General features: G+C 32.2%; 1 pseudogene; it reads right to left on the reverse strand.

The window, feature by feature from the left end:
• Nucleotides 1-4,617: 4,617 nt before the first annotated feature.
• LOC149538394 (uncharacterized) lies at nucleotides 4,618-11,615 on the reverse strand (annotated as a pseudogene).
• Nucleotides 11,616-72,089: the final 60,474 nt, after the last annotated feature.

Raw genomic sequence — 72,089 nt, forward strand, 5'->3', positions numbered from 1 at the left:
GGGACATACATTTGTTATCAAACCATAAATTTAAAAATAAGAATTCAACTAGCTTTGCTCTATGTGCAATATGCAAACTTTGAGGGCTAAAATTAACCCTAGCATGTGAGGATGAACTAAAAGGATCTCATGATCTTATACCTATACACTCTCAATTTATAAATCATGTTCACAACTTAATTATGTGCCTCCTCTTTATTCTTCAAGCTTTTATATAATGCATTTGATTGGATGTTTTTAATTCGATGTTTTGTAATTCCTTTCTAATAACTTTTAAGTTATCTACCACTAAATCATTGTATTCCATAAAGTAATATTAAATTATATCATGCTATTTGTACACCCCTGTTTGATGTTTGCACATTTTACATACATTCCTATTAAAAAAAAATTTAATTGATGTGATATCTACAATCCATTAAAACCATAGATACAATATCTACAACCCACAAAACCATCACTATCTTGACAAATGTTTATATTGCAAATCTTACTAGTGCAAGTCTCTCACATTCAATTTGATGTTATTCCATTAATTATATTTGGTGCATGACCTCTTATTATTTTTATGAAATGATGATTACTTGTAAAATTTATTAGAAATATTTAATAAAAAATTACTTTATTAATAGTTTCATTATTACAAAAAATTAATATTTTTATATAAAATTTGAACTTTTTATTTTCTACAAATGAATCAAAATAAAATGCATTTAAATTCTATATTTAATTTCCTATTAGCTTATCCCTTGAATCTAATAAAGCACAAGTACTAGTAACTAATTTATTGATAAGGTCTACCAATTTCCACAATCCATATGTATAGTCTAAATATTTCTAGATCTAATTGTTTGTGTGTGTTTTATCAACATTTTGGATCACACTCAAAGATCCATCATTGATACAAGAGAAATAAGGGAGAAAAATTAATGGATCACAAAGTGTGATGATGAAAAACTTGAACACAATAAGATTTAGAAGCATCTAGAGTAAACTAATTTATCATTAATGAAACCATACATTCCAAACATCTAAAACACATACCTTTTCTTTGAGATAATAGTGGTCTATTTTTATATCTACAAATAGTTATGATAATGTTAAATGTTAAACACTATATGCTTTTAATGTACCAAAAGTCAAACATTTCATGGATTTTTTCTCAATTTTGTTGTTGTTTTCGATTACAAAATATGCAGATCATGAAGAACAAATCTTGAAATTTCAGGAAAATTCACTATGTTATAATAATGTAAAATGTTAAACACTATATGTTTTTAATGTACCAAAAGTCAAGCATTTTAGGGATTTTTTCTCAATTTTGTTGTTTTCGATTACAAAATATAGAGATCATGAAGAACAAATGTTGAAATTTCAGTAAAACCACTATATTATAACAAGAGCTCTGATAGAACTTTAGTCCTTGCCTTTTATAAAAAATAGAAGGCCAAGAAGATAATTGACTTGAACATGAAAAATGAACAATGATGCAATACAAAAGAATGAATCCCAACGAAAATAAAATGAACCTAAATTACCTAAAATGCAAAGAACTTAACCAATTGCTTTCAACAAAACTTCATCTAAGGGAAAAATAATGACTTGGGACACATGTGCACACTACTAATTATAAACATTAGGGAGGAATTGACCGAGAATAGAAAATGTGTATACCCTAATCATAGAGAGTAGGATCAATGACAGAAGGAGAATGATGTGGGATAGGTTTGAGCTAGACCACCATAAAAGGAGTTCTCATTTATCGAGCACTTATTTTAATTTAGCACTAGTAATAAACATTTAATTTATTTAAAGAAATCTTTTAGGTTTCCTCTCTATTTTACGTAAAAGTTGAACAAAAAATTTCTTAAAGATTTGTAAATATATTTTTTTAAATAATTTATTTATTTTTAATAGAGGGTTCAAATCAACCAACAAAGATCACCGCATAGTTTTTTTGAAATTTCAAAACTCTTTCCAATATATTTAAAAATTTGTTCATTTGTATCATTTCTAATAAATATCTTTTAACCTCTTCCTTCTCCTACTTCATAAATTACAACGTCTAATAAGCCTTGGAAAATAACCATCACTTGATTTCTTTAATCTCGCCGATAATATTATCTATCAAACATCTCATAGAAGTGCATAATATCTAATTACAAGATCTTAAGTAAAAATAACAATATACACGTTGAGAGTAATAAAATGAATATATTAATCTTCCCATTGGGAAATTTAAGAAAGTGTCCAGAAATCCTCGCTTTGGAACATTGCAATTTCTCATAATATCAACTTAGAAAGAATGTATATTTTTCCATTAGAAAGAATGCTTATAATACCATTTCAACTACTTCTAGTCATATGTTTTTTTATCAAGCTCAAATATCTTGAGTGGACAAAAAGTTGAGGAACCAAATGATATCCAACTATTTTAATTCCATGTGCTGTAAAAAACTAATCCTCTACCGTTTATCCTCTATAATGGTATTTTTAAAATATTTCTATTAATAGCGATACATGTTGAAATACATTTGGCTTTTGGTCTAATTTTGAGATCGAACGCTTTTATTTTGCTTATGATCGACATTGAAATAAAATTCTTGTGGAAATTGTTGGCTGGACAATATGTTCATTGGTAAGTAGTAGTGGTAGTATAAATTATTACTTGCAAAAATTAGAGGCTGAATAGGGTAAAGATTGAAAACAAAAAGAAGAAAGAAGAGAAGTTGTTCTCCTAAATTTAGTTAGGGCTTTCTTCGCTATGAGTGCACCATTCTTGTTCATTAATTGTTAGTGAATATTGTATAAAAATAATTGAGAGTAATCTGGGTAAGTTTTCAGGTAGCAAAACTAATAATCTTTTGACAGCACTTGAATGTACCATAATTTGAATTATAAATGGACTCATAATTCAAATTCAAAATTGTAGAGGTGAAATTGATAGAAGCATAGAGTAATATGATTTTGATTAATGTCGTCTGTTGTTTGATCCGAAGAAAACTAACATTCGGTATCAATCCAATGGAGGGTAGCCTAAGAATTCTAGGGTTTTCATTAAGTTCTTGTTCTTGGAACAAGAGACATTCTATTATTTTAATGTGTACATACTGCATAGTGATAGCCATACATATTAAAGTTTTTCTTGCTTTGGATCCCATGTTCAGCAGGTGAGAAATCTGATAGCTTTTCATTTTGTACTCAAAGATTTGGCAACATTTCATTTTCTAGTGAGAAATCTGATTATTTTTCATTTTCTGTTCAAATTATTAATTGAATAAGATAGAAACAATACTCTTACCATTTTTTTAGTTGGAACAATTGGAACTCACCTTCACCAATACAAAAGACAGTTCCTGGATGTACTATATGTCACCAAGCACGTGCAATAGAAATAAAAAATGCATAAGGTTGTAAGTGTAATACATATCATACTTTCTAATACAAAATAAAAGTTTCTAAAAATCTATTGAAAGAATGAGCAGAATTGACAACAATAATTCTTTTTCAGTTGTCTATCAAAAATTCAAAATCAAATTTCTTTCCAGTGAAGATATTGTTGATCTTTAATATTTCAAAGTTGCATTGAAAAGAAACTAAAAAACCAACAAACCTGTAAATTGGAAGCTTTCACACATCAAGCAAAAAGAAAAACAACAAGTTTCTTTAAAGAAATGTACATAACCACCTCTAAAATACAACTATATATCAAGTCCATAGTAGAGGAGGTAGTTTTTTGAAGCTTCTAAATAAAGATAAAATAGGGTGAGGTAGTTGCTACATTTTGGAGATCGTGCAACAGAGCAAGACACATTTGTATGGCTCAACATTGATGTCCACTTATTATGGTTTCAAATATTTGTATATTTTCTTATTAAACTCGATTAAAACCACTAGGAAAAAAATAAAGAGCCAATCAAAACTAGTATTCAATAATAGAAAATTCAATTTATTAATGAATTTTAGTTCTTACTATAGTCAAAGCTATAAATTCACAATTTTGCAAAGCAAAATAATAGACATAAACGACGTGGAAACATAAGTCACCTGCCTATAAGGCAAGGACTAATAATGTAAAATGTTAAACACTATATGTTTTTAATGTATCAAAAGTCTAACATTTTGGAGATTTTTTCTCAATTTTGTTGTTGTTTTGGATTACAAAATATACAGATCATGAAGAACAAATGTTGAAATTTCAGGACAATTCACTATGCTTTTGATTTTATTTTTATAGAAGGTTAAGACTTGTGAGGCAACCGAACAAAGGCACAAGGCTTGCAAGCTACCAATCAGCAAGACTTGATTCCTTGTGGGCTCTTTATGAACCATTATACTTCACCAATAGACAAAGGGTCCATTGACTATTTTTGATTTTTTGAATTTTTATCAAATATACATTTTGTGTGAAGGATAGCCACATCCCACTAACTACATTAGAAAAGACTCACATATAGTCAAACTAACTACATTAGAAAAGACTCACATATAGTCAAACAATCACATATAGTCTAAGATGTACAATACAAACAAGTAGAAGGGCTGCCTAATCGTGGCCCGTGGCAGAAATCCAAGTAGGATTGATTGACGGGGAAAACTGGACCATTCTTTTGCATATTAATCTGCAAAGTAAACCGCCTTGTCGTCGCTGTCGCAGTCGGCAATCCAATTAACACTCTCCACGTGGTGAAATGTTGATTTAGCCTCTCTGCAGGCAACCAAAAGCTCAACGACTCTTCTCATGCAAGGCCGTCGGTTGGGCACCCTATCAGTGCACATCAAACCCACGCGTAAGACGCTCATCATCTGTTCTACGCAATTAGCGCCCGCTATGCGCTCATCCACTACTCCCATCTCTTCCACTTCCATCAAAATTCTGCTCCGTATCCATTCCACTATGGTCACCCCCTCTCCATACTCCGCCTCTCCCGCTCACCGGCTCTAACATCACCACTCCGAAGCTGTATACATCACTCTTCTCGCTCACCTTTAACCCTTCCGCGTATTCTACACGCCACAGTTTCACCCAGAAAAGTTGTATAAATAGATTTAGATCAGAGAATCAGATATTCTATCAAGGATAACTAAATTATTAAGTAAATTTCAGTGAGACAAAGCGTTCATAGCTGGAGCTATATATCCATGCGACCCTACATAATCAGAAACAACACGCTCATCGCCCAACCCATCGAGCGCTATGGGTTCTCCAAAATCTGCAATTTTGGGAAGAAAGTTCACGTCCAGCAAGATGTTACTAGATTTCACGTCCCTGTGCATCAATGGAGGACAGAAATCGTGGTACATATAACAAAGCCCTCGAACTGCGCCAAAAGCGATCTGATAACGTATATTCCATTGCAGCACCATTTCTTGCATATTTCCCGGGCCACCATGTAGACAGTCGAACAAGCTTCCTTTGGGCATGAATTCGTATACCAACAGCTTCAAATTGGACTGCTGACTTGATATGAGACGGAGCAGATTTAGGATGTTGGTGTGGCAGATCAATCCCAATGTATCCACCTCCACTTCCAAAAATTCATTCTCCCCCTTTTCAATTCTTCTCTTATGATCTCCTTTTGATCTGCTGCTTTTCCTCATCTTCTTTACGGCTACCGCCTGCCCGTTCTGCATAGTGACATTGTAAACCTTTCCAGAACTCCCGGATCCAATCACGTTTCTTTCCTTCAAATTCTGGAGGATGTATGAATCATTCACTTGTGCGGAATTTAACGGAGTCATTTTCCACGATCCAGGCGCATCACTTGGTTTCCTGAGACACCAAAAGCACAGACAATTGCAGCACAAGGTTACGGTAATTACTGTCAATAGAGTCGGCAACAGAATGGTTGCCAATCTCTGAAGTGGAGAGGAACACGAAGGTAGCATCAAATTCCGACCTCCGCATAGTCTCGGATTGCCCAGAAAACTTTCCTTGTAAGCCGAATTGTCCAGACCCTCAGGACCGCGCGCAGACAACTGATTGTTCGATAAATTGAAAGCGATGGGCTTCAATTGTCCTAATTCGGCAGGCACTCCTCCAGACAGTAAATTGTTCGACAAGTCGAGACTGTCAATGTGTTAATTATTGTTAGTTGGACAGCTGTTATTTCTAACTCGGAAATAGCAGCACTATTTATGGGTAGCTTGGACAGCTGTTCGTCCTTATCTATGAATAGCGGTTGTATTTATGGGTGGTTTGGACAGCTGTTTGTCCACTTGCCAAAAATTAGTAAATGGTTATTATTTACTAATTTTAGAGATTCCCTTTTGGACACCTTGCAACCAATTCTATTATTGGCTGTTGAGTTGTCTTAATCTCAGCCGTTGGTTTGATTTAATCTCGGTCGTTGGTTTACCAACGAGAGTAGTATAAAAAGGGGTCTAGGGGGCATTTGGAGAGTAAGGCGGTGATGCTTTGGTGAAGCTGTTTGCAGTGTTAGCAAACAGTCTTGCAGTGTTAGCAAGGGCACAGGAAGAAGCGTTTTGGAGAAGGAGTTTGCAGTGTTAGCAAACAGTCTTGCAGTGTTAGCAAGGGCGCAGTGTTAGCACAGGGATAGCAGTGAGAAATATCAGCGGGAGAAATTAGGAGGTTGTCGGAGTTCTGCCAGTGTGAGGCAAGGAATTTTGTATCTCTTGATTTGCTGGAGTTTAATATAATTTCTCATCTGTAGAACTGGTTTTCCCTTAGGGGTTTTTCCAGGGACAATTTGTCCGAAAATATTGTGTTGATTCTGTTGCACATTTCTTTCCGTATTTTAAGTGAAGTTGCAGTTGTGTTATTTTTCGATATTAGCTAAAAATTTATTTTCAGTAGTTTAATAATCATTTGTGATAGGAGATTAATAATCAGTGACTGCAATAGTTTGATTTTTCACATGGTATCAGAGCATTGTTAAGGGTAGAAGAGTTTTGCCCTAGGAAAGAAATTTTGATCTCTTTAGATTTATTATTGCTTTAAACCCTTGAGATGGCTTCAGCTGGTTTGAGAGATCAGGATAGATTGGATGGTGCCTCAAATTTTGGTGTCTGGAAGGCCAGAATTTCTTTATTGTTGGAAGAGAATGGTATCAAGGATTATGCTACCAGTGGTGTACCTGTACCAACAGATGCAACACAGCTTGCAGCATATAGGAAGGACGATGCCAAAGCGAGGAGGATTATCCTTGATGGTGTCAAGGATCATATTGTTCCACATATCTCGGAGCTAGATACAGCAAAGAAGATGTGGGACGCCATTCTAAATCTGTACCAGAATGCTACCACTAACAGGAAGTTGATTCTCAGAGAGAAGCTAAAGAATACCCGGATGAATCAGGGAGAAGACGTCACAAGTTACCTCACCAGGCTTAGACTTGTCAAGGATGAGTTAGCAGCTGTTGGAGATAGCCCTAGTGATGATGAGCTAGTGAGAATAGCCCTAAATGGGTTTACTAAACAATGGAGTGTCTTTGTTCAAGTTGTTAGTGGACGAGATACTTTACCGAGTTGGGATCGACTATGGACTGATTTCACTCAAGAGGAGTTTAGACTAAGTCTTGTCAATGGGGCCAACAAGAGTCAGAAAAATGAGGTGGAACAAGAGAACGTTGCCCTAGCGGGTAAAGGGAAAGCAAAGAAGGGATCTAGCAAAGGATCAAATTCACAAAGTGAAAAGAAGAAGAAGGACCTTTCTAAGGTTAAGTGCTTTGGATGTCACGAGTTTGGCCACTATGTCAGTGATTACCCAGAGAGGAAAAAGGGTAAGAAGCAGGTGGCAGCTTCAGCAAGTGCAGAAGAACTCTCCAGCAGAATGGAAGATGAGTTTGCACTCATAGCTTGTATGGTTAGCTCAACCTCACAGTGTGTTTGGTATATAGATAGTGGGGCGTCATTTCATATGACAGGAGTTAGAGAGTACTTCTCCAGTTACAAGGAGGAGGACACCAACATCCAGATTTCTATGGAAAACTTGTCCAAACTCAACCCTGTTGGGAAAGGGACTGTTCAGTTTCAGAGGGAGAATGGAAAGATAATTCCTCTTCATGATGTGTTATATGTGCCGGGCTTAGGTATGAATTTGATTTCTGTATCTGTTCTTCAGGATAGGGGGTATAATGTACTCTTTAGAGGGACACATGTGTTGATTAAGCACAAGGATTGGAAATCACCCATAACTATTGGAGTTAGGAGTGGTCGCCTTTATAGATTGCAGTTTGATACTCCTAAGGCACTTATGAGCAACAATAATCCTAGAGATCTTGGAGAGCTATGGCATAGGAGGATGGGCCATATTCATCATGGAGCACTTAGATTGCTTCGTGAGACCGTGACAGGTGTTCTGGAGGTGAGCACAGAGCATGACGATACATCTAAGGAGAAAGATGTAGATCCCACTTTATATAGATAGTTGATTGGTACGCTTATGTATTTGGTCAACACTAGACCAGATATAGCATTTGTAGTAAACTCTCTTAGTCAGTTCATGGTTGAACCAAAGAGAATGCATTGGATAGCGGCTAAGCATGTGCTACGTTACTTGTGTGGTATAGTCGAGTATGGGATCAGATATGTTCGAGGTGAAGGTATCAGGTTGATAGGCTATACTGACGCAGATTGGGCAGGAAGTACAACAGACAAAAGGAGCACTTCAGGGTGTTGTTTCAGCTTGGGATCAGGAGTTGTATCTTGGTTCAGCAGGAAGTAGAAGTCTGTGGCTCTAAGTTCAGCAGAAGTAGAATACATAGCAGCTAGCATGGCGACATGTGAAGCTATATGGCTTCAAAAGTTGTTAGTAGCCTTGTTTGGTCAGAAGGTTGAGACTACTATGATACATTGTGACAATCAGAGTTGCATCAAGTTGTCTGAAAATCCAGTGTTTCATGATAGGTCTAAACATATAGATATCAGATATCACTTCATCAGAGATTGTGTACAAAGGGGAGTTGTTCGACTACAATACATACCTATAGATGAGCAGGTAGCAGACATTCTGACGAAGGCTTTGGGAAAGGCCAAATTTATCTTCTTCAGAGATAAGATGGGTGTCATGCAGAACAGCTTCCTCGTTAAGAGGGAGTGTTAATTATTGTTAGTTGGACAGCTGTTATTTCTGACCCGAAAATAGCAGCACTATTTATGGGTAGCTTGGACAGCTGTTCGTCCTTATCTATGAATAGCGGTTGTATTTATGGGTGGTTTGGACAGCTGTTTGTCCGCTTGCCAAAAATTAGTAAATGGTTATTATTTACTAATTTTAGAGATTCCCTTTTGGACACCTTGCAACCAATTCTATTATTGGCTGTTGAGTTGTCTTAATCTCAGCCGTTGGTTTGATTTAATCTCGGTCGTTGGTTTACCAACGAGAGTAGTATAAAAAGGGGTCTAGGGGGCATTTGGAGAGTAAGGTGGTGATGCTTTGGTGAAGCTGTTTGCAGTGTTAGCAAACAATCTTGCAGTGTTAGCAAGGGCACAGGAAGAAGCGTTTTGGAGAAGGAGTTTGCAGTGTTAGCAAACAGTCTTGCAGTGTTAGCAAGGGCGCAGTGTTAGCGCAGGGATAGCAGTGAGAAATATTAGCGGGAGAAATTAGGAGGTTGTCGGAGTTCTGCCAGTGTGAAGCAAGGAATTTTGTATCTCTTGATTTGCTGAAGTTTAATATAATTTCTCATCTGTAGAACTGATTTTCCCTTAGGAATTTTTCCAGGGACAATTTGTCTGAAAATATTGTGTTGATTCTGTTGCGCATTTCTTTCCGTATTTTAAGTGAAGTTGCAGTTGTGTTATTTTTCGATATTAGCTGGGAATTTATTTTCTGCAGTTTAATAATCATTTGTGATAGGAGATTAATAATCAGTGACTGCAATAGTTTGATTTTTTCACACAATGTTGCTCCGAAATGCTGGGATCTCCCCTGTGAGTCGATTGTAACTCAAATTGAGCTCATATAACTCCTTCTGGAGCAATATTTCCCCGGGGATTTCTCCTGACAGAAAATTGTTGTCCAACTGGAGAATATTAACAAAACTCAAGCTTATGAGCTCGCGGGGAATTGAACCCGACAATCTGTTGTTGCTCACTTTGAACTCCGTGAGATTTCTCAGCTCTCCAACTTGGGAAGGGATTATTCCTTCCAACTGGTTGCTACTTGCTTCAAACACAAGGAGATTTATCAGCTGCCCAACTTGAGCAGGGATTGTTCCCTCGAACTGGTTGTTGCCTATCCACAATCGAGTCAGATTCTTCGCTTCGCCAATTGCAGGTGGAATCTTTCCTTCAAACTTGTTGTCGTGAGGACGCAGCTCCTTGATATTGAATGCACTCCACACGTCACGATGTATCTCACCACTCAGCTGGTTGTCGTCGAGGTAGAGATACTGTAGAGATTGGCAGTCTCCAAATGAGGAAGGCAGGGAGCCATTGAAATTGTTTGAAGAGGCAGTCAAAGAATAGAGGGCTCCTCCCATGCACAGATTCTTTGGCAGAGGGCCTTCCAATTTGTTCTTGGTCACGTCGACTTGAAAAAAACCAGAGTACGTGCCAAAACTCTGGGGCCACAATCCCTCGAGTTTGTTGTCGTGCAGCATCAAGACGGTCAGGTAGCGGAGCCTAGCGAGCCGAGCAGGTAGCTGTCCCGTAATCTGATTCTCACTCAACTGAAGCTCATCAAGATATGTAAGATTGGTAATACTGACGGGAATTGTGCCGTGAAGCTGGTTGTTGCAGAGATCCAGATACGTCAATCTTCTCAGTTGGCCAATGTTCGCCGGAATTCGTCCAGACAAGTGGTTCTCATACAAGACCAGTTCTCTCAGATTTTAGAGCCCCATTAAACCTGCCGGGATCACGCCCCAGAGATTGTTGTGCCGCATATCCAACAACTCCAGCTGCGTTAAATTGCCCAAGAATGCTGGGATTCGACCTTCGAGACTACAGTTATAAAGCCATAACTGCTGCAGCTGCTTCAAATTCTTGAGCTCTGTTGGTACAACACTGGGACGCAGGGGATTGCTGCCAATGGTGAAATTCCTCAGAGACGTCAAATTCCCAACAAAATTAGGGAACGCCCCACTCAAACGATTGTCGTGGAAGAAGAGAGCTTCCAATTTTGGCAGCACTCCAAAGGCTGGAGGAACAGAGCCACTGAAAGTGTTGTCTGCCAAGTTCAATTCTCTCAACTTGCTCAATTCGGAGATACGAGCAGGCAGCATTCCAGTGAAGTGGTTACTGGACAAATCGAGCTTCCGCAAACGGTTGCAATGTAAAAGGCCGGCTGGGAAAGGACCGCTAAAAAGATTGGCTTGGAGGATGACGGCGGTGAGATTAGAAAGAGCGCATATAGCTGCAGTCAGGTTGCCACAAATCAAGGCACCCGTGAGATTAACTGTGGTCACGCTATTTAATGCATCACAGGTAATTCCTTTCCAAGCGCATGGATTTCTGTGAGACTCGTTCCAGTCACTCAGAGCACCAAACGAGTCCACCCATTCTCCCTTTTTCACTTTAGAGAGTACTACTCCGTCTTCCGAGAGAGAAGTGCAGTACTGGGGAAGCAAAAGCAAAACTGTGAGAAGGCATAGAGAGAAAGCGAAATCAAGGCGGAGCATGATTGCCGGATGGAGTTCGAACAAGAAAATTGCTTTCGCAGAAATGAACAGAGCCTCTTTTCAGGTTTAATGCAGGCGAACATGGTAATTTAATAGAAATCCACAGTATGTGAGTGGTTTGTGTAGCTCAATTTCCATAGTTTTTCTGGGAACACTTGAACTCCGTGGAGACACGACTCTTTTTCTGATGTTGCTCGGTCATCGAGGACGATTAAAGATGCGAGCAGCAGGAAGTAATCAAGTCCAGTCTTGAGTGTGGGCTGAATGAAAGTCCAGTTTCGATGTTGCGTCCAAAAGAAAGTCTACTCAACTTGTAAGACCCGTTGAGCATTGACTGAGATTATTTCTAGCCTTCCCTTTCGAGTATCAAAATTAGTGGGCCCTCATTAGGGATAGAACTACTGTTTGGTTCCTGGAATTGTACAAATTGTACAAATGCATTGACTTCAACTCAGTAAATATCTGCACTTTCTTTTTCGATGTCGCGTACAAAAGAAATTCTAAATAGATTTCCGTGGAGACACGAGAATGTATTTCTGATGTTGCTTGGTCATCGATGACGATTTAAAGATGGCGCAGCATAATTAAAGATGAATCGATGACGACATATATGACAATCATTGGCTATAACGGTCTAAAGTTTACAAATAAAATGTATAAATTCTCTAAATAAAAGAAAAATCAATATCAAATCACATTCCCGTATTTCTCTAAAGAGACTGTAGAGTACAGGTGAAAGAACAAAGAAACCTTTATTTATTTTTATATAGAAATACAAACTGCTATAGTGACCAACCCTCCAGCAGAAAAGAAGTGGGAAATATTTATCTATTCTTCTATTGAAATGCTCTTATAGAACCAAGCTCCACAAACTGCACCAAACACAGGTCCAAGAATATACACCCACAACCCTTCAAAATTGAGTGCTATCAATGCAGGCCCCAATGATCTTGCTGGGTTCATGGAACATCCCCACAGTGCCCTGAATGCATATTACATACTCAATTTACTAGTTATTTAATATAAAAGAAAAACACTCCTCCAAAATCTAAATAAAAACACTTGTTTACCAGTTTTATACATACCCTGCGAATAAAGCATTACAACCGACTATACCACCCACAGCAATCCCTACCATTCCACTCGGCTGCACAGTAAAGCATCACTTGCTCGTGAGATATTACAGTGGAAAACCTTTCTAGCGAGCTAATTATGAACGGTTTATTTTGAACATAAAATGATAGAATAATTAAAATTTCATTAAGTTATTCTATTTTTAAACAAATTAAGCTTAGAAAAAATAAGTCAACTTTTACTATTCAACACTTTTAACATTGGAATGAAACTTAACGTATGATGTCTAAGCCCTCCACTATAAAACTATCCAATTGAATGGTCACATATAATTAGCTTTTATTTGAAAACTCCTTCAATGTCCAAAAATTGCTACTTATGTACCATTAACATATACCCAAGCCCTCTTTTTGTAAAAAAATGTTTCTCCTCGCAGCGAGAATATGTAACTAGATTATATAATATTCAATCAAATGTTATCATGGTAAACTGTCAGACTTACTGCTTTAGGATATGTGGCTGTTCCAAATATAACAAAGCAGAGTATGAAGGTGATAATGATTTCCACCACCAGTGATTCCATTGGATGTCCATTAGTGGTATTTACAGCAACCTTAATGGAGACCTTTGTGGAGTACAGGTAAAAGAGACTCTAGAGTACAGGTAAAAGAGATTCTTTAGTGGTATTTACAAATAAAATAATAAATTCTCTAAAGAGACTCTAGAGTACAGGTGAAAGTTGTTTTTCTAGATTTTTTTTCATATGACAACAGTTTATTCTAGCTATCATTTGAAAAACACTTGTTTTTATACTTAAATGTATGTGAAGGCTTCTTTTCTATAGAGAGATGAATAATGCATTTGACATGATTGCTTTTTTCCAATACACGACATAAATGACAATTATCGATTATAAAGGTCTAAAGTTTACAAATAAAATGTATAAATTCTCTAATAGCATAACTTTTTTAATAAGAGGTATCAAAAATTGAATCCATCAAACCAATAACATACAAATTCTAAATCAATAGTACAAGATAAAATAAATATGTTAGGTGTACATCCAAAATCACATGTACTCCTTTTACTTTTCCAAAATCTAAAGATTGTTAATGTATTCATTTTAGTTTTCCAAAATCTAAAGATTGTTAACTATTGAGAAAGTAGAAAATAGACAAATGTGGAGCAAACTTAAAATAATGAATTCTAAAATAAATGAATTCCAACAATCAATATAGACTCAACATAGATTAAACTTTAAATAATGGATTCCAAAGAAAATTCCAAATTAAGTAATGTAAAGTGAATAAAGTAAGTAGAAAATAGTCTAAACATAGATTAAACTTAAATAATGAATTCCAAGAAAATTCCAAATCAAGTAATGTAAAATAAAGTAAATATATCCAAGATCAAATGTACTCAATTTTATTTTTCCAATATATTGATTCAAGACAATTAAATGTACTCAATTTTATTTTTTTAGTATTTAACGATTGTTAACTATTAAGTGAAAAGTAGAAAACTAATTAAAGATAGATTAAAAGTATTTTATTTTATTTTTCCAAAATTTGAAAATTGTTAACTATTATTTTTTAATATTTAAAGATTATTAACTATTAAATAAAAAGTAGAATAGTAATTAAGATAGAGTAAATGTACTTATTTTTATTTTTCCAATGTTTGAATATTGTTAACTATTAGGTGAGAAGTAGAAAATAGATTTCAGACAAATTAAACTTTTTCAATAATCGAGATATGTCAATTCCAAGAAATTGTAGGTTAAAAGTGATAAAAATGAATCACGGAGATGTGAAATCATAAATTTTGAAAGGTGGGTCTAGTCCAAGTGAAATGAATCTTTCAAGACAAGCAAGTGAGCCATGTACTCAAAATAGATTCAAGAAAGTTCAAATTTATTCCAAGATATTTTAGATTAAAAGAGAATAAAAATCATGTGAAATTATAAATTTTAAAAGGTGGGTAGAGAAAAGAATAAGGGAACTCCTTAAGTAAAGGGAATATTTTAGGAATTCTAGAAATATAAATTCAAAGAATATGGAAGACAATTCGTGCTCTAATATAATTAATCTAAAATATTTAAGGATCAAGATTGTTGCATTAAAAATCAGCTAACCCTTAGACCTTAGGTACGCGTACTAGTTTAAACAAAGTGAGATTTTGGTCTATTTGTTTGTATTTTGTTCTTGTGGTATTTGTTTTTATTTTGGTTGTTTTGGGTGTATACGCTCTTGTCATATATGTGGTTGATTAGTGGTGAGATAGAAAATGTGATTCTGGATTAATGTTACCTATCTTTGATGATGGTGTTAAATGGCCAATAACAAGTGAGATAGTTAGTGATTAAATTAATAAGCATTGATTAAAATAATGCTAGTCTTTTTGTAAGGAAATCAATCGATGACAAGAAAATAGTTGCAACAAGCTTTGTAGTCGGCACTTTGTGCAGAGTCAAGTGATTAGGGAAATTATTCCTTGAGTTTGACTAGTCCTTGTCTTTTCTTTCTGAAAGGAAAATTGTTGTATGCTTATCACAAAGTGAAGGATCAGAGAACTTTCAAATTATCTTCGGCAATTACCCAACCATCAATAAGAGAATAGGTACATTTTTCTATGTATCTTATTAAATAGCAATTCCATTTTGGTATACAATAGGGAGCAAAGGGTAAATAGAGAACAATAGCATTAAATTCCTTAGTGAATAATTGCATCTATCTTTATAACTATATTTACCTCTTTTTATCTCACTCTATCCTTCTAGGTCTAATTACACTGCTCTACCTTTTTCTTTCCATATCTCTCTAGCTCAATTTACCTTACTCTTTTTGTTTCTACCACTCTCTAGTTGTATCTGTCTCTCTATATCTCTATCCATTTATGTCATTTCTTCCCTCCTATCCCATTCAATATATCTTTATTTCTCTTTGTATCTTCTCTACACTCCTCTACAATTCCTTCTATCCATATTTTTGTCTTCATCTATCCTTCGATATTTATATCTCTCTACATAAATATTTTTATCATTTATTTCAAAGATATTAATATGATGCAGTGGAAATACATATATCAAGTTTATTGGTGAGAAAGAAGGTAATAATTTCTCGATTTGGTGCTTTTTTTATTATAGATTGATCTTGATCAATTGTTATTCAATGTTTTACCAATTCTTGTTATGATTTTGATCTATTGTTGTTCCCCTATATTTATTGTATTTGTGTGTGTTTTGGTGAAGATTCTCGTGGATTTGAGGTATAGAGGATGGTAAATCATCTTCCAAGATAAAAATAGTGAGGGTTTTGTCAAAGTTGTATGTATCTCCATCTCTCTTCGATGATAGTGTCAATGGAAATCTTTTAGTTGTGTTCAAACAATTGCTTGGGTTTGAAATATTTTGTACCAAGTTCCTATCAAAAGAAGTAAATTTTGTCAACAAGAAACAATTCTTGGCCAAGATCTTATCTTTTGGTTGTGACTTTTTGTCCAACAAAAATTATTTGATGAATGTGGTGTACATTGATTTTTTAGTCAGTGAATACTATCAATTCTAATGCATGTTTTTTGTCCATTCTAATTCAAGTTTTTAGCTCGTGAGTTGAATAGTCAAGTATCTAATCATCTTGTATGATCCTAAAATGCTTTAACATATTTTTACAATAAATTTAGTACATGTGCAAATAAAAACAAAAAATTTAATTTGAAATGAGCTGAAAAAAGGTGCAACTATATTAATGTAGGTGGTGCAAGAACACCCACATAAAGTATTTTGGACATGATTTATGCACTAGCCGACTTGAGGAATTTATCCCGATTTTGTCATTAGGAAAAAATCTTTTCTTGGGATTTGTTTAGACATTGTGGGGTCATTCTTCCCTATTCTATATTGATCTAGAATTTTCTGTAATCCATTTTGGCGGGAAGTCTCTTTGGTTTGGTTTTCCCATTTTGTAATAATCTAGAATTTTTCGACAACCATCCTAGCAAGTATAAATAGAGTTTTTAGGTTTAGTTTTAGGTCAAGTTTTTGGATACAAAGTCACGAGGAGAAGAAATCTTTAGGAGAGAAAGTGTATATACTATTCATTTGATGAATCAATTAGACGAATATTGGTATCTATCTCTTTCTGGTGCTGGTTGCTTTTGTTTTTGCTTCCATTGAGTTTATCTCTACATCATTTTTGGTATCATAGCTTTGGGAAAGTTCCTGAGGTAATTGGATTTTATGTGTGGATTAGAGTCAGAAGCTAAAACATCAAATATGGTGACCAATGTTGAATTGGAAAAGAAGATGCAAGAACATGAGAAAACCAATAAGTGGTTATTGGATGAATTCGAGAAGCTAAAGGGCCAGATGGAAAAGAGAGCAAAGCTTTATTTAGAGAAAGAGGAAGAAGAGGAAGAAGAGGACACCCCTGAGCAAGATTTGGTTAACTTACCTACAGACGGGAGATACTTCATAGAAGCCCTTGAAAGAGTTAGCAAGAAGGATGCAAAAGGTGACCTACCCATCTTCTTAGGAAAGATGGATGCTGATACTGTTGTGGATTGGATAGAAAACTTGAACAACCATATTGAATGTGAAAATATAGCAAAAAAGGACAAGGTAAATATTGCCAAGTCAAACTTGAAGGGAACAACCCTCACTTGGTGGAATTTCACCCAAGGAGAAAGGGTCAAAGAAGGTAAGAACATGATAACTTCATGGGAAAGGATATGTGTCAAGGTGAGAATACTTACCTAAGGATTATGAAATCCAACTTCATCAAAGGAGAAAAATCTTAAGAAAAAAGGAGCTAGATGTCACAGCCAATACTGAAGAATTCCAAAAATTAAGCCTTCAGGAAAAACAGAGTGAATGTGAAAGTGTAAAATTTGCTAGATATCTCAATGGATTGAGGTTGAACATTCAAGAAGAACTTAATTTATTGTGTCCTAATACAATACATAAATTTTATCAACTAGCATTGAAGGTGGAAGCCAAATTGAAAAGAAGGCAAGAATAAAATAGCAGAGGAAGAGGAAGAAATCAAAGGGGAAGAGGAAATCTCCAAGGAAGGGGACAAAACCAAAAAGATCATAAGGAGATAAAGCAAGAAACCAGTCAAAGTGAAGGAAACTTTAGAGGCAACTTTAGAGGTAGAAGAGGAAATTCAAGAGGTGGATTCGGTGGTAGAAGGGAAAGTCTGATTGTTTGTTTCAATTGTAATAAGGAGGGACATTATACATCTACGTGTCCAGATAGAGCTAGTTCAAGTTCACAAGGTGAAAGAAGAACACATTTGGTACAAGATGATGAATACCAAGAGAAGGAGATGGATGACTCAGATAGTGTATCTGAAAGAGGAGAAATTTTAATGATGAGAAGAACACTTTTGAAAGTGCCTACTACCATGGAACCACCACAAAGGAAAACTATCTTTAGGACTACTTGCAAATCCGGAGGTAAGGTATGTAAAGTCATTGTTGACTCAGGATCTACTGAGAATTTAGTATATCTTGAGATGGTTCAAAAGTTAAAATTTGGGAGAATACATCATTCTTTTCCTTATAAAGTTTCATTGCTAACAAAGGGTCAGCAAACTCTCACAAATGAACAAGCATGGGTTGATTTTCAAATTGGAAAGTATAAGGAAAAAAATTTGTTTGATATAGTTGACATGGATGCATGCCACCTATTGTTTGGTAGGCCTTGGCAATATGATTTGCAGGCACAAAATTACGGAAAACTCAATATATACACCATCAAGAAGGATGGAAAGGTGATTAGATTGATTCCATTTGCTGATAATGAAGAAGTCGAAGAAATTAAAGAAGGGGAAGCCAAAATTATGATGGTTGATAAAAAGGAATTCTTATAAGACGCGAAGGATGAACCTAAGCCTTGTTTTCTTTTGATGCCTAATCGAAAACCACAAGAACCTATTGGAAATGACAGAGAGGAGGCTAAAACAAAGAAGGCAATTCTGAATGAAGTGAAAGAATTTTTGGATAAGTATAAAGGTTTGATTTCAAAAGGTGTGCCAAAGTCTTTACCACCTATATGAGACATTAGTCATTGTATTGATTTCATTCCTAGAGCCACTTTACCCAATAAGGCTACATGTAAGATGACGCCTCAACAAAATGAGGAGATTGCTAGACAAGTAAAGGAGTTACATGATTCTGGCTTCATTGCGAAAAGCTTAAGCCCATGTGTTGTACCTATCTTTCTGGCACCCAAGAAGGAAGGATCTTGGAGGTTGTGCATTGATTCTAGAGCCATTAATAAGATTACAATTAGATATAGGATTCCAATGCAAAGAATTGAACATTTGCTTGATTGTTTAGGAGGTGTGAAGTATTTCTCCAAGATTAACTTAAAAAGTGGGTACTGTCAAATAAGGATAAGAGCTGGAGATGAGTGGAAGACAACATTAAAAATCAATGATGGATTATATGAATGGAAGGTAATGTCATTTGGACTCTGTAATGCTCCTAGTACCTTCATGAGACTTATGAATGAATTACTCAAAGACTTCAATGGCAAGTTCATTATAGTATATTTAGATGACATATTAATTTTCAGCAAGACAAAGGAAGAACACCTAGAGCACATTGACATGATTTTGAGAAGACTTCATGAGGAGAAATTGGTAATAAATTTGGAGAAGTGTTTCTTCATGCAAGACGAGGTGACATATCTTGGTTTTTTGATCTCCCAAGGTAGCTTGAAGATGGATAAAGATAAGGTAAGTGCTATACTATCTTGGCCATCCTTGAAAAAAATTGGAGATGTTAGAAGATTTCATGATCTTGCTTAAATTTATAGGAAATTCATAAGAAATTTCAGTCATATATGCGCTCCTATGTTAGAAACAATTAAAGGAGGAAGGAAGAATAAGTTTGCATAGAGTCAATCAGCAAAAAAAGCTTTTGAATTGCTTAAGAAAAAGGGTAGTGAGAAGCCAATTCTTTCTTTCCTTGATTTTAACAAAGTTTTCCAAGTAGAATGTGATGCTAGCAAGGTTACTATAGGGGCAGTTCTTAGTCAAGAAGGAAAACCAGTGGCTTTCTCAAGCGAAAAGCTCAATGAAGCCAAGCAAAAATACTCTTCATATGACCTAGAAATGTATGCATTGGTTCAATCTCTCAAAAAGTGGAGACATTACTTTTTGTCAAAGGAGTTTGTTGTGTATACCGATAAGCAAGCACTTAGTTTTCTGAATAGCCAAGACAAATTAAGTCATAGGCACATGAAATGGATGGAGTATTTATAGGCTTATACCTTCACCATCAATCATACGAAGGGCATATCAAACAAGGTTGCTAGCGCTATTAGTAGAAGGAATGTGACTGTCTCCAAGATACAGCTAGAAAGTGTGGGAATTGAAGCACTCAAGGACATGTATGTAGCAAATCTAGATTTTGGCAACATTCACAAGGTATTTATGGAGTTTGGTGAAAGATACCATGCTGATTTTCCTAATTTTTTTATACAAGACAAACTTCTTTTCAAAGGAGGACAACTATGTGTACCCAGGTGCTCTATGAGGACAAACATTATCAAAGAGAAGCATAGTGGAACAATGGGTGGACATTTTGGTTTGGATAAAACCTTAGAATTGGTTAGGAGGTACTACTATTGGCCTAAAATTTAGACTAATGTTAGAAACTTTGTGGAAACACGTATGATTTCTGAAAGGGCCAAAGGAAGGACTATGAATGCAGGGCTTTATCAACCTTTGCCAATACCATCTAGACCCTAGGAAAGACAAATGATGGATTTTGTAATGGGATTGCCATGGACACAAAAAGGGCATGATAGTGTATTTTTTATAGTAGATAGGTTTATAAAAATGGCTCACTTCTTACCATGTAAGTTGACATATAATGCTTCTCATATAGCAAATCTCTTTTTGAAGGAAGTCATAAGGATTCATAGCCTACCTCTCAAAATAGTTTCAGATAGGCATGTGAACTTTGTAGGACACTTTTGGAGAACTTTATGAAGGAAACTTGGATCCAATTTATCATTCTCATTAACCTACCACCCTCAAACTAATGGCCAAATAGATGTAGTTAATAGAACATTGGACAATTTGTTACGAACACTCACAAGACAACATGTAGCAAAATGGGATGTAATCCTACCCCAAGCTGAATTTTCATATAATGACTCCATCAATAGAAGTACAGGAAAGTCACCATTTCAAGTGGTGTAGAGGTATCTTTGAGTTAAGAGATATGAATTCATGACAACAAGTTAGTGCCCAAGGAGAAGAATTTGTACAGCCATAAAAGAAATCCATGATGAAGTCAAAGCACAACTCCAACAAACCTCTGACAAGTATAAGAAGCATGTAGATCAAAAACAAAGACACTTAGAATTTGAATTGGAAGATTTAGTATGGGAAAATCTCAATAAAGATATGCTACTAAATGGTAAATCTACCAAGCTTATGTTGAGAAAACTAGGCCCTTGTCAAATATTAAATAAGTTTGGACCCAATGCTTATGAGATTCGATTGCCAACTAAGATTGGCAGCTCTCCCATCTTCAACATAGCAAACCTCACACATTCAAGGAAACCAATGAAGAAATTGATACAGGACAAATTGCTGAAACAAAAAACATTAAACATCTACCATTTAAGAAGACACCACAACCAGAAAGGATACTCGACACCAAAGTCATAAAGAAGAGAAGAGGAAAGAAGTCCAAGCAGTATTTCGTAAAAATCAGAGGTTATTTGGATGTAGATGTAGTGTGGATGACTAAACAAGATATCAAGAAGCGGGGTACCACTCTACAAGAGCTCATCTCAAGGGGGCTTGAGATAAAATTTCTTGGAGAGTATGGTGCAGGAGCACCTACATAAAGTATTTTGGACATGATTTATGCATGAGACAACTTGAGCAATTTATCCTAATTTCATCATTATGATAAGATCTTTTCTTGGGATTTGTTCAAACCATTGTGGGTTCATTCTTCCCTATTCTATATTGATCTAGAATTTTATGTAATCCATTTTGGTAGGAAGTCTCTTTGGGTTGGTTTACCCATTTTGTAATAATCTAGAATGTTCTGTAGACTATCCTAGCAAGTATAAATATAGTTTTTATGTTTAGGCTTAGGTCAAGTTTTTGGATGCGAAGCCACGAGGAGAAGTAATATTTAGGAGAGATAGCATATGTACTATTCATTTGATGAATCAATTAGAAGAATATTGTTATCTATCACTTTTTGGTGCTAGTTTCTTTTGTTTTTTCTTTCGTTGAGTTTATCTCTACATCAATAAGGTAGAAGTTTTTTTTCCTTGTAAGAAGTAGTTGTTAGACAATGAATATAATAGATATATATAATAAGATAGATATGTGTATGCGTGCATGCCCATGGAGAGAGAGAGAGAGAGAGAGAGAGAGAGAGAGAGAGAGAGAGAGAGCGGGTGGTGGGATTGTGGGGCACAGACAGAGGTAGAGATGGAGGGTGATGAGTGAGGAAGAAGAAGATTGAGAATAGCATAGGGAGAGATATACTTACAAATATACCCCTCTCTCTCTATATATGTGTATTATGCATATATATGTATATATACCCTATCTCTTTCTCTCTCTTCATCTCCCTCTTCTTTAATAAGAAATTTTTACGTTAAAATAATTTTATTAAAATAATACACTACTTGAATTGTACTCGTGAAATATAATATAATAATTGTGAGAAAAAAAAATTAAAATATAAATATTTAGTTAATTTGGGAGTGCCCTCGATACTGTGGTTCTTAGTTTGTTTCTTTGTTACTAGGCTTGGCTAGTTTCAGATGTTATTTTTTATATATCATCATTATAGCTAGCATAATGTGCATGTAGATCATCTACCATAGTCAAGATTACAGTTTGAGGTTTTCATTGTTTAGTTTAGGGAAATTTTTTGAATTTCTCTAAATGATTAGTCCTTACCAACTATGTAATTAAACCTTTTATATCTATCTAAACATAAAGACTTATATCGGCTTTTACACACACACACACACACACACACACATATATATATATATAGTAATTTAAAAATTTAATAAAAGATCAATTATATTAAAAATATCAATACTCAATAATAAGTAAAATTGTAATTATACACTATAGTATAATAATTTAAATATAATTATAAGGTAAAATCTCATATCATTATTACTTAATTTGTGGTACATTTTGTGTCAACTATTGATATTTAGTAATAAACAAACAAGAGAATGATCTTGATATTTGTATCAAGATATTGGCCTATTTGGATTAGACTATTCCCACGTGGTGTATTAGGTTACTTCACGTGGCTTATCAGTTTCTCACATGAAACCCTACACGTATTTTGGGTGTCTTAGTTGTACGACCAAGCACTTCCTCACATGATTAGTGCACATCTTTGTATAGAAGGGTATTTTCATATGTGGCATTTTGCACATCTTCATGTGAAAATCTATCTAATGTTGGTCCTCACGTGAAAAATAGGAGGTGTCTCTACTAGTTTTTGTGGATCAATTTTTGTTGATTCTAGTACCCATTGGGTAGACTTAATTTTCCTTGGTTGGGCAGATCTTAGATTCTTTGTTCTATTTTCATTTTGGATTTATATTTCTTGTTGTGGTGTATCAGTTTAGGTAGTGGTATCAAAAGGTTCATTGGTTTTCGGGATGGTGGTTAAATCTTCTATTGCAATTTATGTGATCTATGTATAATGTTTTCATGTGCACTCATACTTGTTTTAAGAAAAATATATCTTGGCTTGTATTGATAAATTGTTCAATGGTCACCTAGGGATTTTTTATGAAATGATTTAGTATTGGCTATATTTCTTATTTCATATTATGCCTTAGAACTTTTTTAGTTGCAATCATGTGATTCACAAGGTCATAGTTGGTTAAGTGTTAACCAAAGTCATAATTGTGAAGGCACAATTGATTTATTATTCGCAACATCATAGAGTTAGTGGGCTTAACCAAGGTTAGGGTGGTAAATGTGTGCTTTGTTTTGTTATCGCCTGATCGTATAGTTATGTTAACATACCATGGCTCAAGTCACAATAGTGCAAAAGGGGCAAGCCTTAGGTGTTTCAATAATACATTTTGAACCATTAGATCCTTTAGATCTATGGCCAGTTCATAGTTGCAATGGGTTAAGAGGAGGCTAAGATTTGAGTTGCGATCACATGATTATCTTTTGTTTTCTTGGTCGCAAGGATATTAGGTGAGCCTTGAGTTAATGTGGTAATGGTATGGGTGTGGCTAAGATCTTAGTCTTCCCAAGGTCACAACAGTTAATGGAAAATGCTAGAGGCGGGCTACGAAGTAGCGATAATAAGTGGGTTGTAGTTTCGTAGGCAAGAATTGTTATTAAGGAAAGGTGGTGGTGAGGCTGCAATCATGGAAAATCAAACATGAGATATAATATTGAATATTTCCAGAGTGGTAAAATGATGATAGATATTTGGTCCACATGGTAAGGCTTGATGGATAACTCTACCTAACCAAATAACACAGTTGATTTGGCAAGTTGATGGTAGTGAAAGCAGTTCCTTGATGATGAATCTGATCTTTTTGATCTCCTACAACCACTTTCATCATTTCCTATGTCTGATAAATGCAAAGAGATATTCCACTACCACCTGTTGATCCATCCATTCAGTCAAAAGTTAATAACCATCGCTCCTGACCTCTCAAAGCTTTCTTTGGTGAAGAAGTGATCTTCTCGTGTATGGATTTGTATTCAAATCTTTTCCAATTTTGTAGTGATTATTATCTGTAGATTTGATTGTAGTGGTTGAAATTTATCTTAGAATGGAAGTTATCTAAGTTATGCTTGCACTATAAAAGAAAATGTTGTACTATTTCTTAGGGTTGGATCTTCTCTATTTCTTTGGCATTTCCTTGGCATGCTACTATAAATTCTCTCTTTGCCTCTAAATTATATGACAATATGTCTTATCTCCTTTAGCCATTATTGTACTATGCAAGCTTTGTCTACCTCTCTTCGATGTACTGTGGATATCTATAATCTACATTTATGTATCAGTGTTGGCCCATGAATTATTAGAAGTGAAGCATTTTTTCCTCATGTCACTCATGTGGTTGTTTGATCTCTATGTAGTTAAGATATTAAAGCAAGCCTGAGTCCATATATCTTTGGACTATCATAATAATGGTATTGTGCATGAATGGGAAAAGTTTGGTCTGAACATCCTATTTCAGTGCATCACCTCTTTAGAATAGATGAGGTACTTATTTTCATGTATTCCTTCTCCTTTTTATCTAAACAAGAATAGTTTAAGTGCATCCTAATAGTAAAGGAAGTTGGCCTTCTCCGGAGACTCAATCTCATAGTTCTCATAGCTTGGAGGTTGTTTCCATGTTTCACAAGGTTTTCCTTAGGTAAAAACTTTGGACAAGGGTGCAAGATTTTGTGAAAGCAGTAATTGCATTCGATGTCCCTTCTAGTCTCTAGGGAAGTCATTTTACTTGCACATTATCACAACTTCAATGCTCCACATTCACTAGAGATTGCTAAATTTGATAAATTTCTATAGAAGGTGCAAAAAGATATAAAATAGTACTCATGTTGCATTTTTTCATCAATCTCTAGGAAAATTGCATCTCCATGTTATGAGAACAAGGCACATTTGCATCTCTCTCGTAGTGTTGAAGGCACTACTTCACAGTCAACATAGAGATAAACATTGCAACACAAATCCATTTCTAATCTATTTTAATTCATAGTCGAACCAAGAAAATAAGACAAGATCATTTATAGTGTTTCCTCCTTTCATTATCTCCTTGATTCACTTCATCCAGATCATTGATGTAAGAAAAAATACAATTACACGCACCTTCTATCATAAACATATCCTTAAAGTTAATATATTTTTTTGATTTTTTGTTCAGAAAAATCAAAATTTGATCATTATGGGAATGGTTCTATGGTAAAGACACTCAAGAAGATAAAATACATTTGAATAATTTTGATATGATGAATAATAGAAAAAAAATGGAACTTTAGATATTAAAATTTCTACCTTTTAATAGAACTATCAACAAAAAATAATTTTTATATATAGTTTATTTTATTGTTCTTTTATATTTATTTGATAAAAGGTAGGATGCGACTATCAATAGAATAACATAGTTGGGTGAACCCACAATACTAGGTACCGCTTCTGGGGGATGAAGGAAATCGCGAAATGATGAAAAATTTGCATATAGAATTTTACATATGTTTGCCCGAACGGGTTAACTATATTCGTGCGAACATGTATCTATTATATGTTTGTGCAAACATAATAAGTTTAAATAAGGTATGTTTGCATGAACATACCTTGCTAATATGTTCGTGCGAACATATTTGCAACGATGATTTTGCGACTGAAATTCCAGTTTTCCATTTGAGATCTTCATAAATTTGCCTTTTTTGTATGTTCATGCAAACACAAATTATTATAAATGTTCACGTGAACACATTAAATAAAAATTTTGGCTGTCGGACTATTTTTCTCATACGTTCTCACGAACATGCCCAATATGTTCATGCGAACGCATAAAATTAGGAAAATTTTAACCTTTTTTCCCTTTTTTTTTTTTTGCTCTTTTGACTCCCATAATTGTAGGAGAATGATCTCCTACTATAAGATAAAAAATTTCAAAACATGCTACTCAGAGAAAAATTTCCAACGACTATAATTGTAATACATATTTTAGTCATTAAGACTTTCAAATATGAGTTTAACTCATTATAGGTTCATTACCGGTTCATACTGATTGAACATCAACCGACTTCGACACCTTGGGAAAATTAGTAAATCAGGTCAATTTTTTTTTGAAAAATATGTAGGAACTAGCTTATTGAGATACCTTTCTATTGAAAAAAAAAAAAAAAAGGTTTATGATAAATTGACTTCAAATTATCTGTGTCAATCAGAATGTATGTCTGAATTACAATTTGTGTCACTTCAAAACTTCATAAACTATACAATATTCAACCAAAATAAATCAAACCAAATGCATCCTCTAGATATTGATGTTACAAATCTAACGTCGAAAGAATTACTTCATTATCATTTCTAAAAAAAAAAGTTATCTGTGTCAGACGGGCTGTCACTCTTTTAAAATATTGAATTTTATTATGTACCACTTTTAAGAGGAGATACAAAAAATTGATATAATTTTTTTTAAAAAAATTGATTAAAAAATATGGTTACAAAGTAGGAACAAAGTACTCAAAATCACTAGTTTATGTCATCTTGAAATTATTTATAGTTATGGAGATATAGTTACTTGAATGTGATGTTTGTTGCAAAAATATTGATTTCAATGTCAAAATTGGTCAAAAAGTGGAACCCATTATTGTGGGATCACCCAGTTATCCTTCAAGTCTATCTTTTATAGTTAGTGCATTCTAGTAATGTACTTTTTTCATCTTGTTTATTTCTAGTTATATATCAAAACACTGATGGGATATGTGGGTGGTGACTGTAAGATGGCTTACACAACCTACTTTCCTATGCAGATCTCACTACAAATCTTGGTTAAGGGAGCTAGGATTTGGAGTTTTTAATTGGTTTGGGCTAGGAAGGTCATCATCATCTTCTTGGTTGTCCATCCATTTCCTTAGACTCATTTTTATTAGAAAATGCCAAACACTTATGTGGACAAGTTGTTGGCTATCAACCAATACAAAATGGAAAATTTAACCTCTACTACCTCTTATGACACTTCCTACTTGTTGTATGGGACTATTGTTTAGGATAATAATGAGAACATGAAAGATACAATAAAAATTTATATCTCTCTAGAGTGAGTAACTTCCTCTCCTTGTGCCTTTTTATGAACTACTTAATGAAATGGTTTTCTTCTTAATGAAATTCTAAGGACCAATAACATGTCTATGAGAACTTTTTCTTTATTTCCTTTTTATTAATAAGGAAGATTCACCTTATGTTTGTATGGTGCATCCTTGTCCCTATGGGAGTAATTCTCAATATATCCTTTCTCTTTAAAAATGGAAATCCAATTTTGATGATAAAACAAGTTTAGGTTTATGTGTCAAAAATGTAGTACCTATGAATACAAAAGACTTAAATAGGATGTTTAAATTTTAGGATTAGTACATCAAATAGATCAAAGGAAAGCGCAAAAAACTCTAGAAATCATCCTATCCTTATCTAATTAGGAAAGGTGTGATCGAGAGCTTAATTTCGAATTGAGTCCATAATCGCTGGACAATACGTGCCTAATATGAGAGATTCAATCAAATTTATGAACTATGAGTGAAAATGCTTTGTTCATTTACTAGATTGAAAGAAATTGTGTTCTAATTACTAAGAATTGAACAAATAAAATGCAAGTAAGCTAGCAATTCACTATGATGACAATGCAAATCTAAATATAAGGGCCATGACTTTGGCATCACAACAACTCATCTAGATGATCTAGAGGACCATGAATTTGGCATCATAACCATGTGAATTAGAGGAGAACCATTTGAGCTTCAAAACCATCTTATTTATAGGAATTAAGGTCAAATGAGTGGTTGAGATTCATAGTTGAGGGAGAGTTAGGATGTAACATGGAGTGATCCATGTGATTCACCCTAACTAGTCCATGTATCCTTTTCTTGCCCATTTGTACCCTTTAATATGATAGATCTTTTAGTGGGGTTTATAAATTCCTTTTTACTTTTTTTTTTAATTTTTTGATCGGATAAGAGGCTAACAATTTACCATTGTGTTGTAGGTTTTGGCCTATTAATTCTTTTTTATTAATTAACTTAGCCAAGTGCATTTAAATTTTTATTTATTTAAATAGATTAGGCCATTTGATGTTTGATTTAGGAAATAATTGATTGATGTTGACTATTTGATTGTAGATTTGATGAATTGTGTCAGTAATTGGGTTGGCATAATTAGGAGTATATCTAGATTAGGAGAAAATATGGTTTCAAGTCTATCAACCCATTTTCAAGTGATTACAAGGAGAAGTTTCTCCTACCAGGATCTTCGTGCCAAGTCTCTCCTTCTAGTTCTAATATTTTGTGGATTTTTTTCAGCTATTGTCAATTTCTCTAGTATTCTCTTGGCTATAGCTGAGATAGATTTTAAAAGTTCACAAATATACTAAGTTTATAGGATCTTTGTTAAAGTGGTGCTCAACACAATCCTCCTTTCTTTTCGTCATCCTTCAAGCAAATTTTGGTGTGTCCAAGGGAATGGAAGGATAGCTAGCAATATGATAAATATAATTTTGAAAGATGATGGTGACTTCATGAAGTTACATGAATTTTATGCATAATAATACAATCATTGATTTACCTATGTGGCCAAGTCATTGGATGCTAGTTGATATGAAAAATGAAACTCAACCTATTTTTCCCCATACAACACTTCATGCAAGGTTAATGGGACTAATGTTTAGGTTGTTGATAAAATCTCAAAAGAGATAATGGAAGAGTTAAACTTATATCTAGTTGATAAGTTCCTCTCCTTTTTTCTCTTATTGAATAGTTAATGAAATAAGTTTCTTCTCAATGGAATATCATGTGTAGTGTAATGATTAATGTCATGTCCAATAGCTTTCTTCTTTTCTTTTTTCTTAATAAGAATTTATTTATTTATGCTTGTATAGAGGTTGGACCTATGGGAGTAACTGTCATGATCTACTTTCTCTTTACAAATGAAAACCAAATTTTAATTCGCAAAAGAATCTAGGGATAGCTATTCCTACTTGGATATGCCTTCTAATTCTCTCCTTGGAATTCTAAAACTTTAAAGATTTTTGAGCTATTATGGAGTCTTTTGGTACCTTCTTAGTAGTAGCTTAGATAAGTAAGAATAGGTCTTATCACAACTTTGCTAGGATCCATGTTAAAGTGATGATAAAAAAAATCATTCCTTCTTTCATCAGAATGAATGATGTAACCAATGTCAAGATGGGCCTTAGGGAAATTAGTCCTAATCTTGTAGCAAGAGTTACATACTGTAAGAAAACAAGAGTAGAGAAGAACAATTGAGAGACAAGCTTGGGAAACCTTTCAATTATTAGTTCAGCATAAGTATAACGGAACTTTAATATAAGTATCGATAATAGATATTATAATTAATTAATAAGAAATTAACAAAACCAAAAAATATGGTTATCATATTTTTTCCTCTCTTTTTTCATTTTTAAAATAATAATTTGGTATTTGTATAAACATATACTAATTATATATTTTTTCTTTTACAACAAAAAATTGAGATTCACATACACTCCACCAACAAGGTATTTTTACTGTTAAATCTCTAAATCATTCATTATGCATTTTACACATTTTGTTTTATTATCTTCTAAATACATTTTTTTCCATTTTTGCAAATATAAGTTTGTATTGAAAAGTAGTAGGGATTAAAACTAGTTCAAGAATTCAATGTCTTTTAAAGAAGTGGATGACATGAATTTTTTATCGAACTATAAATAGAAATAAGGATTCAACTAGCTTTGCTCTATGTGCAATATGAAAAGTTTAAGGACAAAAATTAACCCTTGCATATGAGGATGAACTAAAAGGATCTCATGATATAATGTAAGAAAACAAGAGTAGAGAAAAACAATTGAGAGACAAGCTTGGTCAACCTTTTAATTATTAATAACCTAAGTATAATGGATTTGCAATATAATTATTGATAATATATATTAGAATTAATCCATTAGAAATGAACAAAAAAATATGGTTATCATATTTTTTTCTCTTTTTTTCATTTTTAAAATAATTATTTGATATTTTTATAAACATACACTAATTGTTTTTTTTTTTAGAGCAACAAATTGAGATTCACATACACTTGTCCAACAAGGTCTTTTTAGTTTTAAATCTTTAGACCATCGATTATGCATTTTACATGTTTTATTTTATTATTTTCTAAACACAGCTTTTTCCATTTTTGCAAATACAAGTTTGTAATAAAAAGTAGCAGGAATAAGAAAAATAGTCCAAGAATTCAATATCTTTTTTAGAAGTTGGTGAAATACATTTGTTATCAAAACATAAATTTAAAAATAAGAATTCAACTAGCTTTTCTCTATGTGCAATATGCAAACTTTGAGGACTAAAATTAAGACTGGCATGTGAGGATGAACTAAAAGGATCTAATGATCTTATACCTATACGCTCTCAATTTACAAATCATGTTCACAACTTAATTATGTGCCTCCTCTTTATTCTTCAAGCTTTTATATAATGCATTTGATTGAATGTTTTTAATTTGATGTTTTGTAATTCCTTTCTAATAAATTTTAAATTATCTACCACTAAATTGATGTATTCCATAAAGTAATATTAACTTATATCATGTTATTTATACACCCTTGTTTGATGTCTGCACATTTTACATACATTCCTATGAATTATATTTTATTGATTTGATATCTACAATCCATTAAAACCATAGATGCAATATCTACAACCCACAAAACCATCACTATCTTGACAAATGCTTATATTGCAAATCTTACTAGTGCAAGTCTCTCACATTCAATTTGATTTTATTCCATTAATTATATTTGGTGCATGACCTCTTATTATTTTTATGAAACAATAATTACTAGTAAAATTTATTGGAAATATTTAATAAAAATGTATTTTATTAATAGTTTCATTATTACAGAAAATTAATATTTTTATATAAAATTTGAATTTTCTATTTTCTACAAATGGATCAAAATAAAATGCATTTAAATTCTATATTTAATTTCCTATTGGCTTATCCCTTGAATCTAATAAAACACAATTACTAGTACTAATTTATTTATACGATCTACTAATTTCCACAATCCATAGGTATAGTTTGAATATTTCTAGATCTAATTGTTTGTGTGTTTTTTATCAACATTTTGGATCACACTCAAAGATCCATCATCGATACAAGAGAAATAAGGGAGAAAAATTAATGGATCACAAAGTGTGATGATGAAAAACTTGCACACAATCAGATTTAGAAGCATCTAGAGTAAACTAATTTATTATTAATGAAACCATACATTCCAAACATCTAAAACACATACTTTTTCTTTGAGATAATAGTGGTTTATTTTTATATCTACAAATAGTTATAATAATGTAAAATGTTAAACACTATATGCTTTTAATGTACCAAAAGTCAAACATTTTGGAATTTTTTCTCAATTTTATTGTTGTTTTCAATTACAAAATATATAGACCATGAAGAACAAATGCTGAAATTTCAGGAAAATCCACTATGTTATAATCATGTAAAATGTTAAACACTATATGTTTTTAATGTACCAAAAGTCAAACATTTTGGGGATTATTTCTCAATTTTATTATTGTTTTCGATTACAAAATATATAGATCGTGAACAACAAATGCTAAATTTCAATAAAATCCACTATATTATAATAAAGTAAAATGTTAAACACTATATGCTTTTAATGTACCAAAAGTCAAACATTTTGGGGATTTTTTCTTAATTTTGTTGTTGGTTTGGATTACAAAATATACAGATCATGGAGTTCAACAAATGTTGAAATTTTAGGAAAAACCATTGTGTTATAATAATGTAAAATGTTAAATAATATATGCTTTTAATGTACCAAAAGTCAAACATTTTGGGAATTTTTTTCTCAATTTTGTTGTTGTTTTCGAGTACAAAATATACAGATCATGAAGAACAAATGTTGAAATTTCAATAAAATGCACTATATTATAATAATGTAAAATGTTAAACTCTATATGCTTTTAATGTACCAAAAGTCAAACATTTTGGGGATTTTTTCTCAATTTTGTTGTTGTTTTAGATATGAAGAACAAATGCTGAAATTTCAGGAAAACCCACTATGTTATAATAATGTAAAACGTTAAAACACTATATGCTTTTAATGTATCAAAAGTCAAACATTTTGGGGAATTTTTCTCAATTTTGTTGTTGTTTTGGATTACAGAATATACAAATCATGAAGAACAAATGCTGAAATTTCAGGAAAATCCACTATGTTTTCGATATATTTCTTTTGTAGAAGGTTTAGACCTATGAGGCTACCCAGCAAAGGCACAAGGCCCACAAGCTACCAATCAACAAGACTTGATCCCTTGTGGGCTCTCTATAAACCATTCTAATTCACTAGTAGACCAAGTGCCCATTGACTATTTTCAATTCTTTGAATTTTTATCAAAGATATATTTTGTGCGAAGGATAGCTACATCCCACTAACTACATTGGAAAAGACCCACATAAAGACTAAGATGTACAATACACACACTAGAAAGATGTACAATACACACAAGTAGAAGGCAACGGCTAAAAGATAAACTATTTTGTTTGCTACTTAAAAAGTGAGTACTGTCAAATAAGGATAAGATCTGGAGATGAGTGGAAGACAACATTGAATACCAATGATGGATTATATGAATGGAAGGTAATGGCATTTGGACTTTGTAATGCTCCTAGTACCTTCATGAGACTTATGAATGAATTACTCAAAGACTTCAATGGAAAGTTCATCATATTATATTTAGACGACATATTATTTTCAGCAAGACAAAGGAAGAACACCTAGAGCACATTGACATGGTTTTGAGAAGACTTCATGAGGAGAAATTGGTAATAAATTTGAAAAAGTGTTTGTTCATGAAAGAGGAGCTGACATATCTTGGTTTTCTGATCTCCCAAGGTAGCTTGAAGATGGATAAAGATAAGCTAAGTGTTATACTATCCTGGCCATCCCTGAAAATAGTTGGAGATGTTAGAATCTTTCATGATCTTGCTAATATTTATAGGAAATTCATAAGAAATTTTAGTCATATATGCGCTCCTATGTTAGAAACTATTAAAGGAGGAAGGAAGTGTAAATTTGCATAGAGTCAATCAGAAAATAGAGCTTTTGAATTGCTTAAGAAAAAGGGTAGTGAGCAGCCAATTCTTTCTTTACTTGATTTTAACAAAGTTTTCCAAGTAGAATGTGATACTAGCAAGGTTTCTATAGGGGCAGTTCTTAGTCAAGAAGGAAAACCAGTGGCTTTCTCAAGTGAAAAGCTCAATGAAGCCAAGCAAAAATACTCTTCATATGACCTAGAAATGTATGCATTGGTTCAAGCTCTCAAAAGGTGGAGACATTACTTTTTGCCAAAGGAGTTTGTTGTGTATACTGATAAGAAAGAACTTAGTTTTCTGAATAGCCAAGACAAATTAAGTCATAGGCACATGAAATGGATGGAGTACTTATAGGCTTATACCTTCACCATCAAGCATAAGAAGGGCATATCAAACAAGGTTGCTAGCGCTGTTAGTAGAAGGAATGTGATTGTCTGCTAGATACAGCTAGAAAGTGTGGTAATTGAAGCACTCAAGGACATGTATGTAGCAAATCTAGATTTTGGCAACATCTACAAGGTACGTATGGAGTTTGGTGAAAGATAACATGCTCATTTTCCTAATTTTTTGATACAAGACAAACTTATTTACAAAGGAGGACAACTATGTGTACCCAGGTCCTCTATGAGGACAAGCATTATCAAAGAGAAGCATAGTGGAACAACGGGTGCACATTTTTGTTTGGATAAAACCATAGAATTGGTTAGGAGGTACTACTATTGGCCTAAAATTTAGACTAATGTTAGAAACTTTTTGGAAACATGTATGATCTCTCAAAGGTCCAAAGGAAGGACTACGAATGCAGGGCTTTATCAACCTTTGCCAATACCATATAGACCCTAGGAAAGAGAAATGATGGATTTTGTAATGGGGTTTCCATGGACACAAAAATGGCATGATAGTGTATTTTTTATAGTAGATAGGTTCAGAAAAATGGCTCACTTCTTACCATGTAAGTCGGCCTATAATGTTTCTCATATAGCAGATCTCTTTTTCAAGTCATAAGGATTCATAGGCTACCTCTCAAAATAGTTTCAGACAGGCATGTGAAGTTTATAGGACACTTTTGGAGAACTTTATGAAGGAAACTTGGATCCAATTTATCATTCTCATTAACCTACCACACTCAAACTAATGGCCAAACAGAGGTAGTTAATAGAACATTGGACAATTTGTTACAAACACTCACAAGACAACATGCAACAAAATGGGATGTAATCCTACCCCAAGCTGAATTTTCATATAATGACTCCATCAATAGAAGTACAGGAAAGTCACCATTTCAAGTGGTGTAGAGGTATCTTTGAGTTAAGAGATATGAATTCATGACAATAAGTTAGTGCCCAAGGAGAAGAATTTGTACAGCCATAAAAGAAATCCATTATGAAGTCAATGCACAACTCCAACAAACCTCTGACAAGTATAAGAAGCATGTAGATCAGAAACAAAGACACTTAGAATTTGAATTGGAAGATTTAGTATGGAAAAATATCAATAAAGAAAGGCTACCAAATGGTAGATCTACCAAGCTTATGTTGAGAAAACTAGGCCCTTGTCAAATATTAAATAAGTTTGGACCCAATGCTTATGAGATTCGATTGCCACCTAAGAGTGGTAGCTCTCCCATCTTCAACATAGCAAACCTCACACCATTCAAGGAAACCAATGAAGAAATTGATATAGGACAAATTGCTGAAACAAAAAACATTAAACATCTACCATTTAAGAAGACACCACAACTAGAAAGGATACTTGACACCAAAGTCATAAAGAAGAGAAGAGGAAAGAAGTCCAGGCAGTATTTCGTAAAAATTAGAGGTTATTTGGATGTACATGTAGTGTGGATGACTGAACAAGATATCAAGAAGTGGGGTACCACTCTACAAGAGCTCATCTCAAGGGGGCTTGAGATAAAATTTCTTGGAGAGTATGGTGCAAGAGCACCTACATAAAGTATTTTGGACATGATTTATGCATGAGACAACTTGAGCAATTTATCCTAATTTCATCATTAGGATAAGATATTTTCTTAGGATGTGTTCAAACCATTGTGGGGTCATTCTTCCCTATTCTATATTGATCTAGAATTTTATGTAATCCATTTTGGCAGAAAGTCTCTTTGGGCTGGCTTTCCCATTTTGTAATAATCTAGAATGTTCTGTAGACTGTCCTAGCAAGTATAAATATAGTTTCTAGGTTTAGGCTTAGGTCAAGTTTTTGGATATGAAGCCACGGGGAGAAGAAATCTTTAGGAGAGATAGCATATGTACTATTCATTTGATGAATCAATTAGAAGAATATTGTTATCTATCACTTTTTGGTGCTAGTTTCTTTTTTTTTTTGCTTTCGTTGAGTTTATCTCTACATCAGTAAGGTAGAAGTTTTTTTTCCTTGTAAGAAGTAGTTGTTAGAAAATGAATATAATAGATATATATAATAAGATAGATATGTGTATGCATGCATTCCCACAGAGAGAGAGAGAGAGAGAGAGAGAGAGAGAGAGAGAGAGAGAGAGAGAGAGAGAGAGAGAGAGAGAGAGAGAGAGAGCGGGGGGGGGGGATTGAGGGGTACAGATAGAGGTAGAGATGGAGGTAGATGAGTGAGGAAGAAGAAGATTAAGAATAGCACAAGGAGGGATATACTTACAAATATACCCCTCTCTCTATATATATGTGTATTATGCATATATGTATATATACCCTATCTCTTTCTCTCTCTTCAACTCCCTCTTCTTTAATAAGAAATTTTTATTTTAAAAAAATGTTATTAAAATATTAAAATAATATACTACTTGAATTGTACTCGTGAAATATAATATAATAATTGTGAGAAAAAAAATTAAAATATAAATATTTAGTTAATTTGGGAGTGCCCTCGATACTGGTGGTTCTTAGTTTGTTTCTTTGTTACTAGGCCTAGCTAGTTTCGGATGTTATTTTTTATATATCATCATTATAGCTAGCATAATGTGCATATAGTTCATCTACCATAGTCAAGATTATAGTTTGAGGTTTTCATTTTTTAGTTTAGGGAAATTTTTTGAATTTCTCCAAATGATTAGTCCTTACCAACTATGTAATTAAACCTTTTATATCTATCTAAACATAAAGACTTATATCACCTTTTACACACACACACACACACACACACACACACACACACACACATATATAGTAATTAAAAATTTTAATGAAAGATAAATTATATTAAAAATAGCAATACTCAATAATAAGTAAAAATGTAATTATACACAATAGTATAATAATTAAAATATAATTATAAGGTAAAATCTCATATCATTATTACTTAATTTGTGGTACATTTTGTGTCAACTATTGATATTTAGTAATAAACAAACAAGAGAATGATCTTGATATTTGTATCAAGATATTGGCCTATTTGGATTAGCCTATTTCCCTACATCAATTATATTTGTACTCTCTAAGCCCCTATAAATTTCCATCCTAAACTATTTAATTGTGACACAATCAATAGATTATAGTTAACTCCCTCAACATAATAAGCTTTATCACACATGGTCTTGTCTGAAAATCTTATTTATCATTTCCTTTTTATTAGATAAGGTGCATCATTACCAAATCTAACACTATTTCCATTGTAATACTCAAGGGTAATGAACTTACTTCTGTCTCCAATCATGTGATGTAAACATCCACTATCAATGATCCATCTATCACTTTTGTTCACATAAGATATCAATGCAGTTGCGTCATTTTCATCAGAATCATCTTTCATAGAAACATAGAAAACTTTATCATCATGACCATAAGATTCATCATTGGATTCTTCTTCAATAATGTAACAATCCTTCTTTCCCTTGTCCTTGTAGCCTTTGTTACTATCATCGTTTCTACCTCTATATTTTTCTTCATTCTTATTGTTTGACTTTTCAAGACATCTTGCTGCAATATGACCAACCTCATTACAATTGAAACATATGATGAGTAACATACCTTTGTGTTTTCCTTTGCCTTTCTAAAATTTCCTAATCAGCAGTGCTTCAAGTTCTTCTAGCTCTTCATCATCTGTATCGGTGTCAATAGAAACATGTTTGACCTTTTTCCTTTTTCTTATCTTTAGGTTCTTTTAGTGTCATCTTAGCTTTGAAAGTAGATTCAACATTCTCATATTTGAAATTATCAAAATTTGAAAGTTAAAGTTAAAAAACACAAAGGCCCTGGCAATATGATTTGCAGGCACAACATGATGGAAAACTCAATATATACACCATCAAGAAGGATGGAAAGGTGATTAGATTGATTCCATTTGTTGATCATGAAGAAGTGGAAGAAATTAAAGAGAGGGAAGCCAAAATTATGATGGTTGATAAAAAGGAATTCTTACGAGACATGAAGGATGAACCTAAGCCTTGTTTTCTTTTGATGCATAACCCACAACCACAGGAATCTATTGGAAATGATAGAGAGGAGGCTGAAACAAAGAAGGCAATTATTAATGAAGTGAAAGAAGTTTTGGATCAGTATAAAGGTTTAATTTTAGAAGCTATGCCAAAGTCTTTTCCACCTATACAAGACATTAGTGATTGTATTGATTTCATTCTTGAGCCACTTTACCCAATAAGGTTGCATGCAAGATGACACTCAACAAAATGAGGAGATTGCTTGACAAGTAAAGGAGTTACATGATTCTAGATTGATTGCGAAAAGCTTAAGCCCATGTGTTGTACCTAGCTTTTTGGCACCCAAGAAGGAAGGAACCTTGAGGTTGTGCATTGATTCTAGAGCCATTAATAAGATTACAATTAGATATAGGATTCCAATGCCAAGAATTGAAGATTTGATTGATTTTTTGGGAGGTGAAAAGTATTTCGCCAAGATTGACTTAAAAAGTGGGTACCATCAAATAAGGATAAGAGCTAGAGATGAGTGGAAGACAACATTCAAAACCAATGATGGATTATATGAATGGAAGGTTATGCCATTTGGACTCTCTGATGCTCCTAGTACCTTCATGAGACTTATGAATGAATTACTCAAAGACTTCGATGGCAAGTTCATCATAGTATATTTAGATGACATATTAATTTTCAGCAAGACAAAGGAAGAACACCTAGAGCACATTGACATGGTTTTGAGAAGACTTCATAAGGAGAAATTGGTAATAAATTCATAAAAGTGTTTGTTCATGCAAGAGGAACTGACATATCTTGGTTTTTTGATCTCCCAAGGTAGCTTGAAGATGGATAAAGATAAGGTAAGTGCTATACTATCCTGGCCATCCCTAAAAATAGTTGGAGATGTTAGAAGCTTTCATGATCTTGCTAAATTTTATAGTAAATTCATAAGAAATTTCAGTCATATATGTGCTCCTATGTTAGAAACTACTAAAGGAGGAAGGAATTGTAAGTTTGCATAGAGTCAATTAGCAAACAAAGCTTTTGAATTGCTTAAGAAAAAGATTAGTGAGCAGCCAATTCTTTCTTTACTTGATTTTAACAAAGTTTTCCAAGTAGAATGTGATGCTAGCAAGGTTTCTATAGGGGCAGTTCTTAGTCAAGAAGGAAAACCAGTGGCTTTCTCAAGTGAAAAGCTCAATGAAGCCAAGCAAAAATACTCTTCATGTGACCTAGAAATGTATGCATTAGTTCAAGCTCTCAAAAGGTGGAGACATTACTTGTTGCCAATGGAGTTTGTTGTGTATACTGATAACCAAGCACTTAGTTTCCTGAATAGCTAAGACAAATTAAGTCATAGGCACATGAAATGGATGGCATATTTATAGGCTTATACCTTCACCATGAAGCATAAGAAGGGCATATCAAACAAGGTTGTTGGTGCTCTTAGTAGAAGGAATGTGACTATCTCCCAGATATAGCTAGAAAGTGTGGGAATTGAAGCACTCAAGGACATGTATGTAGCAAAACTAGATTTTGGCAACATCTACAAGGTATGTATGGAGTTTGGTGAAAGATACCATGTTGTTTTTCCTAATTTTTTGATACAAAACAAACTTCTTTTCAAAGGAGGACAACTATGTGTATCTAGGTGCTCTATGAGGACAAACATTATCAAGGAGAAGCATAGTGGAACAATGGGTGGACATTTTGATTTGGATAAAACCTTAGAATTGGTTAGGAGGTACTACTATTGGCCTAAAATTCAGACTAATCTTAGAAACTTTGTGAAAACATGTATGATTTCTCAAAGGGCCAAAGGAAGGACTATGAATGCAGGGCTTTATCAACCTTTACCAATACCATCTAGAGCTTGGGAAAGCAAAATGATGGATTTTGTAATGGGGTTTCCATGGACACAAAAATGGCATGATAGTGTATTTATTATAGTAGATAGGTTCATGAAAATGGCTCACTTCTTACCATGTAAGTCGACCTATAATGCTTCTAATATAGCAGATCTCCTTTTCAAGTAAGTCATAAGGATTCATGGGCTACCTCTCAACATAGTTTAAGATAGGTATGTGAAGTTTTGAGGACACTTTTGGAGAGCTTTATGGAGGAAAATTGGAACCAATTTATCATTTTGATCAACCTACCACCCTCAAACTAATGGCCAAATAGAGGTAGTTAATAGAACATTGGGCAATTTGTTACAAACACTCACAAGACAATTGTCATGCCCAAAATTATGGGCAAAAACACATCAAATTTTTTTTTATAAAGTTAATTAATCTACCATAACATACTAATACTTGATCTGGATATGATCATAACTCACTTAGAATTAATTAAAATATTAAGGCATATCTTCTATCATAATCTGACCCATCATTGTGTTACCTAGTCAGCTTGATTGGAATACTTTCTAATCTGCCAATCACCTTCTAGGTTTAAAATCCATAGGAAAACTATCCCAATACCATAATTGTCACATAAATTTAAATTTTGACAAAAGACTAATAACATAAGATTTCTAACTGAATCATTTCCAATCCTACCCTTCACTTAATTATTAAGAGAATGTTTATTCATGAACATCTATTTCTAGCCCTTGACATAAGAGCTTTAACCTTTTTTGCAAAATCGATATCCTAACTATAGTTAAGTTAAAACCCCATTTCAGTAAAATATATTACTCAAAGAATTCTAATACACATAGCTTAAATTTTCATCTTAAATACTAAGCATTAATAAAATAACCTAAAAAAATCATTGATTCACTAATCATTATACTTAATCTACTTATCTTCTAAATTAGTCATTCCTCTAGCAAGGGAAATACACACTATTTAAATACCATTAATATTTTTAAATTTAATAAGACCATCATTTACTAACATGTAATGTTATCTAATTAATTAAATAACAACTAAAGCTATCAACGAAAATAACAACTAACTTCAATCCCTACTAACAATTCTAACTTAACATTTAACAAGTAATTAAAACTAAACAACATCTAACACAAATATTCTAACACAAACTCTTAACAAATTTTAACTTTCTAATTGAACTAATTAAAATTTAACACTAGAAAATTCTAACTAAAATATACTAATTTCAAATTTAAAACATTAAAATTAAAATTAATTAATATCATAAAACTAAATACTATCCTATACTAACACCAATTTAAGCATTAAGTTTAAAGTGTTAACTATACAATATATATATATATATATATATATATATAAACACTAAACTAAATAAAAACATAATACATTTCTTAAAATTATAACTAACTACAGTATCAAATCTTTCTAACATCTAATGTTAATCAACTTAACAACTAACATAACCTATCTACTAATCTCTTAACAAGAAACTTTACTTTTACTAAATTCCTAACATTTAACAGCTTAAATACAATACTACACTAACTAAAGAAAATTCTAAATTAATTATTAATACTGACCAATTTTCTTTTCAAACTAACTTAACTTTTTAACATATCTTAACCCACCTCCTAACATAACTACCATATCAACTAAAACACATTAAAAAAGTACTTGACAAACAAATAGCCTTAATAACTTACTTATTAACTAAAGTAAATATAATCTCACACTAATAATAATCTAACATTAATGCTAACTTAACGAACAACTAACTCTAACTTCAATATCTAACACACTTTTAATGAATAAAATTACTAAGTAATATTAATACAAAATAATAATGCTAACTAATTCTAACATCTAACATGTTCTAACATTTAACTTTAAACAAAAAATATTACTAACTTTACCACTAACTAAAAACTAACTAACTAACTACACATCAACATCTGCCATCACCTAACCCCACCTAACCCCCTTATAGCTAGGCCACTTGGCAAGTGGCTGTCCTAAAGACATGGGGGGAGACAAGGTTTTTTCAAAAAAAAAAATTATAAAGTGTTTTTTTTTTTTTAACTCTTTCAAAACTTTCCCCCTTTCTAACTCAACATACCATCATGGAAAGGATGTGCATGGGGAATATTGTGTAGCTCCCAAGGTGGCATATAAGTCAAATCTCTTAAATGCTATAAAACAAAACTCATTTTTATGATTTCATGCACCCACTTTTTTGGGACTAAGGAAATATGCAATAAAGTTTTGTGGGTTAAAATAGGATGAGATAGAATAGAAGATATTTTAGTAGATATTTTATATTATATATTTTTTTGTTTATTTAATTTATGAATAAGTATCATGGAGAATATTTTCAGTGACTTTTTTTTTTAATGTAAAAGCTCCCATGTATAAACCAACACCCTGTAGATGCTTATTTTGAATATGTATTTTTTTTCTCTCTCTCTTTTTTGTAAGGCAAAGTTACAAGGCTTAAAATTTTCAATCACCTAGTGAAGATATAAAGACTATTTTTTTATTAAAAATTTAAGGACAACTTGAGAGGTAGTAAGAATGTAGTCTAGCTTATTTTTAAATCTAATGATTAATCAACCTGTCTATTAAACGATTAATCATATCCAAGTAGGTTATCCTAGAACTATAATCTCTATTTAATTAGCACTTGTTCTCGTGTTGGAGACTCATACAAAATATACTTAAAATCAATCCTTTCATTATTTCCTCATTTATATAGTTTACAAGGGGTTATTTTCACTTTTACTATAATGTAAAACAACATTTAAATAATCATTGAATTCGCTCTAACATAATTTGAACTTTTAAATTTCAAAAGTGTATATCATCTCTTCTTCTCCTTTTAAAATATCTAATTTACCTTAATCAAATGAGTAAAATTTCAAAACATAAAATTTCCATATAAAGAGTAAACATCAATTTAACTCATTTTTGATATACATACATATGAATAAAAATATACGAAAATCTCATAAGCAAGGATATTACTCAAACATTTTTAATTTTTAATTTTTTTATTATACCACTTGATTCAAGGCTCCGTCGGGAAAGAACCAGTAAGAAAACCCGACATCTTTGCCACTTCAACAATAAGTTTAAATACATTTTTACACAGGATTGCAATCCTAAGGAGAAAAATCCCAACATAACTGAGTTTCAATAAAAAATTAAATTTCCTTCTTGACCCTTAATAAGGGATCCATTTCAAATTTTGCAATACATCATGGTGATCGTGGAGAGAACGAAAACTGACCAAGTAACAAAAAAATACATCAAGAAGACAAAATCAAACATTCATTCCCATCCCTGTTTGCACATTAGGTTTGATATTGAACCAGACTACGGAGAAGGTGGATTTTTCCAATAGGAGATGTCAAACACAACACTATTACAGGGGCCCAATTGGGGCTATAAAATCAAGAACTTTTGTTCTTTCAAAAATGCCCTTTCGAGGCTAATATCACAAGGATTTCCATTCTTACATTCCAAAACTCATACATGATTTGTGCTAATGAGAAGGAGCCCATAACACCTTACCCTTTCTCCCTCTTCTCGTTCTGAGAAGAGAATCTACACTTTTAGAGTCCAACTAAAGCCCTTCCCCTATACATTGCCACTTCTTCCCTATCTGAGGGTAAGTAATGCAAACATAACCCATACAATCCCTTCGAAATTTCAAAACAAAAACAAAGGAAAACCATTTAATAAAACCTATTTTAATCCCTCCCAACATACTCAACACACACACACACGAACATACATATGCATTAAAAATGAAACATGAAACACAACATGAACAAAATGAGGTAAAGTATTCCTACCTTCAAAATTGAGTTATGGCAAATGAACAAGTTTGAGATGAGAATTCCCTTCCTTCTCCTTTCTCCTTCAATCCTCAATTCCACTGTAAAACTAGAGGTTGGGTGAACACCCCAAACCCTGTCAAAAATGCCTCTAAATAAGGTCATAAACTCAACTACCTCTAAAATGCAATAACTCCCCTCCACTTGCCTAAAATTCTAGAGGCTTCTAACTCAACTAAACCTAAGGCTAACCTCAAGATGGAGTTAAAGTAATTAAACCCATGGTGAAATCATTCAATTTTCCCACTAAAGCAAAAATAGAATTTTTGAGTGACCATAAAAGTCAACAAAAGGGGCTAAGTGGGTGGAAAATTTCCCCAACCCATACCCATACCCCTTGGGTACTTAGATCATGATTTAAGTAGGATTAATTAGGGACCTATCAAGAGTTAGGAAAATTTTAGGACTTACTAACAACCTTCTAAAATGCAGATTACTCACTAATTCTGATTAGGGTAATTAATCTCGATTGCTAACTGAAAGAAAAAGGGTCATTAACCTAGTCCAACTTAGATCTTTAGGTTACTTAGTTAATCCTAACTATCATGCTGGAATGCATATACAATTCACGAGTGTCAAGTGACACTATAACAAAAAATTAACATTTAAAGGTTACAAAATGATACATTCATTCAATCTACGATACAAATAAAATATGAACAATGGGGTTTGCATCTTTCATCAGATTCAACCCTTGTTTCCATAATTGGTACATAGGATTCAGTTTCATTTCTCTGTTAAATTTCTCAGCTAAAATATCCTGCACACTCATTGTACACATCAGTAGCTCAAGAAATCACATGCATATATGTATATAACCTATCAGGGAAATCACATAACTAAAACATCCATCTTTCAAATAATCAGTTGTTTAATTCATTTCTACTCACATTTAATCATCAGTAAACACATAATCAATATAACATAACTTATTCATTAATTTAGATTAACATACTAGAATAATCATCATTAGGCATGCATATAACTAACATCATAAACATCTCCAATTAAGGAATACCAAACTATCTAAAAGCATATAACCTAATCATCAAGGTACCATAATCAACATCATCATCATTAGATGAAAACACCTCGTATCATCTTTAGTGAAATTTTAATGTTTAAAACAATCGAGACACTGTAGTAGTTCTCGAATCATTGAGCATTAAAACATGGATATGTCAATTGCTCTCAATTTCATTAGGACATTCAAATATAAACATTACTTCATATCCATTTAAATCTCCTATGATGGTTTTAGCAAAGAATTCATATTTGATAATTACATACGAGGAGGGTCCTTATGAGGAGTATCCTTACAACAACATGTAGCAAAATGGGATGTAATCCTACCCCAAGCTGAATTTACATATAATGACTCCATCAATAGAAGTACAGGAAAGTCACCATTTGAAGTGGTATATGGAATTCATCCTAAAGGTATCTTCGAGTTAAGAGATATGAATTCATGACAACAAGTTAGTGCCCAAGGAAAAGAATTTATACAACCATAAAAGAAATCCATGATGAAGTCAAAGCACAACTCCAACAAACCTCTAACAAGCATAAGAAGCATGCCGATTAGAAATAAAGACACTTAGAATTTGAATTGGAAGATTTAGTATGGGTAAATCTCAAGAAAGAAAGGCTATCAAATGGTAAATCTATCAAGCTTATGTTGAGAAAACTAGGTCCTTGTCAAATATTAAAGAAGTTTGGACCCAATGCTTATAAGATTCAATTGCCACTTAAGATTGGCATCTCCCCCATCTTCTACATAGCAAACCTCACACCATTCAAAGAAACCAATGAAGAAATTGATACAGGACAAATTGCTGAAATAGAAAACATTAAACATCTACCATTTAAGAAGACACCACAGCTAGAAAAGATACTTGACACCAAAGTCATAAAGATGACAAGAGGAAAGAAGTCCAAGCAGTATTTCGTAAAAATCAGAGGTTATTCAGATGTAGGTGTAGTGTGGATGATCGAACAAGATATCAAGAAGCAAGGTACCACTCTACAAGAGCTCATCTCAAGGGGGCTTGAGATAAAATTTCTTGGGGAGTATGGTGTAGGAGCACCCACATAAAGTATTTTGGACATGATATATATATATATATATATATATATATATATATATAGAGAGAGAGAGAGAGAGAGAGAGACCAGGGGGGGATTGATTGGTACATACAAAGGTAGAGATGGAGGGGGATGAGCAAGGAAGAAGAAGATTAAGAATAGTGCAGGCAGGGATATACTTACAAATATACCCCTCTTTCTCTATATGTGTATTATGCATATATTTATATATACCCTATTTGTTCCTCTCTCTTCATCTCCCTCTTCTTGAATAAGATTTTTTTATATTAAAAATTTATTATTAAAATAATATACTACTTGAATTGTACTCGTGAAATATAATATAATAATTATAAATAAAATATAAATAAAATATAAATATTTAGTTAATTTGGGAGTGCCCTCAATACTGGTGGTTCTTAGTTTGTTTCTTTGTTACTAGGCGTGGCTAATTTCAGATGTTATTTTGTATATATCATCATTATGGCTAGCATAATGTGCATATAGATAATCTACCATAGTCAATATTACAGTTTGAGGTTTTCATTGTTTAGGGAAATTTTTGGAATTTCTCTAAATGATCAATCCTTACCTACTATGTAATTAAACTTTTTATATCTATCTAAATATACAAACTTCTATCACCTTTCATATGCACACACACACCCACACACAAATATATATATATATATATATATATATATATATATATATAGTAATTTAAAAATTTAATGAAAGATCAATTATATTAAAAATATCAATACTCAATAATAAGTAAAACTATAATTATACACTATAGTATAATAACTAAAATCTAATTATAAGGTAAAATCTCATATCATTATTACTTAATTTGTGGCACATTTTGTGTCAAATATTGATATTTAGTAATAAAAAAACAAGAGAATGATCCTGATATTTGTATCAAGATATTGTCCTATTTGGATTAGTGTATTTCTCTACATCATATTGGTATCAAGATATGCAAGAGGAATCTATGGTTGATAGCACTAGGCCTTTTGTGGTCCATCTCTCAAATTCCACATTACTATACTTACATTAGTTATATGGTTTAATCACATTAATTTTAATATATATTTAATTGTTTAAGAAAGCTTCAATGGTTTACCTTGATGGTCACTTTGTACCCCAGTTTTGCCATAATCTTTCATTCACAAGGTTCACTTACGATCTAGTTAGGTACACACATGTGCATGTTGGGATGTTTAGAATTTTTTTTTTTGTGGGGGGGGGGGGGTGTGGGGGGGGTGGGGGGTGCAAAATAAAACTTTCTAGAACTTCAACTTACACTTATGCATGCATTGATCATTCAATATCTTAAACAAATGCATATTCATGTCCTAGGTCAAAAAAACTTTGCAAAAATGTAATCATCTAAGACCACAAAATAAATTACACATTTTGACAAAAGGAATTTACGTGGAAACCCAATTTGTAAGAAACCACCAGTAATGTGTATCTACCCATTTGATCAATGACAGTGCTAATTGACCTTCATACTATTAACCAAGCTGCACAATATCCACCATGGTCTTCATTAACTTCTAAGCTTCAAACATCAGTGTTGTGAATCTAGTATTGACCAAGCCAAGGAGTGTCAACCAAGTGATTCATTTTATACTGAGCTAACAGTGTTAGTATTAAGCAAGCCATGGAGTATGAATCAAGTTATTCAGTTTATATGCTAAGTGTCATAGTATTCACCGAGTCACAGTGTGCTAACTGAGTTCAAGCTACTTGGAAGTGATCAGTATGAACTAAGCCTCTACCTCTGTCGAATGCATGACAGTGCCAAGTAATTGACAGTGATTTCCAAGTATCAGAACATCACTGAATTTGTCTTCAAAACCCAAGTTACAACAATTGGGCCAACTTTGTGAATTATGGTGAAATTGGTATTGTAGCCGACTATGATGAATTGTAAAATGGATTGATGTATATGTAATGTATTGTATCATATCCAAATACATATGAAATTGATTTATGAAGAGCATAAGTGTGAATTGAGGAGGCTACAAGTACTAAAGGGGCAACAAAGATTTATCTATCATAGTAAGGTGATCACTACTATTCAAGGAATCTCAATTAGGAAATCAATTTATAGATTAGAGATCAGCCATTGTTTCATTCTAATAGGTGTATTAGCTAAATCCTTTAATAAGATAGACTTAATAGTCTTTGATAAATCTCTTAACCAAGTGCATACTTCATTGTGCATTTTGTAAATCCTTTCACAAGGTGGACCTAGTAGTCCTTATTGCTCCTAATAGGGTGAATCATCAGAAGTGATCAATTATAAGCCTTATCTAGCCAACTTTATATTGTAGTACTAAATCTCGTGGGTATCATTCCCACCCAATTTTTACTTTCTATTTGGAAGGTTTCTAGGTCACCATATATTGTGTCAAAATGTTATGAATGTTTTATTGCTTTAATTCTTTCATGCAAAAAATTAGATCAAAATATTATATAAAGGATTAATTGGTAAAATAAGATAAATTTTTATTCTATACTAATTCACCCCTCCTCTCTTAGTATAGCCTATCTATCTAATATTTCAAACACATCCTACCAATTTTCACTCTTCTAAAGTGAGCCCTGTGAGAAGCCAACCATATTAAAGATTACAATGCAAACTGTTAAATGTGACTTGGTTAAAGGATTTCAATCAGCCTATTAGGAGAGAGCCTTGTTAGAGTACTTTAGAAAATTCTAATAGAATGTCACCCTTTTAAAGGATTTACTCATGACTATTAGGTCAACCTTATTTCGAAGAATTTATCTAGAATGATACTATTGTTAAAAAGTAACATCAGGACTTGATCTCATAATTAAACAACTCACTTGCAGATTATAGATCTCACATTCAATCTTTCATTATGCTTGGCATTCATCCCCTTGGTCTCTAATAGATTGTTCACCCTTCAAGCCTTCATCACCTTAAGCTTTCTTCCTTGGTATGCCAACTATAGACTCTTTCATTCAGCCACCATATGAAGAAATGCACTAGACTTCTTGTCTTTCTTAAGTTCATGCACATGAAAAGTTGCTTCTAGCCTGCTATCTCCTTATATAGAGGATTTAGATCTTTTATCACTTAACCACAATCATCCATTTTAGGTTTAGGTCAGATTCATTAGATCTACCTATCTTTCCATTTTATTCCCTTTTAGAAAAATCCTTTACAATCCTCTTTGAATTTGTCTCAAAATAGTTTATCTTACATTTTGTGCCACCAGTTTATGGTAGTTATCTTCCACATGCTTCACACAATTCAAGAAATCAACTTTTCCAGCTCAGATTCATCCAATCTTTGATTAAACTCATTTTATTGTCACTCAAAAATAACAAGTTATTTTCTCAGAAAACATTGTCTTTTGATGCTTGAACAACACTATATTTCTTGGCATATACTAAGTTTCGCTCAATTACTACTTTTATCTTTTGACGCTCAACACATACTAAGATTTCTCTTTGCTTTTCACATATTGAACTTACTGCTCGACTTCAATTAAATTTTTGCTCAGCTTGCTCTAATTTGCTCAGCTAGACACTTTTTTTAACTTAGCTTTCTTCTAGTCTTTTCTTAAGTATCCTTTCTTTAGCCTTAAGTAGATAAACAATACAATATATCATCAAATTCTTTCTTGGTCTTATTGAACCTTTTATACACCATATAACATAACCTTTCTCTAGGTTCTCTTGTTATCCTTTCTTTTCAAATCCCTTTCATCAATTGATCAAATGATAGCATTTAGACCAAAGTAAGAAACTATCTCATCAACAAGTAACAAGTTTGACATCAATGACAAAATAATGATTGTTCCATGATAGGTTTCATCAATATTTTTCATCTCAACAATCTCCCTCTTTGGAATTGATGGCAAACCAATGCCAAAACCAGTACCAAATAAATACTTAATACCTTTTACTGATATCTCTCCCTCTATCAAGATGTGTTCCTTCCTCTAATTTATGATCTCTTTCTTATATTTCTTCCAAATATGGTCTCTGACAATCTTTCTCCTTCATTCTCTAATCTCTCGGATATCTCCCTCAATATATTCTCCATGTATATTGTCCCTCAATCTGATACAACTCTCTATCTATTCTCCCTCTTTGACAATAATCCCAAAGACTTGTCATCTATACATGCAAATATAATCAATTCAAGCTCTCCTTCTATCACCTTGCATGTGATTATAAATCTTATGTGTTCAACTCCTTATTTACTTTAGGCGAGTCCTAAAGTAAGATCCATTATATCAAGTTGTAATGTATGGCATTCAACTCAGTTGATGTAGGGAACTAGTTACTTCTTCAGTAGCTTTGGATAGGGGTATCATGCCTATTTTACCTCTATGATATTCATGTGCATCCTTAGGTAGATCCTTTATGAATCTATCATCTATCTATTCTTTTGTACTCACATATTCCATTCTCACTTCTTTGTCTTGAACCAACTCTCTCAAGTAACGATACTTGATTGCAATGTGATTTGTCTTTGTGTGCATCACATGATTCCTGGATATGCTTAAATAGCACTTGTATTGTCATAATAGAGTACCACAAGTTCAATAATGTCCTCCTTCATTCCTTTGAGTAACTGTTTGATCCATACAATATTTGTGCAATTCACTCCAACAACCACATTTTAAGTTTCAATAGTAGATTGTGATATACAATTTTGTTTCTTGCTAGTCCAAGAGACTAATCTTTTTTTCTAAGAAAAATGCTCCACCACATGTACTCTTTCTATAATCAATGTTTCCATCCCAATCAACATCTCTGTAGGCTCTCAATTCAAACTTTTCATTCTTTTTGTAGTATAGACCATAGTCTTTTGTTCCTTTGAATTATCTCATAATCCTTTTAATAACCATTAAGTGATTCTCCTTAGGTTTTGCAAAAAACCTTGCAACAATCCCAATAGCTAGTGAAATGTCAGGTCTACTATAAATTACATATTGCAATTTTATAATCATAGACCTATAAAATGTTTGATTTACTTCAGTAGAACCATCAGTTTTGAATAGTTTATGTCCTATCACCATAAGAGTACTAATTGGTTTTGAATCTTCACTATGAAAAAAATTCAAGATTTCCTTCGCATATTTGGACTTGGTGATTTAAATACAATATTTAATCTGATATACTTGCAAATCTAGCAAAGAACTTAATTTCTCCAAACATAGACATTTCAAAATTTTTCATTTTTTCATTTGCAAATGTCTTACACAATGCATTTTTCCTCCAAATATGATATCATCAACAAATATTTTAGCTAGTAAGATTCCTTTACCTCCTTCTGTCCTCAAGTATAGATTGATGTTGTCATCAATCTTTTCAAATTCAATCTTCACAAGATAGTTATGCAATATTTCATACCATGCTCTGAGAGCTTACTTCAAACTATATAAATCTTTGTGCAATCTACACACCATGTTCTTATTGTTTGGATAAAAAAATTCTCCATGTTTTCCTATGTAAACCTCTTCTTCTAATATACCATTCAAAAATGTTGACTTAACATCCATTTCATAAACTTTAAATCCTTTGTATGAAAAGTAGGCAAGAAGAGTTCTTACTCCTTCCAATCTTGCAACTGTGGAAAATGTCTCTCCATAGTCAAGTCCCTCTTCTTGTGCATATCCTTTACAAACTAATCTTTTGTAACTAACATTGTTTGCAAATCACATTATCTGGTTTCATCAGTTTTGGAAAACCGAGCTAGCTCTTTTCATCTTATTAATACTAACCAAATTGTCTAAATTTACATGACATAACCTCTTATTCCATAGCCACACATCATCAAATTGTACAACAAGAAAAGAAATCATTCATGTCAAGATAGAATAGATTATCTCTAGTTTGAACTTCACTTCCAATAAGTTTTCCACCAGTGTCATAGATCTTAGTCTTCCTATTATCAAATTCCAATTTTCATCCTAAACTATTTAATTGTGAAACACTCAATAGATTATAGTTAAGTTTGTCTACATAGTAAGCTTTATCACACATGATCTTCTCTAACAATCTTAGTTATCATTTCCCTTTTATTAGACAAGGTGCATCATTACCAAATCTAACTCTATTTCCATTGTAATACTCAAGGGTAATGAACTTACTTTTGTCTCCAATCATGTGATGTAAACATCCACTATCGATGATCCATCTATCACTTTTGTTCGCATAAGATATCAATGCAGCTACGTCATTTTCATCAAAATCATCTTTCATAGAAACATAGACAACTTTATCATCATGACCATAAGATTCATCATTGGATTCTTCTTCAGTAATGTAACAATCCTTCTTTCCCTTGTCCTTGTAGCCTTTGTTACTATCATCGTTTCTACCTCTATATTTGTCATCATTCTTGTTGTTTGACTTTTCAAGACATCTTGCTACAATATGACCAACCTCATTACAATTAAAACATATGATGAGTAACTTACCTTTGTGTTTTCCTTTTCCTTTATAAAATTTCCTAATCAATAGTGCTTCCAGTTCTTCTAGCTCTTCATCATTTGTATCAGTGTCAATAGAAACATGTTTGAACTTTTTCTTTTTCTTATCTTTAGGTTCTTTTAGTGTCATCTTAGCTTTGAAAGTAGATTCAACATTCTCAAATTTGAAATTATCAAAATTTGAAAGTTAAAAAGCACTATGTCTACCAACCAGTCCTTCAAGAGTTAGATGACTACCATGAGTCACCTTAACTCTTGTATAGCAGAGACTCTAATAGCATAGATAGGTAGTAGGGCTCTCAATACTTTTTATTATCAGAGTCTCATCTTGAATCTATCCATCAAATCCTCAAATTGCATTAACAACATCTTTGAACCTTGTACAATACTAGACTATAGTCCCACCTTCTCGCATTCTCATTTCATTAAATTTTCGTCCAAGACTTTCAATTTTGGCTCTCAACACATTGTTGTCTCCTCCATAGATCTTCTATAGGGCATCCCACATATTTTGAGTAGAATCACATCCTTTGATGTCATCAAACTCTAAATAGCTTAGGGAAAATACAATATCCAACATTTCGTGATTGTGTTGCTTCTTCTATTTACATTTAGAAGTTGGAGCTCTAGTTGGATGAACATGCTCAATGGTAATAATTGATTGTGCATAATCTCCAATTCCTCCTAGATGCAGCTTGATCAAAATTTTCCGTGTTTAGCTTGTTCACCTCCTTTATGTACATCTTGATCTTTAGCTTTAAGTACCTTCAAAAAAATTCCTCAAAGGCACTTGGTGCTTTGATACCAATTGTTGAAATGTTTAAAATAAGTGAGAAAGGGGGGTGAATCAGTTGTCCAAGTTCCAAATGTACAAATTAAACTTTTTTGTACTTCAATTTATACTTATGCATGCATTGATAATTCAATATCTTAAACATATGCATATTGTGTTAGTTTCTGGTGATATGAATAGGGAAGTACTATACATACTTGATAATTCAATATCTTAAACATATGCATATTGTGTTAGTTTGTGGTGATTGAATAGGGAAGTACTACATACTTCATAAATTATTTTTGGGCTACTATTTGATAAGGGTACAAAATTTTGGGCTACTATTCGCCAATTGACTATTAATTATATTCACCAATTTATGGCTGATATGTTGTAACTAATTTTACCCCTAAAGTGGAAAAAATACTTGTATAAAAGGGCTTAGGGTTAGGGATTTTTTTATAAGGTGTGATGCAAAAATTGCTTCTTGTGGTAGTATTGAGTTGTAAGGGGTAACAGATTCTAATCAAGTTATAACCATTGGATCATAATAATATTAGACTTGCAATTTAGTGGACATAGCCTACAATTTGGGTGAACTACATTAAATCTTGGTGCCTTGTGTTCTTTTTTGTGTGATATATTATTTTCTAATATTGTTTATATCTACATGTAATTTTTATTTCTATCTGTGGTTATTTTTTCCTATGGTTAAATCCTAACAAGTGGTATTAGAGCGAGGTTGTTTTTTAGTTACCCTCTGTAGGAAAGTCTCACGATTGAGTGGGAGTCTCATGGTTGAGAGAGAGTCCCACGGCTGAGTGGGAAATGTGGAAGATGGGGGTAAGCTAAGGGTTGACAAGTTTAATGGAAAAAACTTTCAGTTATGGAAGATGCAAATGGAATTCTATCTTTATTAGAAGGAATTATGAAAGTAAGGCAAAACCATGAATCAAGGATCTATGTTAAATAACAACTAGGATCTTTTAGATAGAAAGGAACTTGGAAGCATTTGATTATTCCTAGTACCATTGGTGGCATTTAAAATTAAAAAAGTGAAGATAACAGAAGAGTTGGCAGAAACCCTATCGAAATTCTATGAAAAGCCCTCCACTTCAAATACGATATTTCTCATGAAGTATTTATTTAGTATGAAAATGGCAGAAGGTGAAACTATTACAAATAATTTAAATGAGTTTAATACTATTACTAGTCAGCTATCTTCTATGGGTATCAATTTTGATGAAGAAATTAGGGTTGTCTTGATTTTGTGTTCTTTGCCTAAAAGTTGAAATGGCTTGGTAATGGTTGTGAGTAATTCTATTTATGGATCTAGTAACCTAAAATGTGATGATGTGATTGGTGTTATTTTGAGTGAGAAAGATCGTAGGAAATCCTTAGGTGGGTCTACATCCAAAAGTGCTTTGAACACACAAAGCAAAGGAAGAATGATTGAAAGAGGAAATAATTCCAAAAATCATGGGAAATCAAGAGGAAAGTGAAAGGGGAGGAGGTCTCAATTGAGAGGACCAAATGACTATTGGTTCTATGGGAAACTAGGGCATAAGAAGAAAGATTGCAAGAATTTTAAAAAAAATGAAGGAGATAATCAAGAAGGGAAGGAGGAAAATGTGATAAGTAACAAATTCGAAGAGGATGCTTTGCTTTTGTCTTTAGAAGGTGTTGATGATTCATCAATTTTAGATTATGGTGCTTCATTTCATGCTACACCTCATAGAGGTTATTCTATTGATTATGTCCAAGGGAATTTTGGGCCTATTGATTTGGGGGATAATGAACCCTATCAGATTGCTAGAAAGGGAAATGTTAAGATTAAGTTGCAGTGGGAACCATTGGCTACTACATGAGGTAAGACATGTTCCAAGGCTAAGGAGGAATTCAATTTTAGCAAGGCAACTTGATAATGAGGGTTGTGTAGTCACTTTTAATGGTAGAAATTGGAAGGTTTCAAAAGGTTCCCTTGTAGTAGCAAAATATGTGAAAGTAGCACCTTATATCTTTGTACAGGTCATATTGTTCCTTCTAATTTAATTGTTTCAAAGAAAAATGAATGTTTAGGAATAGTTGTAGCAGTTGAGCAAGGAGAACAAATAACTACTGTAGAGTTTGATATATCATTGTGGCACTATAGAATTGGGCACATCAGTGAGAAAGGTATGAAAGTACTTCATTCAAAGGATTTTTACTAGGTCTAAAATGTGTTAATATGGATTTTTATTAAAGTTGTGTGTATGGAAAACAAAAGAGAGTGGGTTTTGTGAAGACTGGCAAGGCAAATAAAATAGAAAAATTAGAACTTGTGCATATAGATGTATGGAGACTAGCTCAAGTATCTTCCCTTGATGGTTCTCAGTATTATGTTATATTTATTGATGATGCAACTAGAAAAGTATGGGTTTATTTCCTTAGACAGAAATATGATATATTTCAAACTTTTAAGAAATGGAAATGCTTGGTTGAAATTGAGATTGGTAACAAATTAAAATGTCTGAGATCTAGTAATGGTGGTGAGTATTGCTATCATGAATTTGAAGATTATTGCTCCACTAATGTTATTCATAGACAAAAAACTATTCAAAGGACTCCATAGGAAAATGGAGTGGTTGAATGCATGAACAGGACTATAATGGAGTTTGCAAGGTGCATGAGGTTTCATGTTTGGTTACCCTTACACATGTGGGTGGAGGATATCGATACTATTGTATATTTGATTAATACAACTCCCTCTACTCCTTTGGGTTGTTGTATTCCAAAGGAAGCATGGATTGGTAAGAAGGTGAGTTATTCTTTACTCAAAACCTTCAGTTGTGAAGCATTTGATCATATAGATTCTAAAATTAGAACCAAGCTGAAAGCTAAGTCAAAGAAATGTGATTTTTTTGAAAATGACATTAACGAATTTGGTTATAGGATTTGGGGTTTTGAAAATCATAAAATTGTAAGATGCAAGGATGTCATATTCAATGAGAAATTATTGTACAAAGATCTGTTGCAACAACATGAGAAGAAAGAGGATGATTATGTAGTGTTGGATGATACTCCAAAAGATGATGTTCCAACAATTCCTCATGATGTACAACAACCACAACAACAAATACCACATACACTAGTGAATTTTAAATGGTCAACAAGGCTAATTAGATCTCTAGAAATATTTTATCCCTCTTTGTATTCTATTTTACTTATTGATGTTGGTGAACCTAAATGTTATGATGAAGCTATGCAGGTGGATACTAAGACTCAATGGGAGTCTGCAATGAAAGATGAAATGGACTCTTTGCTGAAAAATAAGATTTGGGATTTATGCAAATTGCCTGCAAGTAAAAGGGATTTATAGAATAAGTGGATTTATAGGTTGAAAGAGGAGGATGGAGGTAATAAAATATTTAAAGCCAGGTTAGTGGTAAAAGGATTTGCACAGAAAAAGGCATTGATTTTGATGAGATATTCTCTTTTGTTTTTAAAATGACTTATATTCGCATCGTTTTAAGTATTGTGGCTACTAAAAATTTGCATTTGAAGTAGCTTGATGTTAAAACAACCTTCATTCATGGTGATTTGGATGAAAAAAGATATATGGCTTAGCCATAGGGTTTTGAGGTCAAAGATAAGGAGAGCTTAGTGGGTAGATTGAAGAAAAAAATTTATATGGCTTGAAGCAAGCACCTCGGTAATGTTATCTCAAATTTGAAAATTTTATGAATGAGCATGGATATAGTAGGTTTCATTTAGATCATTGCATTTATTTTAAGAGGTTGGATAATGATAGCTACATTATTTCATGTTTATATGTTGATGATATGCTTGTAGCATGGTCTAACATGGATCACATTAAGGAGTTGAAACACTAGTTAGCACATGCATTTTCTATGAAGAATTTGGTAACATCAAAATAAATCCTTGGTATGAAGATTTATAGAGATAGGAAGAATAGGAAATTGATGTTATCTTAGGCTAATTATGTTGAGAAGGTTCTACAACATTTCTCTATGGAGAATGCTAAAGTTGTCAGCACACCTTTACCTAGTCATTTGAAGTTGACTAAGGAGATGTGTCCAAAGACACAAGAAGAGGAGGATAAGATGTCAAAGGTACCCTATGCTTCAACTATGAGAAGCTTGATGCATGATGTGGTATGTACTAGGCTAGCTATTGCACATTCAATGGGAGTCATTAGTAGGTATACAAGTCATCTAGGAATCGAGCATTGGTATGTAGTCAAATGGACTGTCAAATATTTGAGAGGAACATCCAGTACATGTTTAAACTTTGGGGGCTCTACTGCTGATTTATAGGGTTAAGTTGACTTAGATTTGGTAGGGTATATTTATACTAGGTAGATTACTATAGGTTATGTATTTATTGTTGGTGGGGAAGGTTACAAAAGGTTAATGCTTTATCCACTATAGACGTAGAGTATATTGTTGCTATAGAGGCAACCAAGGAGATGATATGGCTTTAGTTCTTCTTGAAAGAATTGGGAGACCCTTAGAGGGAAAATTATTTGTTTATAGATAGCCAAAATATCATTCATCTTGCAAAAAATTCAGCTCTACATTCAAAGACAACCCACATTTAGTTGCAGTACCATTTCATTCACTCAGTTTTGGATGATGGATAGATAAAACTAGACAAGATACATAAAAATGACAATCTAGTGGATATGTTTACAAAGGTAGTGACAAGGGAGAAGTTGAATTCCTCTTTAGCTTTAGTTGGTCTTCTAGAATGAATAGAAATAAAACAATGGTAATGTCTAGGGTGGTTTGATCTAGTGGGAGCCCCATGTGATAGTTGTATTTCTACAGGATCAGCCTCCAAGTGGGAGACTGTTTTCTAGTGTGGAGTCTAGTCCATCCCCAAGTGGGATATTATTAGTTTGTAGTGACTGATCAGGGTAGTATTGTATATGCTTCATAGATTCTTTCATTTTTAGGACATCACCCCAAAAATAATAAAATTGGCCTACTATTTTCCAATGGCACAAAATTTTGGGCTACTATTTGCCAATTGCCTATTGTTTATATTCACCAATTTATGGCCATCATGTTGTAACTAATTTTAACCCTAAAGTGACAAAAATAGTTGTATAAAATGGCTTAGGTTATAGATTGTTTGATAAGATGTGATGCAAAATTTGCTTCTTGCAGCGGTATTGAGTTGTAAGGGATTATGGACTGTAATTAGATTGTAATAATATTGGACTTATGGTTTGGTGGACATAGCCCAAGGTTTGGTTGAACTGTGTTAAATCTTGGTTTCTTGTGTCCTTTTTTATGCGATCTATTATTTTATGATATTGTTTATATTTCTACGTAATTGTTGTTTCTGTCCGTGGTTAAATCCTAACATATTGTTGTTCTAGGCCAAAATAAATTTGCAAAAATGTAAACATGTAATACCACAAAGTCAATCACACATTTTGACACAATATTTTACATGGAAACCTAATTTGTGGAAACCACCAGTAACATGCTACCAATTTTCACTATTCTATAGTGAGCCCTATGAGGAGCCAACCTAGTTAAAGTTTACAATGCACGTTGTTAAATGTGCCCTAGTTAAAGGATTTCAATCATCCTATTAGGAGTGAGCCTTGTTAGAGGACATTATTAAATTCTATTAGAATGTCACCTTGTTAAAGGATTTACTCACGACTGTTAGGTCAACCTTATTCAAAAGGATTTATTCAAACTGATACAATTGTTAGAGAGTAACAACAAAACTTGATCGGATAGTAAAACAAATCATTTGCAGATTACAAATATCACATTTAGTCCTCCATTCTACTTGGAATTCATCCTCTTCCTCTCTAATATCTTGTTCAGCCTTCAGGGTAAAAGTACAAAGTTGTGTCAGCTTTTAGGATGACTTATTAGAATGACTAAATTTGAGTATTTCTATCAATTTTTTAAATTTTTTTCGAACTTATGATCTAGATAAATTCATTCTAGATAGGTTATATATGATCTCACTCTTTTCAAATTGTAGATTTCTATTAAATTCATGTTTTATACTAGTTTGCATTCAATTACTAGGGAAACAAAATTATTTTAGAATATTGACATTTCAATAACTCTTACTATTTTTTATGATATTTTTCTAATAACATATAAGCACCAATTTATAAAGCTTAAAGTAAAGAATATTCTCATATAGTGTTTATAGTGTTTTAATTAGATATAGTATATTATAATTAAAAAATTACAGGTACACATTTTAACACTCGAGAAGATGTTGATTTTGAGAAATAAATAAATATTAAATCATATCAAAAAAATTCAAAAATCATCTAACATTCTAGATGAGAGAGTACTCTTCTAGAATGTAAAATTTTCTTTTGGTTAAAATATAATTGTTTTAAAAAATGTGGTGGAAGATGAAAACTATCGATTTCAGGTAAATTGAAATTTAAATCTTTATTGAAGATAGAATATAAGTCTAAAGCAAATTTTTATTTTTGATTTTTCTAGGTATATATGTTATTGATAACATAGTCTAAGATCAAAGGGAAATAAGTTTATTTCCATATAGTTTGGTGGTGGGAACTAGACCCCTAATTTTTGGCACTTTTCATGAACAAAAAAATTATCTTTAATAATTACAAAAATATATAAATTCTTATTCCAAATAATTATTAAAAATTATAATCCTACAATTCAATCATTGCTACATATTTCATTTGTTTGCTTCATTTTTAAATTCTAAATAATACTACTAGTTTTATGTCATTAAAGGTGAACAATTGTAATTTTGTTAGCCTTTTCCTTTATAAAAGGGTGACATAGATTTTTGATTTTACCCTTCAAGCCTTCATCTCTTTAAGCTTTCTTCCTTAGTATGCCAACTACAAACTCTTTCATTCAGCTTCCATATGAAGAAAGATCGTAGATTTCTTGTCTTTCTCAGGTTCTTGCACATGACACATTGCTTCTATCATGTTATCTACTTATATAGAGAATTTAGGTCTTTTTCCACTTAACCACAATCATTCATTTTAGGGTTAGGTCAGATTCATTGAATCTACTCATCTTTCCATTTGATTCCATTTTAAAAACTTCCTTTACAATCTACTTTGTCAACTCAAATTTGTCAAATCTTTGATCAAACTCATTTTATTATCAGGCATGGTAGACACATTTTTTTAATTAGCCTTCTTCTAATATTTTATTAAGTATCCTTTCATTATAGCCTTAAGTAGATATAAAATACACTATATCATCAAATTATTGTTTGGTCTTAGTGCACCTTTTATGCACCATATAATTCAACCTTTCTTTAGGTTCTCTTGTTATCCTTTCTTTTCAAATCCTCTTTATTAATCAATCAAGTTATACCATTTAGACCAAAGTAATCAATTGTCTCACCAACAAGTAGCAAGTTTGACATCAGTAAAAAAAATATTGATTGTTCCATGATAGGTTTCATCAATCTTCTTCATATTAACAATCTCCTTTCAACACTACATGACACATAATGAGTTCATTCACATATATAAAAGCATGGTAGATTTCTACTATGTCCCTTGGAAATAGTACAACCATCTTAACCATGAATGATTCTCACATTTGGACACAAATGACATATTCTTAACAAATATTTCTTATTTACACTTTTTGGATGTACTACATTTTATCATGAGATTTATATTAAGAAAAAATGTTTCAAAACCAATTTATTATTCTATTTTTATGAATAGTCATAACACTTCACCTTAGGAGTTAGATTTCCCCATCTGCATCTAGTTGAGAAAATAGTTTGCGGTATGCTCCTACCACTCACTACACCTTGCATTGAATATTATTCATGTATCAATCTAAAGTATTCTATAAATAAAAAAATAAAAAAAAATTATTGTATTTAGGTGATTATTTAATAAAATTTCAAAAGGCAAATAAATAAACATGTGTCTCCTCTCAAGAAAATACCATAATCTTCAAATCATAGAATGAAAACCACATCATCAGTATTTGATACATGATATTCTCTCTCACAATGTATGCTTAGATGGGATGTCAGTCCATCCTCATTATCCTTGCTATCTATCCCATCATATATATATCCTAGCAGCTAGGAAAAAATGCTCAATGGGTTTGGATGAGTCTGATGGTGTATGTAATGATGATGTATGTATCACAGGACAGGATGACACTAATGGTATAGGTGATGATGATGGAGTTGGTGTAGGATTAGAGGATCCTAATTGAACATCTGATTATGATGGATGTTTCATATATAATGATCTATCCTCTCATCTAACTATTTGTGTGATATGCTGAATAATGTCACCATTCAATGGTCCAAATACATGAAAAGTTTGTAAATCCATATAATTCTTAATGACTTTTTGGGACCAAAATATTATCCATAGTTTTTCTTGATGTATGCATCCTATGTTGTGGTGGAACCACCCTATGTGCCCCATGCCTATCATGCATAGAGTCCCTCCCTCTACTCTAGAACTATCAAATGTCAAATTGATTTAGATTCTCATTGAGGATGAACTCACATTATAGCTTTCTCAAAAACTATAAAGAAACCTCATAATTATTACATGGTGATAGGTTAAACACAATATACAGCCTATCCCAAAAATTTGATTTCGTCCTATTAGGAATACACCAATGTATAGGAAAGATTCTCATAGTTTTTTCTAGAGAGTTTGTAGTATTAGGATTAGTGAAAAGAGTACAAATATCATTTTTAGGTATTCCTTTAGCTTTCACTTGATCATATGACAACCCATCCACATAAAATGCATGACAACTATCCCTCTATGAACCCAATTTTATTATCCCTACACACCTCATTTGTACTATTTGTAATTTATTCTATTGTATTGATGAGGGGTGAGTGGTGAGTGGTTGTGATCAAGGATAGAGGACCTCAACCTATTTACTAGTTATGAATATTGTGCAAAATTTTATGTAATTATATTGATGAGGTCCTCTTATTTAGCATTAACATTATCTAATGGAAGACATAGAGGGTTTATAGATGGTGGTAGTTATTTAGGGACAATATTTTTGGGATTTTGTTGTTGTGCACCACATATGTGGGCATTTTGTGGCTATCCCATTGTGAGTTGAGGGTTTTATTATTGTTCATGTGAAGTATCTCCATAGATTGATTGTGTCACTTATGGAGGAGATGTTGTTTCATCTATTTTTGTTTCATCTTTCTTTTTTTTCCTAAGATTGTTTGAAGCATTTGATATAAAAAATAAAATAAAAATTGTAAATAACATAAATCAATTAGAAAGCCTACTTTAACACAAAATGCAAAAAAATAAAGATAAAAAAATTGATTACCTTTGTATGTGTTGCTATTGTTGCAAAAGGATAAAAATGGTTGAAATTTTCTTATTCTTTAAAAAAAAAAAGATCAAGCTATCAATGTATTCCACCCCTTATTGTTGGTACTATGTGGTTTTTTGTGTTGAAAATCAATAAAAGAGTGGTCATCGAAAATATATATAAGTTATTTAAAACTCAATTGAGTTTTGAAGAACATTTGGTTCTTGAAATCTTGATCGTGTTTTTAGAACCTTTGGCTATTTAAAACTCAGTTGGGTTTTGGAAAACTTTAAAACCCAGTCAGTTTTTATTTTCTTTTATACTAGTTTTGTTTAGGATTGGTTACCAAGCCTAGTCAAATTTTGGATTATTTCATAGCCCTATTTCATATTATTTTGTGATGTATCCTCTATTTTGTCCATCATCTTTGTGCACACACCCAACAAGAAAAAAAATAGTCAAAAGGGTTTTTGGTAAGATTTGAAGATGTGCAACTTTTGGTAATACTTGGAATTTAAAATGAATCATCAAATATGTTATGATAAAAAAAAATTCTTATTAAACAAGGTTTATGAATGCTACTTATACATATTTACAAAGATGATGTTTCTATTATGAAGCATTTGTGAACCATAGACAAAAATAGAAACTACCTAATTAACTATATACTAACTAGGATTATTGGAAAAGAAACATTACAATATTCTAATACTTCCCCTCAATGGTAATCATCTAACTACCTTGCAAAAGACTGTACATGTTTTGTGATTAAATATTATTCTAAATATTTTGATATTTCTTAGTCCCTTCTTAGATATATATTGAAGTTAATAACCAAGAATGGCCAATATCCATTATGTTTTGCTACTTGTTGTAATCATTAATAAATACTTTAGTGAAATAGGAAAACAGGGAAATATGCACCAAAATAGATATATAAGTTAGTAGTTAGGAACTACTAACCCTTTACAAGACATTGTCACAAAAATTTCCAAACTTTGAGTAATGTCATTTTTTAATTATGTGTCAGAGCATTCCAGAGAAAAGATTTGTTCTATCTTATAATATTAATATTTATTGTCTTTTATTTATCTTTCCCATATATTAATTATTTAAACACAATTTACACATTTTGTTTTATTGTTTTCTGAACACAATTATTCCCAATTTTGCAAATATAATTTTTTAATAAAAAGTAGCACAGATAAAAAAGAGTCCAAGGATTCAATAAGTTTTTTAGAATTTGGCAACATACATTTGTTATTGAACCTTAAATTTAGAAATAAGGATTCAACTAGCTTTGCTCTATATGCAATATGCAAACTTTGAGGACTAAATTTAACCTTTGTATGTGAGGATGAACTAAACGGGTTTAATGATCTTATAGCTATACACTCTTGATTTACAAATCATGTTCACAACTTAATTGTTTGCCTCCTCTTTATTCTTCAAGTTTTTTAATATAATGCATTTGATTGAATGCTTTTAATTTGATGTTTTCTGATTCCTTTCTAATAAGTTTTAAATTTTCTACCACTGGATCATTGTATTTCATAAAATAATATTAAATTATATCATGTTATTTGTACACCCTTATTTGATGTCTACACATTTTACATACATTCCTATGAATTGTTTTTATAGATGTGATATCTACAACCCACAAAACCATCACTATCTTGACAAATGCTTATATTGCAAATCTCACTAGTGGAAGTCTCTCACATTAAATTTGATTTTATTCCATTAATTATATTTGGTGCATGGCATCTTATTATTTTTATGAAATGATAATTACAGGTAAAATTTATTAGAAATATTTAATACAAATTTACTTTATTAATAGTTTCATTATTATAGAAATTTAATATTTTTATATAAAATTTAAAATTTTTATTTTCTAGAAATAAATCGAAATAAAATGCATTGAAATTCTATATTTAATTACCTATTGGGTTATCCCTTGAACTTAATAAAGTATAACTACTAGTAGCTAATTTATTGATAAGATCTACTAGTTTCCACAATCCATAGGTATAGTCTTAATATATCTAATCTAACTAATTTTGTGTGTTTCATCAACATTTTGGATCACACTCAATGATCATCATCAATACGAGAGAAAAAAAGGAGAAAAATTAATGGATCACAAACTATGATGATGAAAAACTTGCACACAATCAGATTTAGAAGCATATAGACTAAACTAATTTATCATTAATGAAACCATACATTCTGAACATATCAAACATGAAATTTTTCTTTGAGCCAATAGTGGTCTATTTTTATATCTACAAATAGTTATAATAATGTAAAATGTTAAACACTATATTCTTTTAATGTACGAAAAGTCAAATATTTGGGGGAATTTTTCTTAATATTTTTTTTTTTATCACAAAATATATAGATCATGAAGAACAAATGCTGAAATTTCAAGAAAATTCAATATGTTTTTTTTTTTTTTTAATATAGAGGGTCCAAAATTGTGAGGCAACCCAACAAGGAAAAAGTTCGAAAAGCTACCAATCAACTAGCAAAGGCCACAACTAAAGCAATTTACAAACCCAATATGGGCCCACTTGTGCCTAAAACCTCTTTGGCTTGGAGTTAAGGACCGAGGGGTATCTACGTCATCCAAATCACCTAGGGTGTGATCCCGATCTTATCCATTATAGTGTGGGAGCCTTATATTGTCTAAGACTTGGTCCCTTGTGAGCTCTTTATGAACCATTTTACTTCACCAATAAACCAAGTACCCATTGACTTTTTTTGAATTTTTATCAAAGAAACATTTTTTGTTTGTGTGAAGGATAGCCACATCCTACTAACTACATTGGAAAAGACACACATAAAGACTAAGATGTATAATACACACAGTAGAAAGATGTGCAATACACACAAGTAGAAGGGCTGCCTAATCGTGCCACATGGTAGAAATCTAAGTAAGATTGATTGGAAGGGGGAAAATTGGACCATTCTTTTGTATATCAATCAGCAAAGTAAACTACTTCACTATCGCAGTCATAGTTAGCAATCCAATTAACACTCTCCTCACAGTGAAATGTTGATTTAGCCTCTCTACAAGAAACCAAAAGCTCAACAACTCTTCTCATGCAAGGCCATTGGTTGGGCACCCTATTAGTGCATGAGTGGCTTAAACATCACACACTAAGGCTTGATTCCTAGTGTAAAAGTGTTAAATAGTCAATGTTTGACTTACTTTTCCAGGCTTAATTTCTTCCTTAGTGTGTGATGTTTAAGGTTGGCCATCAATGCACATCAAACCCACGTGTAAGATGTGCATCATCTATTCTACACAATTAGCATCCGCTATGCACTCATCCACTACTCCCATCAAAATTTTTCTTTGTATCCACTAAGCAATTAGTGTTCGCTATGTTCACCACCTCTCCATACTCTGCCTATCCCATCACTCTCTTTTTGCTCACCAACTCTAACATCATCACTTTGAAGCTATATACATCACTCTTCTCGCTCACATTTAACCTCTCAGCATATTCTACATGCCACAGTTTCACACAAAAAAGTTGCATAAATAGATCTAGATTAGAGAATCAGATATTCTATCAAGGATAACAAAATCATTAAGTAAATTTTAGTGAGACAAAGCATTCATACCTGGAGTTATATATCCATGTGACCCTACATAACCAAAAACAACATGTTGATTGATTTTCAATTCCTAGTTGCTAGTGACAAGTCTGATAACCTAATTTTGAGACAAAATTAGATATCTAATGTATTTAGATTATATTTTTCCAATATTGAAACCAACAAAAAATAAATTAAATCTAGATTATGAAAAAGCCAATTCCCATCATCTTCCACAAACCAAATGGACCCTTTTAATTGTTTCACAAATACAAAGAAAAATCAGCATCAAATCACATTCCATATTGAAAAGAGACTCCAAAGTACAAGTTAAAGTTATTTTACTCAGTTTTTTTAATATGAAAATAGTTTATTCTAGCTACCATTTGAAAAGCACTTGTATTTATACTTAAATGTATGTGGAGGCTCCTTTTTTATAGAGAGATGAATGATGCATTTGACATGATATTTTTTTCCAATATATGACATATATGACAATCATTGACTGTAAAGGTCTAAAGTTGACAAATAAAATGTATAAATTCTCTAATAGCATAATTTAATGCATCACAAATAATTCCTTTCCAAGCGCATGGATTTCTGTGAGACTTGTTCTAGTCACTCAGAGCACCAAACGAGTCCATCCATTCTCCCTTTTCCACTTTAGAGAGTACTACTCCATCTTCCGAGAGAGAAGTGTAGTACTGGGGAAGCAAAAGAAAAACTGTGAGAACGCATAGAAAGAAAGCGAAATCAGGGCAGAGCATGATTGTTGGATAGAGTTCAAACAAGAAAATTACTTTCGTAGAAATTAAATGTATGTGGAGGCTCCTTTTTTAAAGAGAGATGAATAATGCATTTGACATGATTGTTTTTTTCCAATATACGACATATATGACAATCATTGACTATAAAGGTCTAAAGTTGTATAAATTCTCTAGTAATAAAATGTATAAATTTTCTAATAGCATAATTTTTTTAATAAGAGGTATCAAAAATTGAATCCATCAAACCAATAATATACAAATTCTAAATCAATAGTACAAGATAAAATATATATATTAGGTGTACATCCAAAATCACATGTACTCATTTTAGTTTTCCAAAATCTAAAGATTGTTAACTATTGAGAAAGTAGAAAATAGACTTAACATGGAGCAAACTTAAAATAATGAATTCTAAAATTAATGGATTCCAACATACAATATAGAATCAAAATAGATTAAAGTTAAAATATTGGATTCCAAAGAAAATTCCAAATTAAGTAATGTAAAATAAAGTAAATATATCCAAGATCAAATGTACTCAATTTTATTTTTTCAATATTTAAAGATGGTTAACTATTAAGTGAAAATAAGAAAACTAATTAAAGATAGATTGAAAGTACCTAATTTTATCTTTCCAATATTTGAAAATTATTAACTCTTATTTTTTTAATTACGTTGAGCGGTGTTCTATATAATCATAGCACAAACCCAGCACAAGAATATGCCAAAAAGATTCTTCATCAATAAAAAAGAATGAGAATGGTTGCAAACTTCTAAATTAAATATTAATTATTAAATCATAAAATTAAAAAAAAATTCTCGAAATAATAGCTGGCCGAAATAAAAGGAAGCCAAATGGATGCCAAAATAATAGGCCTAAAATAATAGGCCCAAAAAAGTAGGGCCTGAAAAACTAGGACCCGAAAAAATAGGGGTGCAATAATTTCAATATGATTTTATTTTTTCGTTAAATATAATTTTGCATGCACATTTATGCTTTTTTTTTTATGGGGAGTGAGGAAATTTGAAACAAATTCATGGAATGTGAAGAGACGTCCATTGCGGGATATGAGGAGCCTCTCAAAAGTCATAAAACAAAGGCTCCTCCTTTTATTTTCATTTTATATTTTGTTAGGAAGGAAGAGGTGGATGTTATTGGAGGATTAGATTGAAGATTTTGAATAGGAGTAGATTGAAGTTTTGGAGTAACTTTTTTGCAGGTGAGAGTTCTATTTTTTATTTACATTTTCATTTAGATTTAGATGTAGATGTAAATTGAAATTCAAATTAGTTATAATATTATACTTTGATTTAGATTTCAATTTTAATTAGTTTCATTTAGATTTAGAATTCTATTCATATTCATATGGTTTAGGCTTGCATTTAATAGTTTAGTCTTGCATGTTTGATTTAGATTTAGATTTGTATTCAAAATCTATTTGATTTATATATTTTATAACACTTTTCATTTACATATTTTAAAAGTGCATGTTTCGACTTAGTTTTATATTTGCATGTTTCATATTAATTTTAGATTTGCATATCTCAAAATAGTTTTGGTTTGCATGTTTTAGATTTGAATGTTTCATAATAGTTTTATATTTGCATGTTTCTAAGTATTTATATTTTAATGTTTCAAACTATAATTTTATCATTAATCTGGATGAGAATGCCACCATATCAATACAATTTGTATTTTATCAAAGTTAATGATTTATTTAAAGTAGATAAATCATATGTTTAGTATATATTTTATCATTATTGAATTATAAAATAAAATAAAATTCTCAAAATAATAGCTGGCCAAAATAATATTAAGCCAAATGGATGCCAAAATAATAGGGCCCAAAAAGAGACCCAAAAAAATAGGACCTGAAAAAATAAGGCCAGAAAAATAGAACCCAAGAAAATAGGGTTAAAATAACTTAATTAAAATTTTTAATATAAAACATTTTCTTTTTGTTAAATATATTTTTGCATGCACATTCATGCTTTTTTTTTGTGAGGAGTGGGGGAATTTGAAACACAATCATGGAATGTCAAAAGACATCTATTGGGGGATATGAGGGTTCTCTCATAAATTATAAAATAAATGGTCTCCATTTCATTTTCAATTTGTGTTTTTACAAGGAGGAAGAGATGAAGATTATTGGAGCAAATTAGAGTTTTTGAAGAGTAGATTAAAGTTTCATATACTTTAGCCTTGTATGTTTGATTTAGATTTAGGATTCAAAAACTATTTGATTTAGATATTTGGTAAAACATTTCTTTTGCAGATTTTAATGTGCATGTTTCAATTTAGTTTTACATTTCCACGTTTTACATTAGTTTTAGATTTGCATATTTCAAAATACATTTGGTTTCCATGTTTTAGATTTGTATGTTTCATAATAGTTTTATATTTGCATGCTTTAAAATATTTATATTTTTATTATTTCATAATTAAATTTAATTGTTGATGTGGACAACAAGGTCACCTTATCAAAAAAAATTGTATTTTGTTAAAGTTGATGATTAATTTAAAATAAACAAATCATATATTTAGTTTATATTTTTTTTTTATTTAATTAAATTATATATGTATTTTATTTAAATTTTTTTCATAGTATATATAGATTTTTATTAATATTTATGTTTGTAATGTTTGCAAAGTGGAAGACAATGCCACCATATTTTAAACATTACAATCTAATTATTTCATTTGAAATAGTTTTGATTTTTATTTATGTTATTTTGAACATTGTTCATTTGAAAGAATTTATGTTAACTATTAATGCATTTGTGTTGTGATTGTATAGAACGCCTCTCAGCGTAACTAGCTTATATATATAGGCCAAGAATAATCTTGCTTGAGGTGCCTATTTTTATTTAATCCCAAGGTTCTTTTAATCAAAATTGGGATTTATGAAAAAAATAGGAACCTCGAGAATGGTTACTCTCGGCATAATATATATAGGTATATATAAGCTAGTATTTAAAGATTATTAACTATGAAGTGAAAAGTAGAGTAGGAATTAACATAGATTAAACGTACTTATTTTTACTTTTCCAATATTTGAAGATTGTTAAGTATTAGGTGAGAAGTAGAAAATAGATTCTAGACAAATTAAACTTTTTCAATAATCGAGATATGTGAATTCCAAGAAATTGCAGGTTAAAAGTGATAAAAATAAATCATGGAGATGTCAAATCATAAATTTTTTAAGTTGGATCTAGTCCAAGTGAAATGAATCTTTTAAGACAAGCAAAGAAGCCATTTATTCAAAATAGATTCAAGAAAGTTGAAATTTATTCCAAGATATTTAGATTTAAAATGAATAAAAGAAAACAATGAAAATATGTTAATTCTAAAAAATAATAGATTAAAAGTGAATAAAAACTCGTGCGAAATCATAAATTTTAAAAGGTGGGTAGAGAAAAGAGTAAGAGAACTCCTTAAATAAAGGGAATATTTTAAGACAAGCAACTCAACCATTTACTATACACAATTTTAGGAATTCTAGAAATATAAGTTCAGAGAATATGGGAGACAATTTGTGCTCTAATTACAGCAAGAGGTGTTCTATACAATCACAGCACAAATGCCTAATAGGAGAATATGCCAAAAAAGATTCTCAGTCAATAAAAAAGAAATGGGAGCAATAAGAAACTTCTAAATTAAATATTAATTATTAAATCATAAAATAAAAAAGAATTCCTAAAATAATAGCTGGCCGAAATAATAGGAAGCCAAATGGAGGTCAAAATAATAGGCCTGAAATAATAGGGCCCAAAAAAGTAGGGCCCTAAAAAGTAGGACCCAAAAAAATAATTAGCCAAAAATAGGGGTGAAATAATTTAAATATGATTTTGTTTTTTTGTTAAATATGATTTTGCGTGCACATTCATGCTTATTTTTTATGGGGAGTGGGGGAATTTGAAACAAATTCGTGGAATGTGAAGAGAGGTCTATTGGGGGATATGAGAAGCTTCTCAAAAGTTATAAAACAAAGGCTCCTTATTTTATTTTCATTTTATGTTTTTGCAGGAAGGAAGAGGTGGAGGTTATTGGAGGATTAAATTGGAGTTTTTGAATAGGAGTAGATTGAAGTTTTGGAGTAACTTTTTTGCAGGTGAGATTTCTATTTTTTATTTACATTTTCATTTAGATTTAGATGTAGATGTAAATTGAAATTCAAATTAGTTATAATATTCTACTTTGATTTAGATTTAAATTTTAATTAGTTTCATTTAAATTTAGAATTCTATTCATACTATTTAGGCTTGCATTTAATAGTTTAGTCTTACATGTTTGATTTAGATATAGATTTGTATTCAAAATCTATTTGATTTATATAGTTTATAATACTTTTAATTTATATATTTTAAAGCATATGTTTCAAATTAGTTTTATATTTACATGTTTACGCCGAGAGGCGTTCTATACAATGGCAGCACGGGAATATGCCAAGATTCCTTTTCAATAAAAAAGATTTGGGAGCAGTTACAAACTTCCAAATTAAATATTAAAAAAGAATTCCCGAAATAATAGCTGGCCGAAATAATAGGAAGCCAAATGGAGGCCGAAATAATAGGCCTGAAAAAGTAGGGCCCGAACAAGTAGGACCCGAAAAAATAGGGGCGAAATAATTTCAATATGATTTTTTTTTTTGTTAAATATAATTTTGCATGCACATTCATGCTTTTTTTTTGCGGGGAGTGGAGGAATTTGAAACAAATTCGTGGAATGTGAAGAGACGTCTATTGGGGGATATGAGGAGCCTCTCAGAAGTTATAAAACTAAGGCTCCTCATTTCATTTTCATTTTATGTTTTTGCAGGAAGGAAGAGGTGGAGGTTATTGGAGGATTAGATTGGAGTTTTTGAATAGGAGTAAATTGAAGTTTTGGAGTAACATTTTTGCAGGTGAGATTTCTATTTTTTATTTATATTTTCATTTAGATTTAGATGTAGATGTAAATTGAAATTCAAAATTAGTTATAATATTCTACTTTGATTTAGATTTCAATTTTAATTAATTTCATTTGGATTTAGAATTATGTTCATAACTATTTAGGCTTGCATTTAATAGTTTAGTCTTGCATGTTTGATTTAGATTTAGATTTGGAATCAAAATCTATTTGATATATATATTTTATAATACTTTTCATTGTTAATGGTGCTTGATGGGAGTGTTTTAGGGGTGTCTTCTTTTCTATTTTTGAAATATTTTGGTCCAATATGTACTTTCCTAACCAGATCTATCCATTTTCTTCTGATTCATGCATGGAGCTTCCTGACACTATTAGCGCGTTGTTGGGACTGAATGGGAATGGATTAAAGA

Source organism: Cupressus sempervirens, chromosome 9, assembly GCF_028749045.1.
Source record: "Cupressus sempervirens isolate cs-2001-9-10 chromosome 9, ASM2874904v1, whole genome shotgun sequence".
NCBI classification, from domain to species: domain Eukaryota; kingdom Viridiplantae; phylum Streptophyta; class Pinopsida; order Cupressales; family Cupressaceae; genus Cupressus; species Cupressus sempervirens.